Source organism: Hippopotamus amphibius, chromosome 3 (genome assembly GCF_030028045.1).
Source record: "Hippopotamus amphibius kiboko isolate mHipAmp2 chromosome 3, mHipAmp2.hap2, whole genome shotgun sequence".
Classification (NCBI taxonomy): domain Eukaryota; kingdom Metazoa; phylum Chordata; class Mammalia; order Artiodactyla; family Hippopotamidae; genus Hippopotamus; species Hippopotamus amphibius.
This window is the reverse complement of record NC_080188.1, coordinates 68,122,136-68,194,224: the sequence shown is the minus strand read 5'-3', so window position 1 is coordinate 68,194,224 and position 72,089 is coordinate 68,122,136. Positions and strand designations below refer to the sequence as shown.

The window sequence follows — 72,089 nt, the reverse complement described above, 5'->3', positions numbered from 1 at the left end:
AAGACGAAATACTGCTGATACTGCTTGATACTGCTGTCTGCCCTCTTGTGGAGGAAGCTATCTAGGAGGCTTGTGCTGTGCTTCCTGATGGGAGGGACTGATGGTGGGTAGGACTGGGTGGGCAGAGCTCAGTAAAACTTTAATCCGCTTGTCTGCCAATGGGTGTGGCTGCATTCCCATCCTGTTGGCTGTTTAGCCTGAGGCTACCCCGCACTGGAGCTTACAGGCTCTTTGGCAGGGCTAAAGGTGGACTTCACTCTGGGAGGGCTCAAGCCAAGGAGCATTTCCCAGAATCCCTGCCACCAGTGTCCCTATTCCCATAGTGAGCCACAGCTGTCCCCCACCTCTGCAGGCAATGCTCCAATGCCAGCAGGTAGTTCTGGTTCAGTCTCCTATGGGGTCACTGATCCTTCCCCCTGGGTCCTGGTGTGCACACTACTTTTTGTGTGCCCTCCAAGAGTGGAGTCTCTGTTTCCCCCAGTCCTATGGAGGTCCTGCAGTCAAATCCCGCTGGCTTTCAAAGTCTGATTCTCTGGGGATTCCTCCTCCTGTTGCTGGACCCCCAGGCTGGGAAGCCTGATGTGGGGCTCAGAACCCTCACTCTAGTGGGTGGACTTCTGTGGTATAACTGTTCTCCAGTTTGTGAGTCTCCCAACCAGCAGTTATGGGATTTGATTTTATCACAGTTGCACCCTTCCTACCATCTCATTGTGGCTTCTCCTTTGTCTCTGGATGTGGGGTGTCTTTTTTCATGAGTTCCAGTATCTTTCTGTCAATGATTGTTCAGCAGTTAATTGTAATTCCAGTGCTCTTGCAAGAAGGAGTGAGTGCACGTCCTTCTACCTAGCAGGTGGATTCTTAACCACTGTGCCACCAGGCAAGTCCCCTCCCCTCATGATTTCTAAGCCAATAAATGCATTCACATCTCAGTTCGATTAGGGAAACAATTTACAAAAGAAAAAAATAGCTATGGAATCTGGCTCACATGTATTAGCAGGAACTGGGAAAATATGCTGAAATCAATCATGAGCATGCTGGACCAGAGAGAGGTTATTGAAACGGGGACAGTCTCCTGTAACTCAGGATTTAATACCTGAAAAGGACATCTGGAGTCAGTTCTGTGCTACTAGAATGGCTCCTCAGAGCTTGGAGGAAAACATAATGGCTTACGAGTGAGGTGCAGATGTCAGAAATGATTTGGAAGAAGTCAAGAGGTAAAGAGAGAAGTGATGTCAGCATCATGTCAGCATGAAATGCTCCCTTTTTCTCTCCCATTCCATCTACAATGAGTAAAACATCCATAATTCAAAAAAACTTCCTCTGCCCAATTTACAAGGATGCCAGAGAGTTCCACACATCTGTACATCTAAAAGTGGGTAGACTGGAACACATAGAAGGAGTGAGGAAAGAGTGGAGGCAGTGCCTGTGATCCTGGATCCCCAGTGTGGTGGCTGAGCCTGCATCCCCAGAGAAATAGGTAGCACTGGGGGAGGTGGCTCACATGACTCCAGTCTTCTGGCCAGCAGCAGTGGGGCCTGCAACTCTGTCCCTCTAGACATGAAGGCACCCATGACTTCAGCTTCCTCCCATCCACAATGGCAGCTCCTGCAAACTCAAAAATGTAGATGCAGCAGAGAGACCTGAAACCCTGGCTCCTCCCCACCCTCATTCTCCCCCCATGGTGGCAGAGCCTACAACTCAGGTGATCCTGGATGTGGCAGAGGCCCCCACCAATCCCGTGCCCCATGCAGTGTTGCCAGTGACAGCAGCAACACCAGCAGCAGTAAGGCACCAGCAACCCCAAAAGAACAAGCAGTATCAACAAGGGCACTGGGCAACACCTCTGGCTGAAGTGGTGCAGGGTGGGAATATCTCAAATATAGCCAGAGGCAGCTCATATAAGAAAAATCAAAAACTTGAACTATAATGCCACCTAAAGAGTTATGTTCCATAAACATAAATCTGTTTTGTTGAAAAACAAAAGAAAAGGCTGTAATTACTAATTTGTTGAATCATTAGATTCAAGTTAAAAAAAAAAAAAACCACTTGAAGGTATTTGCTACTTCAAATGCACCAGCAGAGGAACAACTCATTGAGCATCATGAAAAACCATGGTAACATGAAATTGCAAAAAGAAATTAATAATTTTCCAGAAACCAAACATAAAGTCATAGAATGTTGTGATCTAATTGATAGAGAATTCAAAATAGTTGTCATGAAGAAACTCAATAAGCTACAAGAAAACTCAGGCAGTTCAATGATCTCAGGAATAAAATTAATAAATAGAAGGAATTCTTTGCCAAAGAGATTGAAACTCTAAAATAAAGAATCAAACAAATTCTGGAGCTAGTGAACTCAATAAATGAGATGAAGAATGCATTCAAAAGTACTGAAAATAGAGAAGATGATATATGTAAGAGATAATTAGTGACCTTGAAAATAGAAATCTAGAAATGACACAGGTAAAAGAGGAGGGAGAACTAAGATCTTTTAAAAATGAAGAAATTATATGAGCACCATCTGACTCCATTAGGAAGGGCAATATAAGATTAATGGGTATCCAAGAAGGAAAAGAGAGGAAAATGGGAGCAGAGAGCTTATTTAAAGAAATAGTAGCTGAGAACTTCCAAACCTGGGCAAGGAACTGAGTATACAAGTCCACAATGCCAAGAGAACATCTAATTACCGCAATGTAAAATGAAATTCTCCAAAACACAATATGTAAAAACTGTCAAAATTTAATGACAAAGAAAAAATTTTAAAGGCAAAAGGACAGTGACCTATAAAGGAACCCCCATTAGGCTATAGCAGATGTCTCCAAAGAAACTCTACAGGCCAGGAGAGAGTAGAATGACATACTCAAAATATTGAAACATTAAAAAAAAAAAGTCGGCCAAGAGCACTCTATCCAGCAAAGTTATCCTTACATATGAAAGAGAAATAAAGACTTTCCCTGATAAGCAAAAGCTGAGGGATTTCATCACCACTAAACCTGCCTTATAAGAAATGTTGAAAAGAGCTCTTGTGCCTGAAATGAAAAGACAAAATACACAAAACTTTGAATTAGGTAATAAATAAACAAAAGGAATCAGAAAATTGCAACTCTATACCACAATAGGTTGTTAGACATTTAATTATAGCATAAACATTAAATGGGAAAAAGCAGTAAAAATAACTATAGCTACTTCAATTTGGTAACAAACACAACATAAAAAGGAATAATTTGAGACAACTTAAACATAAAAAGGGAAGAAGAAAATGATGGAACCTGTATAAGCAAATGAAGATAAGATGTTATCAGCAGGAAAAGGATTATTTTATCTATGAGATGTATTATACAAACCTCATGGTAACCACAAAACATAAATCTAGAGCAGAGACATGGAATATTAAAAGAAGATGAAACTAAGAAAAACATCATAGAAAACCACCAAAGTAAAATACTAGACAGAAACACAAGGAAAAGAAACATAGAGATATAGAGCAAACAGAAAACAAAAGATAAAATGGCAGTACTAAGTCCTCATTTATCAATAATCACCCTAAATGCAAAAGAATTGAATTCACCAATCAAAAGATACAGAGTCTCTAGATGGATTAAAAAACAAGACCAAATTATTTGCTGCCTCCAGGAGACTCATCTCAGCTTTAAAGAAAAACATAGGCTCAAAAAGGGATGGAAGATGACATTCCAAGCAAATGGCAACAAGAAGAAAGTGATACATCAAGAAGACATAACAGTTATTAATATTTATGCACCTAAGAGAGAAGCACCAAAATGTATAAGGCAATTATTAACAGACCTAAAGGGAGAAATCAACAGCAACACAATAATAATAGGGGACTTACATCAAAAGATAGATCATCCAGACAGAAAGTCAAAAAGGAAACAATGGCCTTAAATGAAACATTAGATCAGATAGACTTAACAGATTTATACAGACTATTCCATCCAAATGTAGCAAAATTCATACCCTTCTCAAGTGCACATGGAACATTCTCAAGGATAGACCATGTGTTGGGACACAAAACAAGTCTCAATAAATTTAAGAAGATTGAAGTCATATGAAGTGACTTTTCCAACCACAATTGGTATAAAACCAGAAAACAACTATAGGAAGAGAGCTGGAAAAACCACAAATATGTGGAGACTAAACAACAAGCTACTGAACAACTATTGCATCAATGAAGAAACCAAAGGAGAAATCAAAAAATGCTTGAAGACAGACGAAAATAAAAACATGACCTACCAAATTTATGAGATACAGCAAATGTGATACTAAGAGAGAAGTTTATAGCAATACAAGCCTACCTCAAGAAACAGGAAAAATCTCAAACAATCTAAGATTACACCTAGAGAAAATAGAAAAAGAAGAATAAACAAAGCCCAAGGTTAGCAGAAGGAAGGAAATCATAAAGATCAGAGCAGAAATAAATGAAATAGAGACAAAGAAAACTAGAAAAAAAAATCAATGAATCTAAGAGCTAGTTCTTTGAAAAGATAAACAAAATTGGCAAGCCTTTAGCTAGACTCACTAAGAAAAACAGAGAGAAGGTTCAGATAAATAAAATCAGAAATGAAAGAGGAGAAATTATAACAGATACCATAGAAATAGGAAGGATTATAAGAGAATACAATGAACAGCTATAGACCAACCAACTGGACAACCTACAAGAAATGGATAAACTCTTAGAATCATACAATTTTCCAAGACTGAATCATGAAGCAATAGAAAATCTGAATAGATGGATTAAAATACAAAGATTGAAAAAGTAATCAAGAGAGGACCTCAAAAAAGATGGCAGAGGAGTAGGACATGGAGATCACCTTTCTCCCCACAAATACATCAAAAATACACCTACTTGGGGAGTGGCTCCTGGAGAACACCTTCCAAATTCCAGCAGGAGATGTCAGACCACCAAAAAGAAAAGAGAATTTCCACATAATTGGGTAGTGCAAAGGAAAGAAGGGAAAAAGAGAGACAAAGAATCCTTTGGAGACCGGCACTTCTGGGAGGGAGCTGTGAGGGGGGGAAGGCTCCCACACAGTGGGGAGCCCTCTCACTGGCAGGGAAGTACAGGGGGAGCCTTGGAGCCCCAAAAGAGAGATCAATGGTAGGAGTGCCAAGGGCAGAGCAGAGACATCCCTTCACAGAGGAGTCACGCAGCACTCCCCAGCCGGCGAAGCTAATCTGCTCACCCGCAGTGGCGGTGGGGGCCAGGCGCTGAGGCTTGGGCTTCAGAGAACAGACACCAGGGAGAGAGCTGGGGTTGGCTGCATGAGAACAGCCTGGGGGGTAGGTGTATCAGCAAGCTAGGAGGGAGTTTGGGGGAAATCCTGGGCCAGACAGAAAGGCAGGGGACTTTTGTTTCAGAGTGCTTGGGAGGAACTTCCCTCTCCGTGAATTCACAGGCTGCAAAGCTGCGTGACCTGTGGCTGCTCAATCAAAACGCCCGCCAACTGGGCCTCATGCCCCCACCCTGCCTTGCACCACTGGGCCTTGCCTAATGCCCATCAACCTGCCCGCTGCTCCACTCCCCTCCCCTGCCACACAGTGCTGGGCCCTGCTGCCTGCCCACCTGCTACCGCCAAGGGTCCTGTGTGTAAGGCAAGCCATTGGCCACACCCTCCCAGCAGCAGGTGAAGCCCACCAACACCAAGGGTCCCATGATCAGGACCAAATTCCCTGGGAGAACGAACAGCACACCTCAGGCTCATGCTGACCTCTGCTACTACAAGCACTCCTGTGGATTTCAGTTAGACTGCCATATTCCTCCTTACATCCCAACCTGAAGTTGCAAGTGAACCCCAATCATCCTCTTTTGCCCCCTCTTGCATGAGCAGGGAACCAACTCCTGAGAGCAACCCACACACAAAGCAGGGACCAAAACCAAAACTGATCCCTGAGCACTGCAGGACCAAAGAAGAGAAAGAGAAACAGGCACAGGAGGAGCAGATTTAATGCCCACAATAGGCTTGATAGACCCTGTATCTGTGGATCACCTGAATAGACGAGTGTTTCTACAATAGAGACTAGACATAGTGGGCAACTGGGGACTAAGACATAGGGGGCAACTGGGGCAACAAGACTAATACCAGATCACAGTCTGAGCTCTCCACAGTCCTCCCCACAGCAGGTGAAGAGCCCTACCTAGAAGTACTGGAGGAATTCTTGGTATGTTTGTCTTGTTTCTGGTTTTAGGTGTTCGTTAGTTAAATCTTTACTGTATATATTTGTATGTGGATTTGCTTATAATTGGTATAAGTACTCTCTTCTTTCCTTTCTTTGCTCTCTATTTTCCTCTTCTCTTTGGTTTCGTTTCCTCTTCTCTTTTTGCAAGTGCTAGTGTGCACATCTCCTTGTGTGATTTTGACTGATTAGAGTTGCTTTTAACACCAGTCTTGGGGATCTGTCTGTCCTTTCCCCTTCTTCCATTTTTTTCTTCGCTTTCCTTCTACCTCCTTTTTTCTCCATGCCTTGCAGCTTCCAGGGTCTTCGTGCCCTGGCTGCAGGTCACACCTGGACCTCTGAGACAGCAGAGCAGAGTCCAGGACATTGCATGACCAGAGAACTAATGACCCCATAGAATATTAATCAGCAAGTGCTCCCCTGGACTTCTCATTCTCAACACCAAGCTCCACATCCAACCAAAGGCCAGCAAGCTCCAGGGCTTGGCACCTCAAGCCAAACAGAACAGAGATAAGAGGAAGTACTACTAGGAAGCTTAGGGAAAGGAGACAGCAAATACTATAAATTAGACAAAATGAGAAAACAAAGAAACACCATGCAGGCAAAGGAGCAAGATAAAAACCCACAAGACCAAATAAATGAAGAAGAAATTGGCAAATTGCCTGAAAAAGAATTCAGAGTAATGATAGTAAAGACAACCAAAATCTCAAAAACCAAATAAAGAAAATACAAGAAACAATTAATAAGGACCTAGAAGAAATAAAGAGCAAACAAACAGTAATGAACAGCACAATAACTGAAATTAAAAATACTCTAGATTGTAAAAACAGCAGAATAACTGAGGCAGAAGAATGAGTAAGTGAGTTGGAAGACAGAATGGGGGAAATAACTGCCACAGAGCAGGAAAAGAAAAACGAATTTAAAAATGGAAGACAGTCTCAGAGACTTTGGGGACAACAATAAGCATACCAACATTCGAATCATAGGCATCCCAGTAGAAGAAGAGAAAAAGAAAGGGTCTGAGAAAATATTTGAGGAGATTATGGTGGAAAACTTCCCCAACATGGGAAAGGAAATATTAAACCAAGTCCAAGAAGTGCAGAGTCCCATACAGAATAAACACAAGGAGAAAAACACCAAGGCACATATTAATCAAACTAATGAAAATTAAACACAAAGAAAAAATATTAAAAGCAGCAAGAGAAAAGAAACAAATAACATATAAGGGAAAACCCATAAGGATAACAGCTGATCTCTCTGCAGAAACTCTGCAGGCCAGAAGAGTCTGGCAGGAGATAATTAAAGTCTTGAAAGAGAAAAACCTACAGCCAAGAATACCCAGCAAGAATCTCATTCATATTTGATGGAGAAAGCAAAAGTGTTACAAACAAGCAAAAGTTAAGAGAATTCAGTACCACCAAACCAGCCTTACAACAACTGCTAAAGGAACTTCTCTAGGCAGTAAACACAAGAGAAGGAAAAGACCTACAAAAACACAGCCAAAACAATTAAGACAATGGTAATAGGAACATACATGTCAATAATCACCTTAAATGTAAATGGATTAAATGCGTGAACTAAAACACATAGCCTGTCCGAATGGATACAAAAACAAAACCCTTATATATGCTGTCTACAAGAAATCCACTTCAGACCTGGGGACACATACAGACTGAAAGTAAGGGGATGGAAAAAGATATTCATGCATTTGGAAGTCAAAAGAAAGCTGGAGTAGCAATACTCATATCAGATAAATTAGACCTTATAGTAAACACTATTACAAGAGACAAGGAAGGACACTCCATAATGATCAAGGGATCAATCCAAGAAGAACATATCACAATGGAAAATATCTATGCACCCAACATAGGAGCACCTCAATACATAAGGCAAATGCTAACAACCCTAAAAGGGGAAAGCGACAGTAACACAATAATAATAGGAGACTTTAAAATCCCACTTATACCAATGGACAGATCATCCAAACAGAAAATAAATAAGGAAACAGAAGCTTTAAATGACATATTAGACCATCCCAACTTAATTGATATTTATAGGACATTCCACCCAAAAACTACAGAATACACTTTCTTCTCAAGTGCACACGGAACATTCTCCAGGATAGATCACATCTTGCGACATAAATCAAACTTCAGTAAATTCAAGAAAATTGAAATCATATCAAGCATCTTCTCTGATGACAATGCCATGAAACTAGATATCAATTACAGGAAAAAAAAAACTGTAAAAAACACAAACACATGGAGGCGAAACAATATGCTATTAAACAACCAAGAAATCACTAAAGAAATCAAAGAGGAAATCAAAAAATATCTAGAAACAAATGACAATGAAAACACAACGACCCAAAACCTATGGGATGCAGCAAAAGCAGTTCTAAAAGGGAAGTTTATAACAATACCGTCCTACCTCAAGAAAAAAGAAAAGAAAAATTTCGAATAAACAACCTAAATCTTACACCTAAAACAATCAGAGAAAGAAGAACAAAGAAACCCCAAGTGAGCAGAAGGAAAGAAATCATAAAGATCAGATCAGAAATAAATGAAAAGGAAATGAAAGAAACAATAACAAAGATCAATAAAACTAAAAGCTAGTTCTTGAAAAGATAAATAAAATTGATAAACTATTAGTGAGACATCAGGAAAAAAAAGGGAGAAGACACAAATCAGCAGAATTAGAAATGAAAAAGAAATAACAACCAACACCGCAGAAATACAAAAGATCATGAGAGACTACTATAAGAAACGATATGCCAATAAATTGGATAACCTGGAAGAAATGGATAAATTCTTAGAAAAGTACAATTTTCCAAGACTGAACCAGGAAGAAATAGAAAATATGAACAGATGAAACACAAGCACGGAAATTGAGACTGTGATTAAAAATTACCCAACAAATAATAGCCCAGGGCCAGATGGCTTCACAGGTGAATTCTATCAAATATTTAGAGAAGAGCTAACACCTAACCTTCTCAAACTCTTCCAAAATATAGCAGAAGGTTGAACACTACCAAACTCATTCTATGAGGCCACCATCACCCTGATACCAAAACCAGACAAACATGTCATAAAAAAAGAAAATTACAGGCCGATATCACTGATGAATTCAGATGTAAAAATCCTCAACAAAATACTAGCAAACAGAATCCAACAGCACATTAAAAAGATCATACACCATGATCTGGGGTTTATCCCCAGAATGCAAGGATTCTTCAATATATGCAAATCAATCAATGTGATACACCATGTTAACAAATTGAAGGATAAAAATCATATGATCATCTCAACAGATGCAGAAAAAGCTTTTGACAAAGTTCAACATTCATTTATGATAAATACTCTCCAGAAAGTGGGCATAGAAGGAAGTTACCTCAACATGATAAAAGCCATATATGACAAACCCACAGCCAACATCATTCTAAATGGTGAAAAACTGAAAGCATTCCCTCTAAGGACAGGAACAAGACAAGGCTGCCCACTCTTAACATAGTTCTGGATGTTTTAGCCACAGCAATCAGAGAAGAAAATTAAATAAAAGGAATCCAAATTGGAAATGTAGAAGTAAAATTGTCACTCTTTGAAGATGACATGATATTATACATAGAAAACGCTAAAGACTCTACCAGAAAACTGCTAGCACTAATCGATGAATTTAGTAAAGTAGCAGGATACAAAATTAATGCACAGAAATCTCTTGCATTCCAGTACACTAACAATGAAAGAGCAGAAAGAGAAATTAAGGAAACACTCCCATTTACCACTGCAACAAAAAGAATAAAATACCTAGGAATAAACCTGCCTAAGGAGGCAAAACACCTGTATGCAGAAAACTATAAGACACTAATGAAAGAAATCAAAGATGACACAAACAGATGGTGAGATATATCATGTTCTTGGATTGAAAGAATCACCATTGTGAAAATGACTATATTACCCAAAGCAATCTACAGATTCAATGCAATCCCTATCAAATTACCAATGGCATTTTTCACAGAACTAGAACAAGAAATCTTACAATTTGTATGTAAATGCAGCAGACCCCAAATAGCAAAGCAATCTTGAGAAGGAAAGATGGAGTTGGTGGAATTAGGCTTCCTGACTTCAAACTATACGACAAAGCCACAGTGATCAAGACAGTATGGTACTGGCACAAAAACAGAAATATAGATCAATAGAACACAACAGAGATCCCAGTGATAAACCCACACACATATGGGTGCCTTATCTTTGACAAAGGAGGCAAGAATATACAATGGGAAAAAGACAGCTTCTTCAATAAGTGGTGCTGGGAAAATTGGACAGCTACATGTAAAAGAATGAAATTAGAACATTTCCTAATACCATACACAAAAATGAACTCAAAATGGATTAAAGAGCTAAATGTAAATCCAGACACTATAAAACGCTTAGAGGAAAACATACACAGGACACACTATGACATAAACCAAAGCAAGATCCTTTTTGACCCACCTCCTAGAATAACAGAAATAAAATCAAGAATAAACAAATGGGACCTAATGAAACTTAAACGCTTTTGCACAGCAAAAGAAACCATAAACAAGACAAGAAGACAACCCTCAGAATGGGAGAAAATACTTGCCAACAAAGCAACGGACAAAGCATTAATCTCCAAAATATACAAGCAGCTCATGAAGCTTAATATCAAAAAAGCAAATAACCTAATCCACAAATGGGTGGAAGACCTAAATAGACACTTCTTCAAAGAAGACATGCAGATGGCTAACAAACACATGAAAAGATGCTCAACATCACTAATCATTAGAGAAATGCAAGTCAACACCTTGAACAACACCTTGAACAACACCTAGAAACAATTAATGCTGGATGGAGAGGGTGTGGAGAAAGGGGAATCCTGCTGCACTGTTGGTGGGAATGTAATTTGGTACAACCACTATGGAAAACAGTTTGGAGGTTCCTTAAAAAACTAAAAATAGAACTACCATATGACCCAGTAATCCCACTCCTGGGCATATACCCTGAGAAAACCATAATTCAAAAAGAAACATGTACCATAATGGTCATTGCAGCACTATTTACAATAGCCAGGACATGGAAGCAACCGAAATGCCCATCAACAGATGAATGGATAAAGAAGATGTGGCACATATATACAATGGAATATTACTCAGCCATAAAAAGGAATGAAATGAAGTTATTTGTAGTGAGGTGGATGGACCTAGAGTCTGTCATACAGAGTGAAGTAAGCCAGAAAGAGAAAAACAAATACTGTGTGGTAAGTCATATGTGGAATCTAAAAAAATGGTACTGATGAACCCAGTGACAGGGCAAGAGTAAAGATGCAGATATAGAGAATGGACTTGAGGACACAGGGTTGGGGGGGGAAGGGGAAGTTGGGATGAAGTGAGAGAGTAGTATAGACATATACACACTACCAAATGTAAAATAGATAGCTAGTGGGAAGTTGCTGCGTAAGATAGGAAGATCAACTCAATGATGGGTGATGACTTAGAGGGCCAAGATAGGGAGGGTGGGAGGGAGTCGTGGGAGGGAGGGAATATGGGGATATATGTATAAATACAGCTGATTCACTTTGGTGTACAACAGAAACTGGCACAACAGTGTAAAGCAATTATATTCCAATAAAGAGCTTAAAAAAAAAAAAGTAATCAAAAACATTCCCAAAAAAAGTCCAGGTCCAGACAGATTCACAGGTGAATTCTACCAAATATTTAATACTTATCTTTCTCAAACTTTTCCAAGAAATTGAAGAGGAGACAATGCTTTCTAATTCATTTTTAAAGGCTAACATTAGGGACTTCCCTGTGGTGCAGTGGTTAAGAATCCACCTGCCAGTGCAGGAGACATGGTTTCAAGCACTCGTCCAGGAAGATCCCACACGCCACAGAGCTACTAAACCCATGAGCAACAACTACTGAGCCTGCACTCTAGAGTCCGCAAGCCACAACTATTGAGTCCACATGTCACAACTAGTGAAGCCTGCATGCCTGGAGCCCATGCTCCACAAAAAGAGAAGCCACTGCAATGAGAAGCCTGCACACCACAATGAAGAGTAGCCCCCACTTGCCACAACTAGAGAAAGATCATGCACAGCAACAGAGACCCAACACAGCCAATAAATAAATAAACAAATAAATTTACTTTTTTTACAAAAGGCTAACATTATCCTGATACCAAAAGCAGACAAGGACAACACAAAAAAGAAAATTACATGCCAATATCTCTGATAAACATAGATGCAAAAGTCCTCAACAAAATATTAGCAAACCAAATTCAACAACACATTTAAAGGATCATATACTGTGATCAAATGAGATTTATTCCAGTGATGCAAGAATGGTTCAACATCCACAAATCAATAAATGTGATACACCACATGAACAAAATGAAGGATACAAATCATATCATCCCAATAGATCAGAAAAAACATTTGACAAGATTCAACACCCACTTATGATAAAAAAAAAAAACTCAGTATAAATAGGTATGAAAGGAAAGTTCTTTAACATAATAAAGATCATATATGACAAGCTCACAGCTAACATCATACTCAATGATAGAAAACTGAAACTCTCCCTCTAAGATCCAGAATAAGATAAGGATGCCCAGTCTTACTACTCTTATTCAACATAGTATTAGAAGTCCTAGCTATAGCACTTAGTCAAGAAAAAGAAATAAAAGGCATCCAAATCATAAAGGAAGAAGTAAAATGTCAGTGCAGATGACATAATTCTATATATGGAACACCCTAAGGACTCAACCAAAACACTCTTAAAAAAATAAATGAATGTAATAACATTTCAGGGTATAAATTCAATATATAAAAACCTGTTGTGTGTCTATACACTAACAATGAACCAGCAGAAAAAGAAATTAAGAAAACAATTCCATTTACAATTGCAACAAAAAAGATAACATACCTAGAAATAAATTTAACCAAGGAGGTGAAAGACGTACACACTGAAAACCATAAGACTTTGTTGAAAGAAATCAAAGAAGACACAAAGAAGTGGAAAGATGTACCATGTTCATGGATTGGAAAAATTAACATTGTTAAAATGTCCATATTACCTAAAGCAATCTACAGATTCAATGCAATCCTTATCAAAATCCCAATGACATTTTTCACAGAAGTAAAAAAAAAATTATATATATAAAATGACAAAAGACCCCACCCCAATAGCCAAAGCAATCTGAGGGGAAAACAAAAAAGCAAAAGGTATCAAACTCCCTCATTTCAAATTATACTACAAACTATAGTAATCAAAACTGAGTAGTATTTACAGAAAAACAGATACACAGACCAATGGAACAGAGCTGAGAGCCTGAAAATAAACCGACACATATATGGACAATTAATTTACAACAAAGCAGCAAAGAACATACAATGGAGAAAGGATGGTCTCCTCAATAAATGGTGCTGGGAAAACTGGACAGTCACATGCAAAGGAATGAAACTAGACTACTATCTTACATCATACACAAAAATCAACTCAAAATGAATTAAAGACTTAATGTAAGACCTGAAACCATAAAAACTCCTGGAAGAAAACATAGGCAGTACACTCTTGGACATCAGTATTGACAATATCTTTCTGGATTTGTCTCCTCAGGCAAGGGAAACAAAAGCAAAAGTAATCAAACGGGACTACATCAAACTAAAAAGCTCTGCACAGCAAGGGAAACCATCAACAAAACGAAAAGACAACTTATCAAATGGGAGAAGATATTTGCAAATCACATATTCTATAAGAGATTAATATACAAAATACATAAAGAACTCATATAACTCAACAACAACAAAAAACCCAATTAAAAAGTGTGTAGAGGAGCTGAATAGACATTTTTCCAAAGAAGACATACAGATGGCCGACAAGCACATGAAAAGATATTTAATATCACTATTTAAGGAAATGCAAATCAAAACCACGAGATATCACCTCATACCCATTAAAATGGCTATTATCAAAAAGACAAAAAGAAGAATTGTCAGAGAGGATGTGGAGAAAAGAGAACCCTCTTACACTGTTGGTGGGAATGTAAATTGGTGCAGCCACTATAGAAAATAGTATGGAGGTTCCTCAAATAGGTAAGAATAGAACTACCATATGACCCCACTACTCTACTTCTGGGTATTTATCTGAAGAATACAAAAACATTATTTTGAAAAGATATTGACACATGCACATCTATGTTCATTGCAGCATTATTTACAATAGCCAAGATATGGTAAACACCTAAGTGCCCATTGACAGATGAATGAATAAAGATGTGGTGTATATACATATACAGAATACTACTCAGCCATGAAAAAGATGAAATCTTGCCATTTGGGACAACATGCATGGACCTTGAGGGTATTATGCGAAGTGACATAAGCCAGATGGAGAAAGACAAATACCTTTTGATTTCACTCATACATAGAGTAAAAAAAAAATACAATAAACAAAACACATAGATACTAGAATATAGTGGTTACCAAGGGAGAAGGAGGATGCAATAGGGGTAAAGTGGGTCAACTGTACGGTAATGGAGGGAAATTAAACTTTTGATGGTAAGCATGCTGTATTGTATACAGAAGTTGAAATATAATGTTGTACACACGAAACAAGTAAGAGAGAGAGAGAGGGAGGGACGGAGAAAGAAGAAAGGAAAAAGGGAGAGAGAAGGAGAGAAAGGGAGAGAGAGAAAGGGGGAAGGGAGAAAGAGAAAAAAAGAAGGAGGGAGGAAGGGAGGGAGAAAGGCAGGCAGGTAATGGTCAGGTAGCTGACCTGCTGCACTACATTTCCCAGCCTTCTTTGCAGTTAGGTTTATTCATGTGACTGAGTACCCCAGTAGCATCTGAGGGGAGGTGAGACGTGTCTTTCCTTGATCAGCGCCTCCCTTCCATGCTCTCTGACCCCTTCCTGTGAGCCAGAACAAGGATGTTGCACCCCAGCCTGGGCCATGCAGAGAGGACAACATCCAAGGAGATGGAGAAGAAACATAATGGGTTTCTAAATTATCCTGTGGAACAGAGCCATCTGCTTACCTGGAATTTGAACTGTTACATGGGAGAGAAATAAATTTCTATCTTATTTGAGGGAGGGAAAAAAAGGAGGCTCAGAGAATGGGCATGTTAGAATGGATCTATCATATAAGACCTGAAAACCTACCAGATGACCATGTTCCTTAGGAGAATTTACGCGGGACATCCTCTCACTAAAGCAATAAGAAATGTGCAAGTGATACAGGGGCTAGAGGTGAAGGCATTGACCTCACTGAGAAGTTCATGGTGTCTGCAATTTGTACACCAGGCATAACAATAGAGACACTTGTTAATGGGGATGTTAGGATTCTGAAAAAGCTTAAGCCAATAGGCAGCACTTAACCATCAGAAGCAAGACAGACGTAATTATCCAAATAGGCTGAATGTCAACCAGGGAGGTGACTCTAACCTACAAGGATCTGTGGTGATGGTTAATAGTTCATGGTATACCTGGAGCTGAAATGGATAAGGGTCCTGCTTGATCTATATATCCAAAAAATATATTAATAATGGGTAAGCCAAAGGCTGATGTCAACTGTTAACAACAGAAATTCATGATAGCTCCACCCAGTTTCCAAACTTGAGCCTGTTCTCAAATCCAGAATCCATCAGTTAGAAGGGAGGCTAGGTCCTCATCAGAAAGACTACACATACACTTCGCGTGGCAATGACAATTGATTCTCAATGTTTTTTAAGTGATAGAGAGTCTAGAATCTACTTAAAGTACTGGAAGTAATTAAATCAACTAAATAGAACATTCTAAGTTTGCACAAAATGACATTTTTTACTAGATTAAGATAGGTATAAGAAAGCCAAAGATTTAGGAACGCTTGATGTGAGAAAAATCTTAAGCATTCCATTCATTAAGCTAAATTGCTTATAAATTGGGAAAAGCTTTTAGCACTGGAACACGCTGGTTCATTCATGGAATACCAGTGCCTATAAAGGTGGAACTTAAGTTAGCACTGGTTTGTGACTCTGTAGATATTTTAGGTCAGATATAGACTAATGTAAACCATTGATCAAACAATTTTTTAAATAAATTTATTTATTTATTAAAAAAAGAAAAAAGACTCCACAACACAGTAAGACTGGCAGTAAATTATCATTTTCCATTGATACATTATCCATTCCCCCATTCCTTCCCCATACAGACAAACTAGCATAATTATACATGGGGAAAGAAGGAAAACTCAGATCTTTCAAGAACTGTCAGTCTTAATTGACACTAATACTAGGGTAGCCGAAATTACAGCATGGTCCCTTACAAGACTTCTGTGAAAGATGAGGCATTCCAGTTTATTAAAGAATGTATTGGATGCACCTAACATTCATTGCAGCACTGGTTGCAATAGCCAAGACATGGAAGCAACCTAAATGTCCATCAACAGAGCAATGGATAAAGAAGACGTGGTGCATATATACAATGGAATACTAGGCATTAAAAAGAATGAAATAATACAATTTGCAGCAACATGGACGAACCTAGAGATTGTCACACTGAGCAAAGTAAATCAGCCGGAGAAAGAGAAATATGATATCACTCATGTGGAATCTGAAAAGAAATGATACAAATGAACTTATTTACAAGACATAAATAGAGTGGCAGACTTAGAGAAGGAATTTTTGGTTACCGGGGGGAAGAGTGGGAGCAAGGGATAGTTAGGGAGTTTGGGATTGACATATACACACCGCTATATTTAAAATGGATAACCAACAAGGACCTACTGTATAGCACAGGGAATTCTGCTCAATGTTACGTGGCAACCTGTATGGGAGGGGAGTTTGGGGGAGAATGGATACATGTATCTGTATAGCTGGGTCGCTTTGCTGTGCACCTGAAAGTATCACAACTTTGTTAATTGGCTGTACTCTGATATAAAGTTTAAAAGTTTTTAAAAAAGAATTTATTGAGGGAGGGAATCAGTGAGTTAAGAGTTCTTTGAAAGCTTTTTAATTGACCCCATGTATTTTTGTTACTTTTCCAACATTGAAAAATAAAGAGAAACATGAATTCAAGAATCTAGCCCCTTGGTTCAAGTTGAAAACTCAACTAGGAAAACTAAATTGTTCTCACTTGTAAACCCTCATACACAAAAATATGCTTGGTTACCTTCATACTTACAGTACAAAGAAATAAATACTTTCATTTCTCTATTTTGCAATAACAGGTAATCAACAGCTTGCAGAATACATGAAAACTTGCAATGTAACATTGTCTTTGGTAGAGTTACTATTTTGTCTTCTGTGTCTTTACCATACCTTGAATTCTAACTCTATCATAACACATGTACTGACTTTTGTAATGATCTGTATTTGCTATCTATTGGTGCATAACAAATTACCTCAAAACCTTGTATCCCAAAACAACCGTATTTATTATCTCACAGGTCCTGTAGCCCAGCAATTCAGTAGCAGCTTAGCTGGGTGGTGCCAACTTAAGATCTATCATGAGGTTAAACTGAAGATGTCAACTCCGACTTTGGTCATCTGAAGGCCTTCCTGAAGGAACTTCTTTCCAAGGTGACTCACTCATATGACTGTCAAGTTAGCACTGGCTGTTTGTCTTTAATTCTACCACCTAGACCTCTTTATAGGGCTGTTTGGGTGCCCTCACAACATAGAAGGAGACATCTCCCACAGCCACTGATCCAGAAAGAGCGAGACAGAATTCACAATCTCTTCTTTGCCCTAGACTCGGAAGTCACCACCATTATGTTCACAGTATTCTATTAATTACAACAGTCAGCCCTATTCCATGTGGGAGGTGACTACATCAATACCCAGGTGTCAAGTATCACTGGAGGCCATTTCGGAATATGGTTTACCACTTGGTTCCACTCTCTACCAATGCAATTGAGGGCAGAGATAGAGTCAGCTTAGGACTTGTAAAAATAGTCCTAGCTGGGTTCAATGAAGATTATTGAGTTTAACTGAGATGGATTATGTGAAATGGCAGCAATGAGTAAGCTTAAAGGAAAGCAGAAAAAAATCAGGGAAACAGCATAGTCTGTAAAAATAGCCATCAATTCAACAACTGTACTGACCTGTCCAGGTTCAGGAATGCCAAAACCAATTTCACTCTTTTTTTTATTGCCTTTCATGACACCAAATTTAGCTCAAGCTTAAATTCAAATAAGCATTATTGGGCATAGTCAAAGTACACAAACTTAACCTTGCATTTGTCCTTTGCTATGCCTCAGTCAGGATTCAGTCAGAAGAAAGAAACCATACCAGATCATATAAGAAATTTTAGGTAGCAATAAAGTCGTTAGCGAAGTCACTAAAAAGGCAAGAAGACTAAAATGTCATAAAGGTAGCAGTTGCAAAGAGCTGCTACAACCCTTAGGACTGAGAGAACAAAAGTACAGTGCTGGAATTGTTAAAACTTAGAAGCTTGAGCAAGGGCCCAGCAGAACCAAAACTCAGACCTCTAAGGAGGGGCTCTGGCTACCTGGTGTCTCTGAGGGTGCATGATGAGCTACTTTTGCAAAGATTGGAAAAAGTTCTAACTGGATTTAGCTGCTGCTATGGGAAGTCACTGCTGCTACTGGGATGAAGGAATGATGCTAGGATGATACTCACAGGAAGAAAACAGGAAACTCACAAGACACAAATGGGAAAGAGCGAGTCCTTTTTCTCTCTCCAGCCTCCCAGCCTCCTCCCCTATTGGCAGAGAAGAACATGGAGCCAGCCAGCAAAGCAACAGAGTTCCAACATCACAAAGCTGAGTGTAGAAGGGGGTTTGAAGTTGAGACACAAATAGTTTAATAACTAACACATTCGAAAAGCAATATTGGAGAGCCTCCAACAATTCTGTCCACCACTTGTAATCTCTGTGCAAATTACACTGCCAGGGATATTCTAGTCACATCCCTTTGGGCTTGAAAACAGGAGCTCTATCCTAACAGAGAAGGCTGTGCCCAGGCATGAGCAACTAGAGGTCCAGCATGTGAAGGCCCTTGGAATCCCCCCAAAAACCTCCAGAAGCAGTTCCATGCTACTGGAAAGTGTTGCTAAAGGTTCCACTTAAATAGAAGTAATCAGTGTAAAGAGAAAGCAGGGAAAGAAAGATGATAACCTCCACCACCACTCTACATACACACACACACACACACAAGTATGTACAGTAGAAACACAGGTAATGTCTTCAAATACAAGACATTTTCCAAAAATATGTAGCAAGGGTGTCAGAGCAAGCACCCAAACCAGTTACTCAAAGTATGGACAGTAGACCAGTGCCAGTCCAAGAGCTCTTTGCTATCAGTCTGCAATGAAGTAATAAAATTGAGAGTAAGCATTTAGATAGTTCTGTAGCACATTGACAGAGTATTTGTATGTCTTTTGAATCTAATAATTAAAAATTGGGGCTTGTATTTTATGTCGTTGTCTTTATTTTTCACTTCATTCTTCACTTGATTTTTATTATATTTTGCCAAAAAGTATCAGTTCATGATGGATTGGAAATAAAAACAAAAGTTATCCTTCAGTATGGATAACTTGAGAAACACAGTCCTAAACAATAGACTTGCTGCAAATTGAATGAAAGATACATGAACTGGCATAACATGGATCCTGGGAGTGTCAGCTAGTGCTCTGTGTGAGTGATGCTCAGAGAGCATCCTGGGAGAAATAGTAACTAGACAGGTTGAAGGATCAGGAAGCAATTGCATCTCTGTCCAGGCAGTTTCCCAAAAGGATAAGATGCTGAACCTGAGGATAGAAAGTTAAAGGGCCTGTGACTACTGGCAAAACATGGTGCCACAAAGCTGTGCATTGGGAAATCTTCCAAGCAGCATTTTTCTTCTTTTTTTTTAATTGAAGTACAGTTGATTTACAGTATTGTGTTAGTTTCAGGTATACAGCAAAGTGATTCAGTTATATTTTTCAGATTATTTTCCATTATAGGTTATTACAAGATACTGAATATAGTTCCCTGTGTTATACAGTAAATTCTTGTTACCTATTTTATGTGTAGTAGTTTGCATCTGTTAATCCCATACACATAATTTACCCCCCCTTATCCCCTTTGGTAACCATAAGTTTTTTTTCTATGTGTGAGAGTCTGTTTCTCTTTTGTACATAGATTCATTGTATTATTTTTCATATTCCACATATCAACATCATATATGTCTTTCTCTGTCTGACTTACATCACTTAGTATGATAGTCTCTGCATCCATCCATGTTGCTGCAAATGGCAGTATTTAATTCTTTTTATGGCTGACTAACATTCCATTGTGTGCATGTGTGTGTATTCTGTACACCACTTCTTAATCCAATCCTCTATTGATGGACATTTGGGTTGTTTCCATATCTTGGCTATTGTAAATAGTGCTGCTATGAATGTTGTGGTGCATGTATCTTCTTGTATTAATGTTTTCATTTTTTTCCAGATATAGACCCAGGAGTCAGGTTGCTGGATCATATGGTAGTTCATTTTTAGTTTTTTAAGGAACCTCCATACTGTTTTCCATAGCGGCTGCACCAATTTGCATTCCCACCAACAGTGTAGGAGGGTTCCCTTTTCTCCACATCCTCTCCAGCGTTTACTATTTACAGGCTTTTTGATGATGGCCATTCTGACTTGTATGAGGTAATACCTCATTGTGATTTTGATTTGCATTTCTCTAATAATTAGCAATGATGAGCTTCTTTTCATGTGCCTGTTGGCCATCTGTATGTCTTGTTTGGAAAAATGTCTATTCAGCTCCTCTACCCATTTTTTGATTGTGTTGTTTATTTCTTTGATATTGAGTTATATGACCTGTTTTTATATTTTGGATATTAACCACTTTTTGGTCACATCTTTTGCAAATTTTTTCTCCCATTCCATAGGCTGTCTTTTCATTTTGTTGATGGTTTCCTTTGCTGTGCAAAAGCTTTTAAGTTTAATTAGACCCCATCTGTTTATTTTTCCTTTTATTTCTTTTGCTTCGGAAGACTAATCTAAGAAAATATTTCTACGCTTTATGTCAGAGAATGTTTTGCCTATGTTCTCTTCTATGAGTTTTATGGTGTCATGTCTTATACCTAGGTCTTTAAACCATTTTGAGTTTACATCTGTATATGGGTAAGGGAGTGTTCTAATTTCATTGATTTACATGTAGCTGTCCAGGTTTCCCAACATCACTTGCTGAAGACTGTCTTTTCTCCATTGTATATTCTTGCCTCTTTTGCTGTAGATTAACTGACTGTAGATGTGTGGATTTATTTCTGGGCTCTCTATTCTGTTCCATTGATATATATATTTGTTTTTGTGCTGATATCATGCTGTTTTGATTACTGTAGCTTTATAGTATTGTCCCAAGCAGCATTTTCAAGTGTTCAGCCATTGTTTGCCGTGAGCAACCTGCTGACCTCAAAAGCCAGCAACATTTGTTTCTATAAAGTGTACCCCTACCAGTATCTTAGATTTTTCTTATGATATTCTGATGGCTAGAGTGCCAGATATAGACCAAGAGACAACACACATATCAGGAAGAGAAAACTTGATGAATGTAAAGGCCTCCTGGCCACTGTCAAAAGATAAATCATACACAGTAATTTACTGGTGAAAGACAGATTGAAACAACCCAAACTTAAATCTACAACAAACATGTGTGATTTGTGTAATTTTTTAAAACAAAAATTTAGGTCTTTAAGACTATAACAACACTTTCTACTTAACTAATATCTATAATTCTTGAGGCACCTCTGTAGTGTTTTCCAGACAGAATTCAAATCCCCTAGACCAAAGAATCCCTCTTTGAATATGATCTGTTTTCAGTAGCAATTGTCTTCAGTAATCCAGTAGACATTCTCTCCATAACCTCTCTTAATGTATGGACCCGGCCTTTAGGAGTTTCTGGCAGTCTCACAAATTACATTTAAACCCAGAACTTGCCATGGGTCTGCAAAATGCATAATGACCAAGATTAATTTAACAGGAAAGAATTTTTAACAAGATATGTTTTTTCACGACTTTAACACATGCTACAGAGGCCAAATTTGACGTGCAAATATTGCTGATCCTAGTTATTCATCATTCAACAAACAAATCTTGTGTGTAAAACTGTCTGCCAGCCATGGTTGGCAGCCACCGTGTACTGATTTAACAAAACAGATGCAGTCCTTACCTTCATAGAGTTTATAATCGCACAAGGGAATATAGATGTTAAACATGTAAACACCTAAATACATAGACAATTACAAACCATGATGAATATTAGAAAAAGAAGATAATTGCTATGAACAAGAATGAAAAGATGGACCTATTTTAGATTGAAAGGCAGGTTTTAAATATTGAGGGGACCTGGAAGTACAAATACAACAATGTATGTGTATAATAGGCCTAGATATAAGGTCTGTATTTGTGCTGAGCCTTTTAGAAAATATGACATTGATTGTTTTTCAGAGTATGTTCTCTGATTTTCAGTTTTTATTATTTGTTTGGTAACCATGCTTTGCTTCTAACATCAGCAGGATGTAGAAGTGTTTGAGCTGTAGTTTTGTTTTTCATTAATATTCAATAAAACATGTATGATGTTTAATAACTCAGTATCTTTTTTTGTAGTCTCTTCAGGCCTCTTACCTTTTGTTTTCTCCTGAGGAAAAACATGTTAGTTGACTCTGCTTCAGAGCAGCTCACGTTCATCCTGTGAATGACCCCCGCCATAACCTGTGATGCACTGAGAGCAGTCATTGTAAGCCAGTGTGAGAGCATTACTCTAAGTCCATTTTAACTCCTGTGCACTATATTCACCCTAGAGAAACCACTAGATGAAAAAGAGATACAACTGAGTAACACCAAATTTGAAACTGAAAGGTATGAGTGCTATGAATGAAAAATACAGGCGACTTTGAGAGCATAACACAGGGGTCCTGACATGGTTTAAGAGATTTGAGGAGGCCTACCTTGAATAAGTGATGTTTAAGCTAAAACCTGAAAAATAAGTTATATTTGCCTGATATACCAATGCTAAAATAATTATGTCGTTGTGAATTATCATTTTATAGACACTCATCTAAAGATGAAAAAATAATCTTCTTTTCTAACTAGGACATGGAGTAGCAATTCTACATATTTATTAAGAACAAAAATAAAAGTAAATACAGGAGAAAAAGATGGCGAAGTAGAGAGACATGGAGTGCATCCCTCTCCACAGATGCATTGGGAATGCACGGAAGGACGCAGTCATTCCCACAGAGAACCAGCTGAACACCAGCAGACGGCCTCGGACACCAGAAAGGGCTGCAGGGAGCCCGACATAGCTGGTAGGGAGGCATCTACGAGGGCTCAAAGAGGGTGAAGCGGCAGAGCTGTGGCAGACGGGAGGGAGTGAGAAACATACGGAGGGTCCGCAGCGCAGCTCAGCGTTCCCGGACCGAGACATCGATCCGCAGCTGAACGGAGGGTCCAGGAGCGGGAGCGTGGGAACCGGAGAGCTGGTTCAGAGTGAGAAACATTGTTGCCGGTAGAGTGACGGACCGAGAGGACAGGAGGGAGGAGGTCCGCGGAGAGGAGTGCCGGTCCCTGAGAGCTGCCCGGCCATGATGGCGGCTGGAGGCTGCAGGCTCCCGGGCGGGGGGGAGGAGCCGCGCGCATAGCCTCTCCCTCTCTTTCGGTGCCTCTGCAACAGGCAGTGGAGAGACGCCCTGCGGGCCACCTAAGGCGCTCAGGGATAACAAGCACCCTCAGGCACTCGGGCGGGGCTAGATTAAAACTCCTTGCAACGCCAGCAGCAGGGAGGCTGCCGAGAGAAAAAAAAAAAACCAGCATCAAAAAGAAAAATCCCGAGACAGGCCCAACTCTAAGACTTTCTGTGTACGCCTGAGCCACCAGCGCCCTCTGCAACAGGCACCTCCAAGCCTGACTGAAACAACAGTGTGCCACTGCTCACTCACTCCCAGGAGAAGGAGCCACTATTGTACCCTCTCCCTCCCCACACACCGAGGCTTACAGACGAACAATAAAGGAACCTCTGCTGGTCACAGAATAACGCAAAAAAAAAAAAAAACCCAAGGCAAGGAGAAGGACACTTACAGCTGAGACGCTAAGGAAACAGAAATAGTAGTATCAATACCTATTGAACTGGTCCATTCTGGGATCAGTTCTGGATTTTTTTTCTTTTTTTCTTTCTCTCTCTCTCTTTTTTTTTTTTTTTTTTTTTTTTTTTGATTTATTAAATACGATCTTAGCCCTAAGGGATCTACAAGTTTTACAACATAATTTTTTAAGGATATTTTTTATTCTTTTTTTTTTTTTTTGCCTTTTTATATACTTCTATATCTAGCTAAGTTTTTGGTAGTACGGACAAAATATCTTTCATACTTTCCTTTCATCCCTTTCTTTTATACACTTCTATTCCTTTCTTTTTATTTGAATATTTCCAACCACATTACGCTCTTCTGTTCCCCTTTCTTCCAGCCATTTTAAGTGTATTTTATCTTAACATACTTATAAGCAACACTAGCAGTCTGCTCAGACTCCTTGCTCTATTCTCCAGATGATGCACTGCCTTGGTATTAATATTACGCTTTTGTCTTTATCTTAGTTCTTAGTACAGTTGTCTAATTACATTCTGAGAATCTCCATTCTCTCTGGTGGTACTCCAGCTCATTTCTATATTTGATCCTAGCTTACAAAATCTCCCTGGATTGATGTTTGTATGTGTAGGGTGTTATTTGTTGTTTGTTTGCTTTTGCTTTTGTCTCTGATTTGTTCTGTTTCAGTTGTCAACTTCTGCTGGGTTTCTCTTTGAATATCTGATAGCACACTGGGGTTCTGTCAGGTCTTTCTAGAGCCTTATGTCCTAATGGATTCAATAATTGTGTGTCTTATACATGTATGTGTTTCCTAGACTGAATATTCGTTTAATCCAATACTTGGACATTAGTCTGAGGCTTGGACAGTCTTCTATAAACACCTCTATCACCAGGACAAGCAACCCCAAAAGCTTGGACAACCATGAGGAAACAAAGAAACCCCATGCAGGCAAAGGAGCAGGAAAAAAACCCCACAAGACCAAATAAATGAGGAGGAAATAGGAAAAATGCCTGAAAAAGAATTTAGAGTAATGATAGTAAAAATGATACAAAATCTCGATAACAAAATAGAGAAAGTACAAGAAACAGTTCATAAGAACTCAGAAAAACAAACAGCAATGGATAACAAAATAACTGAAATTAAAAATACTCTAGATGCTATAACTAGCAGAATGACTGAGGCAGAAGAACGAATAAGTGAGTTGGAAGATAGAATGGGAGAAATAAACACCACAGAGCAGGAAAAAGAAAAAAAATAAAAAGACTAGAAGACAGCCTCAGAGACCTCAGTGATAACCTTAAACGTACCAACATTCGAATTATAGGCATCCCAGAAGAAGAAGAAAACAAGAAAGGGTCTGAGAAAATATTTGAAGAGGTTATAGTGGAAAACTTCCCCAACATGGGAAAGGAAATAATTCACCAAGTCCAAGAAGCACAGAGAGTCCCATACAGAATAAACCCAAGGAGAAATACACCAAGACACATATTAATCAAACGAACGACAATTAAACACAAAGAAAAAATATTAAAAGCAGCAAGAGAAAAGCAACAAACAACATATAAGGGAAAACCCATCAGGATAACAGCTGACCTTTCTACAGAAACTCTGCAGGCCAGAAGGGAATGGCAGGATATACTGAAAGTCCTGAAAGAGAGAAACCTACAGCCAAGAATACTCTACCCAGCAAGAATCTCATTCAGATTTGAGGGAGAAATCAAAAGCTTTCCAGACAAGCAAAAGTGAAGAGAATTCAGCACCACCAAACCAGCCTTACAACAAGTGCTAAAGGAACTTCTCTAAGTAGGAAACACAAGAAAAGGAAAACACCTACAAATACAAACCCAAAACAATGAAGAAAATGGTAATTGGAACACACATGTCAATAATCACTTTAAATGTAAATGGATTCAATGCTCCAACCAAAAGACACAGACTGGCTGAATGGATACAAAAACAAGACCCTTCTATATGCTGCCTACAAGAAACCCACTTCAGACCAAGGGATACATATAGACTGAAAGTGAAGGGATGGAAAAAGATATTCCATGCAAATGGAAGTCAAAAGAAAGCTGGAGTAGCAATACTCATATCAGACAAATTAGACTTGAAAGTAAAGACTATTAAAAGAGACAAGGAAGGGCACTACATAATGATCAAGGGATCCATCCAAGAAGAACATATCACAATGGTAAATATCTATGCCCCCAATATAGGAGCACCTCAATACATAAGCAAATGCGAACAGCCATAAAAGGGGACATCGACAGTAACACAATAATAGTGGGAGACTTGAACACCCCACTTACATCAATGGACAGATCATCCAAACAGAAAATAAATAAAGACACACAAGCTTTAAATGACACATTAGACCATCTCGACTTAATTGATATTTATAGGACATTCCATCCAAAAACGACAGACTACACTTTCTTCTCAAGTGCACATGGAACATTTTCCAGGATAGATCACATCTTGGGTCACAAATCAAACCTCAGCAAATTCAAGAAAATTGAAATCATATCAAGCATCTTCTCAGACCACAATGCCATGAGACTAGATATCAATTACAGGAAGAAAACTGCAAAAAATACAAACACATGGAGGCTAAACAATTCACTCTTAAACAACCAAGGAATCACTACAGAAATCAAAGAGGAAATCAAAAAATATCTAGAAACAAATGACAATGAAAACACAACAACCCAAAACCTATGGGACGCACCAAAAGCAGTTCTAAGAGGGAAGTTTATAGCAATACAGTCCTACCTTAAGAAACAAGAAAATGATCGAATAAACAACCTAACCTTACACCTCAAACAACTAGAGAAAGAAGAACAAAGAAACCCCAAAGTGAGCAGAAGAAAAGAAATCATAAAGATCAGAGCAGAAATAAATGAAAAAGAAACGAAAGAAACCATAAGAAAAATAAATAAAACTAAAAGCTGGTTCTTTGAGAAGATTAACAAAATTGATAAACCATTAGCCAGACTCATCAAGAAAAAAAGGGAGAAGATGCAAATCAACAGAATTAGAAATGAAAAAGGAGAAGTAACAACGGACACCTCAGAAATACAAAACATCATGAGAGACTACTACAAGCAACTATATGCCAATCAATTGGATAACCTGGAAGAAATGGATACATTCTTAGAAAAATACAATCTTCCAAGACTGAACCAGGAAGAAATAGAAACCATGAACAGACCAATCACAAGTACAGAAATTGAGGCAGTGGTTAAAAATCTCCCAACACACAAAAGCCCAGGACCAGATGGATTCACAGGCGAATTCTATCAAACATTTCGAGAAGAGTTAACACCTATCCTTCTCAAACTCTTCCAAAATATTGCAGAAGGCGGAGCACTCCCAAACTCATTCTACGAGGCTACCATCACCCTGATACCAAAACCAGGCAAAGATGTCACAAAAAAAGAAAACTACAGACCAATATCACTGATGAATATAGATGCAAAAATCCTCAACAAAATACTAGCTAACAGACTCCAACAGCACATTAAAAAAATCATACACCACGATCAAGTGGGGTTTATCCCTGGGATGCAAGGATTCTTCAATATATGCAAATCAATCAACGTGATACATCATATCAACAAATTGAAGGATAAAAACCATATGATCATTTCAATAGATGCAGAAAAAGCTTTTGACAAAGTTCAACATCCATTTATGATAAAAGCTCTCCAGAAAATGGGCATAGAAGGAAATTACCTCAACATAATAAAAGCCATATATGACAAACCAAAAGCCAACATTGTTCTCAATGGAGAAAAACTGGAAGAATTCCCTCTAAGAACAGGAACAAGACAAGGGTGTCCACTCTCACCACTGTTATTCAACATAGTTTTGGAAGTGTTAGCCACAGCAATCAGAGAAGAAAAAGAAATTAAAGGAATCCAAATTGGAAAAGAAGAAGTAAAATTGTCACTCTTTGCAGATGACATGATATTATACATAGAAAACCCTAAAGACTCTACCAGAAAACTGCTAGCACTCATTGATGAGTTTAGTAAAGTGGCAGGATACAAAATTAATGTACAGAAATCTCTTGCATTCCTATACATTAACAATGGAAGAGCAGAAAGAGAAATTCAGGAAACTCTCCCATTCACCATTGCAACAAAAAGAATAAAATACCTAGGCATAAACCTGCCTAAGGAGGCAAAAGATCTGTATGCAGAAAACTTTAAGACATTGATGAAAGAAATCAAAGACGACACAAACAGATGGAGGGACATACCATGTTCCTGGATTGGAAGAATCAACATCGTGAAAATGACCGTACTACCCAAAGCAATTTACAGATTCAATGCAATCCCGATCAAATTACCAATGGCATTTTTCACAGAACTAGAGCAAGAAACCTTACAATTTGTATGGAAACACAAAAGACCCCGAATAGCCAAAGCAATCTTGAGAAGGAAAAATGGAGTTGGTGGAATCAGCCTTCCTGACTTCAAACTATACTACAAGGCCATAGTGATCAAGACAGTATGGTACTGGCACAAAAAGAGAAAGGAAGATCAATGGAATAGAATAGAGAACTCAGAAGTAAGCCCAAACACATATGGGCACCTTATCTTTGACAAAGGAGGCACGAGTATACAATGGAAAAAAGACAGCCTCTTCAATAAGTGGTGCTGGGCAAATTGGACAGCAACATGTCAAAGAATGAAATTAGAACACTTCCTAACACCATACACAAAAATAAACTCCAAATGGATTAAAGACCTACATGTAAGGCCAGACACTATCAAACTCCTAGAGGAAAACATAGGCAGAACACTCTTTGACATCCATCAAAGCAACATCCTTTTTGACCCACCTCCTAGAATCATGGAAATAAAATCAAGAATAAACGAATGGGACCTCATGAAACTTAAAAGCTTTTGCACAGCAAAAGAAACCATAAACAAGACTAAAAGGCAACCCTCAGAATGGGAAAAAATAATTGCCTATGAAACAACGGACAAAGGATTAACCTCCAAAATATACAAGCAGCTCATGAAGCTTCATACCAAAAAAGCAAATAACCCAATCCACAAATGGGCAGAAGACCTAAATAGACATTTCTCCAAAGAAGACATACAGACGGCCAACACACACATGAAAAGATGCTCAACATCACTCATCATCAGAGAAATGCAAGTCAAAGCCACAATGAGGTATCACCTCACATCAATCAGAATGGCCATCATCACAAAATCTGGAAACCACAAATGTTGGAGAGGGTGTGGAGAAAAGGGAACTCTCCTGCACTGTTGGTGGGAATGTAAGTTGGTCCAGCCACTATGGAAAACAATTTGGAGGTTCCTTAAAAAACTACAAATAGAACTACCATATGATCCAGTAATCCCACTCCTGGGCATATACCCAAAGAAAACCATAATCCCAAAAGAAACTTGTACCATAATGTTTATTGCAGCACTCTTTACAATAGCCAGGACATGGAAGCAACCGAAATGCCCATCAACAAATGAATGGATACAGAAGATGTGGCATATATATACAATGGAATATTACTCAGCTATAAAAAGGGATGAGATGGAGCTATATGTCATGAGGTGGATAGAACTACAATCTGTCATACAGAGTGAAGTAAGTCAGAAAGAGAAGGACAAATATTGTATGCTAACTCACATATACGGAATCTAAAAATGGTACTGATGAACTCAGTGACAAGAACAAGGAAGCAGATACAGAGAATGGACTGGAGAACGCGAGGTATGGGAGGGGGCGGGGGGTGAAGGGGAAACTGAGAAGAAGCGAGAGAGTAGCACAGACATATATATACTACCAACTGTAAAATAGTCAGTGGGAAGTTGTTGTATAACAAAGGGAGTCCAACTCGAGGATGGAAGATGCCTTAGAGGACTGGGGCAGGGAGGGTGGGGGGGACTCGAGGGGGGGGCGTCAAGGAAGGGAGGGAATATGGGGATATGTGTATAAAAACAGTTGATTGAACCTGGTGTACCCCCAAAAAAAATAATTAAAAAAAAAAAAAAGTAAATACAAATTTACTTTAAATTTTCATTGTAAATTTTACAGTAAAAGTGAAATGAACAGTATCCTAGAAGTCAAAAGTCTACCTATAGGTAATGGCAAGAGTTGGGAAACTAGAGTCCAAATTTTACCAAAAAATGTACAACCTTCCAGATCAGAAGCTAAACTGGAAAAAACTTGAACTTTGCAAGCAAACAGATTTCAAATCAAATCCCTGCTGCCCTAACAACTGAGTGATATCAAACAAGGTAACTATGCTATCTTATCTGCTAATAAGAAATTATATAAACCTCACACAGTGTGGTGAGAATTAAATCAATAATGTGCATAAAGTAACCAATTTTTAACTAGGCACTCAGTGAGGGTTAGTTTCTTTCCACTAAATAAAATCAAACAGCAGTTTTATCTTGGTTAATAACTTAAATTGCAAACAAGAATTATAACAGGACAAACTCCTATTACGGAAATCAGTCTCTCAAAGAGAATAAGCCTTCTCCTTATTCTTTCCCAAGATAGAGACTGTGGGAATCAAAGGACCTTTGACTAAGATTTAGTTGAGTCCTTACCAGCATGGACACTTCAAAGTCTCTTTTCTGGAAATAAGAGAACTTCCAAGGAAGAGTCAATCAAGTGACTCTTGACTCCATTATGACTGCTCTGGCTGGTGCACGGAAAGCCTCACTCAGCCTAAATAGAATAACCTGTAGACTCCTGGAAGCTGGGTCATGGCCTCATGCAAATTATGATGCAATTAATGTGAGCTCCTTTTCTCTCTTCAATATAGTTTTAGATCACATATTCTCTAAGAATTAGCATTTATCTTTGGGATATAGGGTGTGTGTGTGTGCGCGCGTTATACACACATGATAAAATGAATCCAACAGTTAAATTTAAAACAAAAATAGCAAAAAAGTGTGATTATTTAAACTAATATGAATATCACCCAGGAGAACCAACATAGAGGACCCAGACCATCCCAGGTGTGGGACCCCAAAGCTACTACTCCAAAAATTGTTAGCTACTACTCCACAAATTAAATATAATTTGATATTTGGCTTTGCTCCCCTAGTCCTGAAGCTGCTGTTTCAGCTGCTGGAGTTTTGGGGATTTCTCCAGAACTCCAAACCCAGTGACGTGGATTTAGGGGAATGATTTTTTTAAATGAGAATAGATCCAGGAGTAAGACCTCTGGAGTGGGGTTTTTCAAAGTGGTTGTATATTGTAAATATTTGAGTAAATATTTGAGGAAGGCACAAAAGCAGACTGATGCAGACCTGGGATTACAGGAAATGAGGACAGGAGCTAAAGGGCCTCTCTAAAGAAAGCTTCATGCAGTATGGAGGTTCTTAAAAAACTAAAAATAGAGCTACCATTTGACCCAGCAACCCCACTCCTGGGCATCTATCTGGAGAAAACCATAATTTGAAAGGATGCATGCACCCCGATGTTCATTGCAGCACAGTCTACAATAGCCAGGACATGGAAGCAACCTAAATGTTCACTGACAGAGGCATGGATAAAGAAGATGTGGTACATATATACAATGGAATAATACTCAGCCATAAAAAGGAATGAAATAATGCCATTTGCAGTAACCTGGATGGACCTAGAGATTGTCACATGTCATACAGAGAGAAGTAAGTCATAAAGAGAAAAACTAATATCGTATTAATATCCCTTATATGTGGAATCTAGAAAAATGGCACAGATGAACTTATCTACAAAGCAGAAAAAGAATCACAGATGTAGAAAACAAACTTATGGTTACCAAAGGGTGAGGGGGTGGATGGGATGAATTGGGAGACTGGGACTGACATATACACACTACTCTATATAAAATAGATAACTAATGAGAGCCTACTGTATAGTACAGGAAATTCTACTCAATGCTCTGTGGTGACATAAATAGGAAGGAAAACAAAAAAAGTGGATGTATGTATATGTATAACTGATTCACTTTGCTGTACAGCAGAAAGTAACTCAGCATTGTAAAGCAACTATACTCCAATAAAAATTAATTTAAAAAATAATGAAAACTTCACAAAGAGCTTTCCTTTTGGCTCTTTAGAAATATTTTCCATTTCTTCACATTTTCTTGACCCCTCTGGAAATATTTTGATAGTAAACAAAACTGTATTAACAAAACAAAAAGAGAACTCTAGCAAACAGAAAAACCCATGGAGGGCTGCCTCATTTATATTGCTTAAGAGCATGACAGGATTTAACTTTAAATGAAAACAAAAGACTTCTTAGGTAGAAAAAGAAACCTCAGATTTTATCTGTGTAATCCAGATATTTGTCATGCATGTGTGTCCCCACCTTTCATTCACTATCCACCCCCTCCAAAACAATGGCCAGGGTCCCCATGACAATTACTGAAGTACATACTCCCTTCATGCTTTCTGAGCATCTCCAGAAGCTCACATTCACATGGTCTGAATTTCTGCTCCTGCTGAATTGTTTTTTAATCATCCCACTGGTCAATTGTCCTCCTAGAGATACTATTATCTGGGCTACTTCAGTATATGCTGCACTTTCCTTCTTCCTGTAGTTCCCAAAGCACCACCAACACAAAGCCCTAGTGGAGAGCAGATTCTGCTGTTGATTTAGGAAAGATAGGTTATAGTACAATGTGACATGAACAGACAACATTAAATTTAATGTTAGGCTCTGCTGTCTTCATGTCCTATGGCCACCCCCACTCATGGAATTTTACATGAGCTGTCTCTTTTCTCACTCATATCTCATTCAAGCCTATTCTTGCCCTTCTCTATACTCTTTCTCCAAGAACCAGTACTTCTGTTGTACCCACCCACAAGCAAAAGACTGAAAAATTCCTTCTAATTCATTACTTACACTAATATAATTCTTATTTGTCTATACCTCTTCCACCTAAGCTCTGACAAAAAGCCTTGCCCTACAGAAAACAGGGAAGGTTGGGGAGGGGGATGAATTGGGAGATTGGGATACCAAATTGTACACTCTAAATATATGCAGTTTATTGTAAAAAATTAAAATTTAAATTAAAAAAAAAAAGCCTTGCCCTACATTACCACCCACAACCATTAAGGCATTTTCCCCATACCAATTTGACCTTTCATTTTTTCCCTTGGTCAATTGTCACAAACTATAGCCAGATTCTAAAATAACACTTTTTCAGGAGAGGGATCAACATGGCAGAATGGGAGGACATGGAGCTTACCACCCCCAACAAACACATCAAAAATACATCTACATGTGGAGCAATTCTCACTGAAAATAAACTGGAGACTGCAGACAGACTCTTGTACAACCAAGGCTGTAAGAATTCCACATGGAATCAGGCAGGAAGGGAAGAAAAGTAGTCAGGTCAGGACCTGCACCCTTAGGAGGGGACACAGATGAGGAAGTCCAATACTGGGAAGTCAAGTCCCCTTAGCTGGTTTGAAAACCGGTGGGACTGACAGCAGGGCTGCAAGAAACCTAGACTCCGTTCGTGAAGTGTGTGTGCACACACTTGTTTACTCCCAAAACAAGGTGGAGGAAATAAACTGAAATTGTCTGGGACTCTGACCAGTTTCCTGCAACTGCCCCAGCCTGTGCCCCAGCCTGAGCTGAGTGCCCACTCCCAGCTCTCTTGTTCTGTGGCACAGCTGCACCCTAGATCAAGGGCTGATGGAGCCAGGGGGAGTGCATAGTTGTGCAGGATGGAGGCTACTCGCACACAACATGGCATCTTAAGAGGGTGAGGGTGGCCCTTGCTGGCACCCATGGAGACAACAGATCCAGAACTCTGACTGGGGCCAAGAATGCCACAGCCTGTGCCCTGACCCATGCTGAACACCCACGCCAGCCTCTCTTGCTCAAGCACTGCTTCCCTCTGGGGCAAGCGTGCAGGTGCTGGGAGTGGGGAGAGCACACACTTAGAGGGATTGGAACCAGCTCAGACCCAGCCCTTAGAGCTTTGATCCAGCAGCTAGGGACCACTCTCAGTAGAGTTCTGTTGGCCACTGAGCAGAAGAGAAGCCCCAGCTCACACCTGGCTCTGGCACTAGCCTCTCTATCTGCACCCCCATATCCTACTAAGGTGAGAGCTGCCCGCACACCCTGGGGGAAGACGTGATTCATGCTCACGTCAGATCCAGCTCTCGCCCTAAAGCCACTGGGTATACACAGACTGTATAAGGATGTTCCCTCACAAGGACACCCCTTCAAGACCAGAATCAGTAACTGTTTCACCTAATTTCATAGAGACAAGAAAATTAAGCAAAATGACAAGACTGAAGAATTTATTTCAAAGGAAAGAATAAGAGAAAAACCCTGAAAAAACAACTAATGAAACAGAAATAATCTACCAGATAAAGAGTTCAAAGCAATAATAATAAGAATCCTAACAGAGTTAAGGAAAAGAATCAATGAACACAGTGAGAACTTTAACAAGGAACTAGAAAATATTCTTTCTAAAAGTCATAACTGAAGAATACAATAACTGAAATAACTAGAAGGAATTAACAGCAGACTAGGTGATACAGAAGAATGCATAAGTGATCTGGAAGATAGAAAAATGAAAATCACCCAATCAGAACAGCAAAAAAACAAACAAAAAAATTTTAGTGAGAGCAATTTAAGGGACCTCCAGGACAACATCAAGTATACCAACATTTGCATTATAGGGGTCCCAGAATGAGAAGAAAGAGAAAAGCGTAGAAAATGTAGTTGATGAAATTATGGCTGAAAACTTCCCAAACCTGAAGAAGGAAACAGATATCCAGGTACAGGAAGCATAGAGAGTCCCAAACAAGATGAACCCAAATAGACCCACACCAAGTCATGTCATAATTAAAATGGAAAAAGTTAGAGATAAGGAGAGGATTCTAAAGGCAGCAAGAGAAAAACAAAGAGTCATATGCAAGAGAATCCCCATAAAGCTATCAGCTGATTTCTCTGCAGAAACTTTTCAGGACAAAAGGGAGTGGCATAATATATTTAAAGTGCTGCATGATGTATTTAAAGTGCTGAAAGGAAAAAACCTGCAACCTACGATACTCTACCAAGCAAGATTTAGAATTAAAGAAGAGATAACGTCTCAGCCAAGCAGAAACTAAGAGTTCATTGATACTAAATCTACCCTAAAAGAAATGTTAAAAGGTCTTCTCTAAGTGGAAACGAAAAAGCTACAGCAAGAAGTAAGAATCTCTAGCAAAGAAAAAAAATCCTAAATATAGTAAAGGCAAATATATAGTAAAGGCTATGGATCAACCACTTAAATAAACTAGTACAAAGATTAAAAGACTAAAAATTGTAAAATCAACTATAACTACAAGAAAATGGCGAAGGGATAAACATGAGGATGTGAAATGTGTCATCAAAAACACAAAACATGGGGGAGGGGAGTAAAAAATGCAGCTCTTTTAGAATATGTTTGAATTTAATGATGAAATCTAGGTACATGGATAACCATTCTTGTTCAAGATTACATAATAAATGGCTGAGTCAGGACTTGATCCAAGGTCTCCTGACCCTTAGCCCAGTACTTTACCCCTACAGAGAAAAATAAGTCATTGATTTTGTGTTAGAAAGGGAAATGCTATCCACATGTAAATATAAGAATGAAAATTTCTGGAGCAATTTACCATAGGCCAACTTTAAAAAATGAACATCTCTGAGGTAATCTATCTAGCTTGTCTCTTCATTATGTTCTGCCTCTTACTTAAATTTGTAAGATCCTAGGAGTCATCTTTGTTGATGGGACCAGGTGTGGTCACAAAACTCCCTGGAAATTGAGAATCTAGACCAAAGAAAGTGTGTTGATTCAGGCTCTTCCTAAGAGTCTGGCGTAGGAATATGTGACCTGGGGAAATAGTAATCATAATTTCAACCAAATGAACAGAGATCAAAAGAAAGCCAGTCTGCAGCAAAAAGAATAAAGATACACAGAAAGAAGCAGAGAAGAGAAATGGAGACATTCTCGTGGAGGTCTAGTGCCTAAGTTGACAACATAATATCGGCTTCCTTCCTGAGGCCCATTTGCCTCTGCTTTGGGATTCCATGATACATCCCTTTATATTTATAAATAAATCTCTGGCCAAAAGCCAGCTCAAGTGAGATACTGCAACAAAACAATCCCAAGTAATTCTACAGCCTTTGCAGTACGAAGTGAAGTACACTTCAAGCCGCCCTCTATCTGTGTAAGGTGATATTCACCAGAATGAACACCCTTTTTCTCATTAGCTGTAATATATTTACACTGATCCACTAATATTTTCTCACCCAATCCTCTTTGTAATGCTTCAAGACAAACATTATCAATTTAACAATTTGATCTAAAATCCTGGAACAGAGAAAATCTAATTAACCCACAGGAGTTGAACCAATGATGTTGACATAGCACACAACCTACTGGCTAACAGAGAGAAGCATGTGGTAATTGATACACACATGAAACAAACACACGTGGAACAGCAAAATCATAAAAGTAGAAGGTGCCAATATTTTTCCATGTCTATTCATGGGCGATATTGTTTGACTTTAAGCCATTAATTTTCTTTAAATAAATATATATCTAGAGTAGAGAGTAAAGAGCATTCATTCAGGTTTATTTTGATACTGTTTGATTCCCCAATACTATTCTTCTCCCAGATAACCAAACTAAGCCTAATAGCAGTTTTTAATACTTTCTCTTGCAATTGTTATTGGCCTAGACTTGAGCATGTGATTTGAGTTGGCCTAATTAGCTTACAGTCTTCCATGAGTTTAACTGGCTTTGTTTGTTCATTTACACCACTACCTCACCCTGGGTGAGATGACATTTTTTTCTGGAACAGCAAATCTAGTAATCAAATTCAAACCAGTTTGTTCTCTCACCCTTTTTCTTCTTCCCTCTCCCCATCTCTCAATCTCATGTGAACAAGGAAATATGTAGTACCAATCAGGGATTGTCATCAAAAGGAGAAACAGCCCTTGATGAATTCAACAGTGACAGCAGAGCAGTGAACAAGATAAAATCGGGGTTCTTACTGACATCACTGAACCACTAAATCAACCAACTCCAGAGCCAGTCCTGCGCCTGGAAATCTAATTAAAGCCATAATGATCTTATGAAGTTAGTTTGAGTCAGACATTTCTATCATTTTCTGCCAAAAATGTCTTGAATAATTTAAGCCCCATTTAGTCTCATCAAAATAACCCAACTTTCTTTTGATTTCCCAAAAGCCAACTGACTTGTCTGAACTCTGAATTCTAATTCGAGTTTCATAAATATACCTACCAACCAGCAAGGATATGGCCTTCACAGGGATCAGTAACACATTTCTGACAGGCCTTGTATATCTCCTATTATAAATTAACTAATTGGCACTACAGTGTGCAGTCACCTATGAGTTTAATTTTATCCCTCTTTTCTCAGAACTATCTTATCCTTGGATGAAAAAAGTTCCTGTTTTTTAGAACTTTAAAATTAGTAAGAGAATCATGGGCCAGATGTTTATGACATGCTATATGAATATATTAATCTGTATTCCAAAATATACTTTTAAAGGATGAATCACACAAACTTAAAGTGTGAGAGTAATCATCTCCAGAAATACACAAATCACTCATTTTCTCAGCAATTTTTACTGACTTCTAATTATTCCAGCCCACCACCAAACATCCCTCCAATCAAGAAAAAAATGCAACAGTTAATATGCTTGTAAAAAACACATTGACCTCAAAGAGTAACTCTTCTGTCTTTAACCCAAGCCATCTCAGATTAGAAGTATATTTCTTTTTATGAAATAGCCTTGACTGTAACATTATGAGAAAAACTGCAGCAGCGCAGAGCAACAGTGGTCTGAGGCTGGAAGAATGCCCCCACTCCTCCTGGGGAGTGAGTGTCCCAATCTACTCTTGGGAAAAGAATCAGAGGGAAACATCAGCCACAATCGCACATCTTGTTAGCCAGACTCACTGCCCTCAGACAAGGTCACCCTTGTCTGCTTTCACCACCAGCAAATGCTCTGTCATTTGGTTATTATTACTTTAGTATATGAATTTAGTATCTTCTCACTGGCATAAAATTAAACTATCTTTATAAAATCATCACCTCAGGCCTGTGCTCTGTAGAACCCCACTGGGAGAACAAAAGTCTCTTAACAACATGGGTCATTGAATTTCTAAGCCACTTAGCAGATGACATTGGAAACACAGGTGAACATAATTAAAATCAACTAATAAGATATTTGCTAAATTTGAAACTTAATTTGTTATATTTACTGCAGAAACTGTGTCTTTTTTCTATTGTGCTCCAGCTCTCCCAAATAATACTGTCCTTTAAATTACTGTTTCAGGTCAACTTCAAGGAATCTCTTTTTATTCCACCCACAACTTTTCCAATCCATCAGCATGATTCCTCCCTTTCAAGCCAGGTTTAACATTATTATATCATGGATACATATTTCTGTAGATTTCATATGTCAGTCCTGTTTCTCTGATTAGATTGAAGACAGGGTGATTCTCTTTTCCCTAATACATAAGCCAAGTACACAGTACTGTCACCGAAAGTGGGGTCTGGCTGCTTACCAATCAAAAGCCAATAGAGAGGCAAGTTTGGTGGAAAGGAAAGTTTGCTTTATTTTGGATGCTGGCAACTTTGGGGTTTGCAGGACAACTCCCCACCCCCAATGACAACCAGTGGGCAAGAGCTTTTATAGACGGAGGGAGGGGGCTACACGCAGAAACAGCACAGTCTGCTCTGACAGTCATCTTGAAATTGGTCACACAGTGGTATGACCACCATCATCTTGATTGTTTTAAGTAGTTAATCTTCAATTCCAGGGTTGGTTTTTTCCCATTTCCTTGAAGCCAATTCTCAGAATTGTGGCAGATTATGTCATGGCTACAGCCTGGTCATCATGTAGTTAACTTCTTCCATCTGGTGGGGGTTTCAGTATCTATAAGAAGTTTACAGCATATGGCTCAGAATATTATCTACAGCCCTTGAGGAGAAACTAAACATCCCTAACTATGCTTAATGACTAAGTTATTATTATTTAGTCTTGTTGGACTGTTTTACTTTGTTCCCACATTTTCTCACTTCTCTGATTAAACTTATTCTTTGGCTAAAGTTTTTCCACAGACAAAAGGCAGGACATGAGGGGGAAGAACCATAGGGTCCTGCTCCATTTCAGTACCGCTCAACACATTATACCTCAAAAAGTTCATCTAATATCTGCGAAACCATTGAATGATTTCAAATTCAAATTAGTTAATAATTATTAAATATTTTGTATCTGTAAGGCACTGCAGAGACACAAGATGAGTAAGTCTTTGTACTTAAGGAGGAAGGACAAGAAAAGTACTCAGTGTTTCAGATTACAAGGCAGAATAAGATGGATGATGTAAAAAACATACCAATTTCTCTGGATGCTCAAAAGAAGGAAAATAATGGAAGCATGGAAGAGTCAGGAGAGGCTTCATTTGGAAGCAGATTTCTGAGATGAGCCTTGAATGAAAAGTAGTAATTTCACCTGCAGAAGTGGAGGTATAGGAAACAAAATTAACAAAGGCAGGTAAACGGACAGTATAGGAGATATTCAAGTGACAGCTGAACTTTCCAGATTTGTTGAAACCTAATGCACCAGTAGCAAAGGAGTGAAATATTAGCAAGCAAAATGTGTGGAGAGATAGATTAAAAATCCTTGAGTTCCAGTATAACAAATTCATACCTAATTTGACAGGTTCATTATGGAAACATTGAAGATTTTTGAACAGGAAAGTATATGACTTTAACCTCCCTTTGGAAATCTATTCGGAAAAAGGAAGAGAACAGAAGGTCAATGAGGAAGTTATGAGAGAAATACCATTTAAGAAACAGTGAGGACTCAACCAGGCATGATTTCACCCCTCAGATGAGAGCTGGCAATGTCTGGGGACTCTTTTGATGGTCACCACTGGAGGGGAAAGTGTGACTGGCCATGGATGCTGCCAAACATTCTGCAATAGACAGAACAGCCTCTCCACAAAGTCTTATTCAGTTTAAAATATCAACAGTACTAAGGTTGGGGCACTGTGATTAAGACATTAATTTAGAGAAAAGTTTACATAGTAGAATTTTTTAAAAAATAAAGTTTTCTACTTTAAAAAAAAAAGAAAGAAAAAGAAACAGTGAGGAACACCACTTTGCACCTCCTAGTATGGCTATGATGAAAGAACAACAACAACAAAAGAAAAAGCAAATGTTGATGAAGAGTAGAGAAAATGGAAGCCTCATACACTGCTAGTGAAAAAGTAAAATGGTGCAACCACGTAGAAAAGTTTTAACTTTCTCAAAAATTAAACACAGAGTTATCATAACTTAGCAATTTCAATCCTAGTTATATAGAATTGGAAGAATTGAAAGATATGTTTTGAAAAGTTATGTTGGAAAGATATCAAAAGAATTGAAAAGATATATTTCCTACACAAAAACTTGCACATGAATATTTATAGCAGCATTATTCATAATAGCCAAAAAGGAGAGAATCAAGATGGCGGAGTAGGAGGACGTGGGCTCACACCCTCTTGCAAGAGCACCGGAATTACAACTAACTGCTGAACAACCATGGACAGAAAGACACTGGAAGTCACCAAAAAAAACCACCCCACATCCAGAGACAAAGGAGAAGCCGCAATGAGATGGTAGGAGGGGCGCAATCGCATTAAAATCAAATCCCATAAATGCTGGGTGGGTGACTCACAAGCTGGAGAACAGTTATACCGCAGAAGTCCTGAGGGTTCCAAGCCCCACGTCAGGCTTCCTAACCTGGGGGTCCAGCAACAGGAGGAGGAATCCCCAGAGAATCAGACTTTGAAAGCCAGTGGGATTTGATTGCAGGACCTCCAAGGGACTGGGGAAAATGGAGACTCCACTCTTGGAGGGCACACAAAAAAGTGTGCTCACCAGGACCCAGGGGGAAGGATCAGTGACCCCATAGGAGACTGAACCAGACCTACCTGTTGGTGTTGGAAGGTTGCCTAAAGAGGTGGGGGGCAGCTGTGGCTCACCAAGGAGACAGGGGCACTGGCAGCAGGGGTTCTGAGAAGTGCTCATTGGCATGAGCCCTTCCAGAGTCCACCATTAGCACCACCAAAGAGCCTGTAAGCTCCAGTGTGGGGTAGCCTCAGGCCAAAGGACCACCAGGGTGGGAACACAGCCCCACCCATTGGCAGACAAGCAGATTAAAGTTTTACTGAGCTCCACCCATCCAGCCCAACCCACCATCAGTCCCTCCTATCAGGAAGCACCCACCAGCCTCCTAGACAGCTTCCTCCACAAGAGGGCAGACAGCAGTATCAAGCAGTATCAGCAGTATTTCATCTTGTGGAACTGAAAATCACAGCCACAGAAAGACACAGAAAATGAAAAGGCAAAAGACTTTGTACCAGATGAAGGGACAAGATAAAACCCCAGAAAAACAACTAAATGAAGAGGAGACAGGCACTCTTCCAGAAAAAGAATTCAGAATAATGATGGTGAAGATGATCCAGGACTTTGAAAAAAGATTGGATGCAAAGATCAAAAAGTTGCAAGAAAAGTTTACCAAAGACCTAGAAGAATTAAAGAACAAACAAACAGAGATATGCAACACAATAACTGAAATGAAAAATACACTAGAAGGAACCAATAGCAGATTAACTGAGGCAGAAGGATGAATAAGTGACCTGGAAGACAGAATGGTGATAATAACTGGTGCAGAAAAGAATAAAGACAAAAGAATGAAAAGAACTGAAGACAGCCTAAGAGACCTCTGGGACAATGTTAAACACACCCACATTTGCGTTATAGGGGTCCCAAAAGGAGAAGAGAGAGAGAAAGGACCTGAGAAAATACTGGAAGAGATTATAGTTGAAAACTTCCCTAACATGGGAAAGGAAATAGCTACCCAAGTCCAGGAAGCACAGAGTCCCAGGCAGCATAATAGCCAAAAAGTGAAAAAATATATATTTATCAACTGAAAAAATATAAACTAATTGTGGTATATCCACACAATATAATATCACTTGGCAATAAAAAGGAATGATGTACTGATGCATATTACAATATGGGTGAACCTTGAAAATATTATAAGTGAAAACACAAAAGGCCATACACTGTATGATTCCATTTAAATAAAATTTCCAGATAGGCAAATCCACGGAGACAGAAAGTGGATTAGTGGTCGCCAGGGGATAGGCCAAGGGAGAAATTGGGAAGTATGGGGTTTCTTTTGGGGACAAGAGAAACATTCTGGAATTAATATTGTGATGGTTGTATAATATTGTGAGTATATTTAACAATCACTAAATTGTAAAATAGTGAATTGTATACTAAGTAAATTTATCTTAATTTTTTAAAAAAACAAACAAAAAAAGGAATAGTGAAGAAAGGAACTACAATGGTGGTCATGTGACTAGTAAGACAAATGAGGGAAAAGTTAAGGAATTACAATCTACATGTCTTTACAACTAACATATTTCATAACTAAGACACCATCAATTTTAACATACACTGTAAATTTACATACCACTAAGAGAGAAAAATACTGCCAATTAAACGGTAATATCCCAACAATGGCAAGAAGCAACTAATATCAGATTTTAACTTGTAAAAAAAGTGCTTTAGAATCAAAGAAATGTGTGAATATATAGGACACAAAGGAAACATGCAGTTAAAAACAAGATGATCTACTTTGTGCAGAAATACAACGAATTCAGTTTGAACAATCATGGGTCCCAAATATGTTGTTTGGGTGTTTATATTCAGATTAATGAATTATTATTAAAAATACTATATATACTAATTCAATAGGTGGGAAATTATACTTTTAAACATATATAACATTGGGAATTTTAAGAACAACTGTAAGCCTGAAAATCAACAGTCAGAAAAGGTAAATTGAACTTGGTGTACCCCCCAAAAAAAATAAATAAATAAATAAATAAATAAATAAATGTACAGTTAAAAAAAAAAAAGTTAAAGCCATTCTCATGGAAAGAATCCATAATATTATTTTTAGCATTAGAAGAAACCCTCACATTCAAAAGCCCAGGGTTCTATCATTCTGAAATCTCTTCCCCAGCTTCCTCTAAAAACACTTCTTAGCAGCTTCTTTATGAAAAATAATAATAAAAGATAGCCCCTATCTTTAAAGAAGCTCATCAAAGTGCAGCACAAAAAGAAAGGCAGAAAGGAGGCAAATACCAAGCATTCAGAAAAATGTTAATGCATATTGTGTTTCCAAGGTACTCAACTTGATTATCATTTATTAAGCACTTAGTATCTTTCAGGACTCTGAAGTGTTCTCTGCAGGATACAAAATGTAAATAAATATAATCATTATTGTTAAGGAGGCTGGAGGTTGGAGCAGGGGTGTCAAAAAAGGACACAAATAATAGAATGAGAGGCAGAATACGTTTTGCTTCATGTAGCTATCTATGTGTGAGCAGTAGGGGATGGAAACACAATGAGTGCTGTGAGGATTCAAAGAAGGAAAACATCATCCTGGATAAAAGAGCTGGAAATGGCAAGATAGGTATCAGGAAATGGACTGTAAGAACATGTTCGTTTAGTAGGCAGAACTGGCAGCAATAGGTGTTCTAATCAGGGGAGACAGCTCAAATAAAAGCATGGAGGCAGGAAGGCACACAGTACATTGGCGAAAGGTCTATCTTAGGTTGATAGAAGGCTATGAATAGGAAAACCTGGAAGATAAGGTTTGAAACCTTAGATAAGGTTAAGTTGTAGATAAATGGTCTTGAATGCCAGAGTGAGCATTCAGTAGGGATTAGACTGAGAGAATGGTTTTAGACTAAGAGAATGATACAATAAAAACTGTTAAGAATACTAAACTAGGACTTCCTAGGTGGCGCAGTGGTAAAGAATCCACCTGCCAATGCAGGGGACACGGGTTCGAGCCCTGCCCTGGGAAGATTCCACATGCCATGGAGCAACTAAGCCCGTGTGCCACAACTATTGAGCCTGTGCTCTAGAGCCCATGAGCCACTACTACTGAGCCCATGTGCCACAACTATCGAAGCCCATGAGCCTAGAGCCCGTGCTCCACAACAAGAGAAACCACTACAATGAGGAGCCTGTGCACCACAATGAAGAGTAGCCCCCACTCGCAGCAACTAGAGAAAGCCTGTGTGCAGCAACGAATACCCAACACAGCCAATAAATAAATAAAATAAATAAATAAATTTATTAAAAAAAAGAATACTAATCTAACATTTTGAAATATTGGCTGGGAGAGGGAGCTCTGCAAATAGGAAAATTAGTAAAAAGGCTATTGTAATAGTGTAAGCAAGAAGTAATAAGGTGTATTATTACACTACAGTGTAATAATAAAAACAGAAAGAAGGAAATGAAAGGCACATGGCAGGTAGAGTACACAGAGCTTGTAAACAATGCAGAAAGCAAGGTCAAGGGAGGCTTCAGAACAATAAAAAAAAGAATGAAGATGCTAATGTCAAAATAGGGAAGTTCGAGAAAGGAATTGTGAAAGAAGATGACGTTATTCTGTGAACATGAACACTATTAAAATAGAAACATCTAGGAGCAAATGGAAACTCCTGTCTAAAGATTAAAGGGAAAGAAATAATAAAAATATGATAAGAAAGTCTAGAAAAATCAAATGCTAGATAGAAATTTTTTAGAGGTCATTTTTTTTTAAATGAGACCACTAACAATTTTCCCAAAAAGTTTCAATTAAGAGACAGATGGAAACCAGACAAGTAAAGTGAAATGTGGGTAATGAGAAAGTGAAAACAAAGAATATAAATCATATTTCTAAAAAGTGTAATAGAACAATTTAAATCTTCAATAATAAAATATTAGTTAAAGTCTGGAGGAGATGGTAGAATACTATGACATTTTACCAACAGGATCAAAAGTATTTCAATATTTTGACAATTGGTATCACCTTAATAGGGTATATTGGCTGTGTATAAGCCCTGTATTTTCCCTAAGGAAACACATGCACAAGTACAACAGGATACATAAAAAGAATTTTTATGCAATTCTGATTCATCACAAAATAGAAAATGGATGACAAAAATTGTGGTCAATTCATATAATGGAATACTCTACAGTAATAAAAATAAAGTACAGCTATAGGCAATGTGGATGAATCTCACAAAAATAGAGTTGAGAGGGAAAAAGACATGAAAAAAACACATACACTATGACTCCACTTGTATAAAGCTTTTAATCAGTAAAACTAAACTATATTGTGTAGGGAAGCATAAATCATAGAAGAAATGCAAGGAAATTATTATTAGGATTGTGAAAGAGAAGGATGGAGATAGGAGGGATTCTGGGGCAGAGGGAAAGTCCTTCACTTTATAATTATTTGTTAACTTATCTAATAGGTTTAATGATTCTTTCTCTTATATTTTGCAATAAAAGAAGAAAAATTAAGTAAACAAAAATCCTCAAATAACAGTCCAAAGCAATGAGGGTTTGCAACTGAAATATGATACCAAAAATGACGACATGGAGAGAGATGGGCAAAGTTGCAGATTACAGCACCAAAAAGTAGAGAAAATGATTGGAGAATAGAAGAGCAGAAGTGGTATTTATTCAAAGACAATTCTTTACAGGACATGGAGCACCCTGGATAGAAGTAGAAGAGCTTCTTAAATCAGAAAGAAACTTTCAAGGCAAGTTTCCTAAAGAAAATGGGGACCAAGGGCAAAGTAAGCAAATATACTGTTTCTTTGTTCAATTCTTGTTTTGTTGTGTGTGTCTTTATACATTTGCTAAAAGAGGTTGCCTTGGGAATTACTCTCAGAAAGCAATTTAGAGTTGATCAAAAGCTAAGTCCCCATCAACAAATGTATGGATAAAGATGTGGTGTGTATATATATATATATATATATATATATATACACATACATATATACACCACACACACACACACACACACACACACACACACACAGAATATTACTCAATCACTAAAAAAAAGAATGAAATCTTGCTATTTGTGACAAGGGTGGACCTAGAGGGTACTATGCTAAATAAAATGTCATACAGAGAAAGACAAATATTGTATGATTTCACTTATATGTGGAATCTAAAAAGCAAAAACAAATGAACAAATGTAACAAAACAGAAACTGAGCCATAGATACAGAGAACAGGTGATTGCCCAGGGGGTGGGGGTGGGGGATTGAGAAGCTGAGAGAAATAAGTGAGGGAAATTAAATACTACAAACTACCAGTTATAAAATAAATGAGTCACAAGTATGAAGTGTACAGTGTGGGGAATATAGTCAATAATTATTTAATATCTTTGTGGTGATATTATGATGATAGATGATATCTAGACTTTTCATGATGATCATTCAAAATGTATGGAAATATCAAATCACTAGTGCTATAAGCCAATTATACTTCAAAAAACAAACTCAGAAAAAGAGATTGGGTTCGTGGTTACCAGAGGCTGGGGGGTGGGGTGGGAATGGCATGAAGTTAATCAAAAGGTACAAACTTCCAGTTATAAGACAAATAAGTAGTACAGATGTAATGAACAACATGGTAAATATAATTAACACTGTGGTATGTTATCCATAAAAGTTGTTAGAGTAAATCTGTGGGAAAACATTCAGATGTTTTTCTGAAGCCTTGAAAATGTAACAGAAAATATGGCTAAAAGTAATGAGTACGTGGGCTGAGCAACTGGGTGCAGGACGTCCTGCTTGTGCATCAGAGGAGCGAGGGGTGCGGACTTAGGAAAGCTGAGTCAGCGCAAGTTAGAAAGCTGCTTGCACACGCATTCATTGTTCTTCTGCTGTTCTTGCAAAGACCACTGCCCGCAGTCATGTGAGGCCCTTTGTACAAAGAGAAAATTTAGTTACTTCAAAGAAAACATTGAAAAAAACACCTACGGTTAAAAAAAAAAAAAAAGCAACAAGGGTATATTGTATAGTAGAGGGAATATAGTCAATGTTTTATCATAACTTTAAGTGGAGTGTAGTCTATTAAAATATTAAATCAATATGCTATATGCCTGAAACTAATATAATGTTGTAGATCAACCATACTTCATTAAAAACCAAAACAAAAAGAATCATAAAAAAAAAAAAAGAAAGAAAAATTGATTGTGGGACGCAACTGGGAGTGTAGGAACCTTATGCTATCTTACTTCCTGAATGCCGAGAGCTCAATAAAAGCAACGTGGGATGAATCAGCGGGGCTCTTGATCCTAGAGGTCTTGAGACCCCTGGTCCCATCTTTCTCTTAAGTCTGTCTTGTGTTTCTTTATGCTTTGTGGCACCCATCATTTGCCCCGAGTTGCCAAGCTGGTCTTGGCGTAAATCTCGAGTTATCATAGGAGAAAACTTTTTTTCTATTTCTTTAATTTTATGTCTATATGAAATCATGGATGTTCACTAAACTTACTGTGGTAATCATTTCATGATGTATTTAAGTCAAATCATTATTCTACGCATCCCTTAAACTTATACAGGGCTGTATATCAAATATATTTTAATAAAACTAGAAGAAAAAGTAAGTAAATAAAGATGATCAAAGGATATGAGTGACCCTCATGCTAGGAATTTACTCTAGAAAATAACTGTGAATTTGCCAAAGTGCCTAATACAGGGTGTTCAATTATATATTATTTATAATGGCCGAAAAAAGAGAGATTTGAGTAACTGTGCCATAATCATAAAATAAAATTTGTATTCATTAGAAATAATGTTAGAGAAGACTATGAAAAATATATTATATTTCTATATAATATAAATAATATTATAAATATTATATAAATAAATAATATAAATACTTGTATATTAATAAGTAGAAAAAAGTAGATTATAAAATATTACATACAATATGGTACCATGTGACAAAAAACTCAAAGATTTACCTCAAAAATCATAAAGTGGGAGATAAAATCACAAATGGGTTTTGCTTCTTTTTTCTTATTTGCATTTTGAAACTTTCCATAATTAACACGTGGCATTTATAAGACTAATGATATTTAAATACAATTCACAGTTGCATAACAAGTGTCAAAAAATATGTATTCACATGGACAAAGACTGGGAAAATCACACCAAAAGTAAAAATAGTAGTGTTAGAATGGAGTACAGGTTTGTTTCTTTTCACTTTCCTTCAATGTTACTTAAATTTAAAATTTAAAATATAATTTTAAGAGGCTAATTTTTTTTAATCTGGGTATTATAGAATCTTTAATGCTTAATTTCTTTTCATACATCTCTAACCAAATTTTTTCAAAGGGACAAAGTTTTTATTTAATATATATTCTACTGATAAATTTAATAATTATGTAAGCCTCACTTCTCAAACTTTTATGTGCATGTGAATCACAGAGGTATCTTGTTCAAATGCAGGCTTTGATTCAGTGGATTTTGGACAGGCTTTATAGCTCTACCAAATTCCCAGGTGAGGTCAATAACTGCTGGTGCCAGGGAGGTTCACATTTTGATGTAAAACACATCTGCTCTAGCAATAAGGATTCAGGTAATGTAGAGCTGATAACAATTTGTTCAATCAACAAATACATATTGGCCATCTATCCTGTCCAAATCTTATAAATTTATCCCTTCTATTCTGGAGGGAAAAAAATCAAGTCTTTATAGTAGGGTAAACTTTAATACACCTGTTCTTTGCAAAAATTCTATATTACAGTGCAAGGACTATAATGTAGAATTTGACTTATTGTCAATTAAGGTCCATAGTCTTTAGAATAATATAATTATATATAACATCCAGCCACAAATTCCAAAACTCTCTTTCATGAAATAATGGTATCAACATGTTCTTTCTTTTTTTTTCCCATGATATTCTTTCTTTCCCTCTTCCTCTCTCTTCCTCCTTCCTATCCTTTCACCCTTCCCCCTCTCTCCCTCTTTTTCAGGCTATTAAATGCAAAGCAGCTATTGCCTGGGAAGCAAACAAGCCCCTCAGCATTGAAGAGGTTGAGGTAGCTCCCCCCAAGGCTCATGAAGTTCGAATTCAGGTGAGTGTGGACTTTCCCAGGGCAGGAGAGAGAAGACACCAAATATAGACTTGGCTTCATTCAGGTCAAGCCTATGTGGTATAACTGAGAGTCCCAGGAGTTTTCACTATGGGGGTATTACATTTTTAGGTTCACATGAAAAACAGGTATTATCCCCAGGAGGGGTAAATTGTAAGAATTAGACAAAGGAATTCATTTTAGATTAGAATTAGGTAGGTTTTCTTTTTGTCTTCTAGTTGCCAGTTATTGAAAAGTGTTATTAAAAGGAGGATTGAGAGTTTGGTTCAAAACAAGGAAAGATCTGAAGTGCTAAGGGTCCTGGGTGCCCAGAGGAGGGGACAAAAGTGAGACAGCAGGGAGAAGACATGGCACTGAGCAGAGAGAGATCATAGGCAACAGGTTGGGTCAATTTTTCCATTTTCCCCACAGCTGACCTGGCGTCTATTTTTCCTCAGGATCACCACAGTAAGAGTTTGTGCATGAGAATGAATGAGATATCTTCATGAACAGAATCCTGAAGAATAATATAGGGATACATTGTGATTAATTAAGACAATCTTTTATCTGATATCTCTCTTTTAACTATAAAAGTTTTATTGTCTCAATTGTATTTCATGTAGTTTCAGCAAAATTTGAATGAGCTCTAGAGGCCTGTGTTCCCTCCACTCCCTCTAATATACTTTAACTTTTCCCTATTACCTTTGATTTCTCCTCTCCTAGAGACAGTGACTGCTAATTCTCTGTGTGATTTTTCAGTGACAGTGAAAGGAAGAAAATAAAGATGCATTAAGAGGAAAGACTATATCTTTTTATATATATATATATATTTAAGAACTTTTACTGAGATACAGTTAACATACAATAAACTGCATATATTTAGAGTGTACAATTTGATATTTTTTTCTTATTAGTAATGTATATATTATATTAGTATATATTAGTAATGTATATATGGCAATCCCAATCTCCCAATTCATTCCCCCCATCCTAATATATTTTTAATTGTTCTTTTAAAAAAAAATGCAATTCTTTTTTTGGGCTCAATAAGTGTTGTTCGTTTCAAGGTGTCATTGGGCCTAAAATTATCCTCCTAACAACCCCAATGATGTAATTACAGAAACAGGACTCAAGCCTGTGGTTACTTTGTAGATAATCGCCACCGCCTTGTGCCATACTGATGCCCATGTCATTCATCCTCAATTTAAGGAGGCTTTTTTCCCAGTGATCCTTGGCCATGAGGCTGCAGGAATTGTGGAAAGTGTTGGGCCAGGAGTGACCAACTTCAAACCAGGTATTTTAATTTCTGATTCCAACTACATGGAAATGTTAAGATATTTCAGGGATAATTTCTGATACAGTCCTGGCTTTGAATGCTATAATCAATCTCTATTTACCTAAGGGGGCCATCTTTTCTGAAGCAAAACTGAGACACACAATCTATCACAGTCTAGCAATGAGACAGAATATTTACAATCAGAACTGTCTAGGGACTTCCCTGGTGGTCCAGTGGTTAAGACTCTGTGCTTCCACTGCAGGGGAAACGAGTTCAATCCCTGGTCTGGGAACTAAGATCCTGCATGCTGCACAGTGTGGCCAAAAATTTTACAAATTAAAAAAAAGAAAGGAAAAAAAAAAGAACTGTCTAATAAAATCTGGGAAATATGGTCACTTTACTTACATATAGCACTGAGAAACTGTCCTATGAAGCAAAGCTACAAGGTGAGCTTACACTGAAGGCACAGATGACAATTTAAAACAACCTCCTCTAAATAAAACAGAAAACTATTTTAATATTATAAAGAATTTAAAGAATGATGACTTATAGGTAGCTTAAGAGAGAAATATTATGCATGTGTCAATGTTAGCTTAAATGTCTTCTTGGAAGTTTGTAACATAAATATGCATATGAAGCATGCCAATAGCCGAAATTATTTACTTCACATTTTGGAACAGATCCACCAAATACTGGAATACGAGCTATGCAATTGTCACTTATCAGACAGGATGAACCATATCATTCTTTCCTCCTTTAATGAGGATGCTCCAAACTGAGAGGTATATTAGTATCTTCCCATTCCAAACAAGATTATAGAAGCAAATTGTTCTCCAAAATTTGGCATCCACAAAGAAGTCTGGCCAATGTAGTCCCAGCTCTGCTACTTACTGACTGTGTGACCTTAACCAGTTAAGTCACTTTTCTGTGACTCAGCTCAGATTTCCGCTTTCTAAAATGGGGACAACAGTAGAAACCATCTCAAAGGGTTGTTCTGAGAATTAAATGAGTTAATATATGCAAGCAGTTAGAATGATGACTGACGCATACTAAATGTTGAACAAATATTAATTATCATTATTGGACCTTGGTCATCAGAGAGTATGTGGTCATTAAATTGAAATTAAATAAAAAGTAGAAAAATGTAGAATCAGAGAGTGACCTAAATGCTGAAACATGGAGATGATATATAGTTTACTCTCCATACCTAGCCTATTGCCCACCTCTCCTATTATATAAGTAAGTTCTATTCCATGCAGGATGTTTAGAAATGTAATAAATAATAGTCATGATGTAATAAATAATAGTCATGATGAGTGTTGCAGTGACAGCAGGGTCTCAGACAGGACTCTGCACCTAATGGTATCAATACAGATATGTTGCTTGACTGCCCAGCAGAGAAAAAAAGAAAAAGAAAAAGAGAAAAGACAGTATATTCAGTACTTGGGAGATTCAGCAATCTTGAAGGTTAACAAAGTATTGTAGCTACCTATACTTCCTACTGAACATAAAATGTGTACCATAAAGAATGGTGTTTTCTACAAATTCACCTGGTAGAAACAATTTATATATAACATTTGGCATCATCCAACACATGGCCTTTTTTTCTCTAGGTGACAAAGTAATTCCACTCCACATGCCTCAATGTGGAAAATGCAAATTCTGTCTGAGTCCACGCACAAATCTTTGTGGAAAACTCAAGTAAGTTCTATAAACTATTAGTAAGAGTATAAATTGGTACAAATATTTTGGGCAGTACTTTGGCATACCTAAATGGAATTGAAGAGGTGTGTACTTTGTACCCCCCAGTTCTAGGTGTGTACAAGAAACTGTTGCAAAATCACACAAACAGACATGAAGGATAATAATCATTGCAACATTGTAATAACAAGCAATTGAAAATAGGGCAAATGTCCATCCATAAGAGCATAGAATAACAAATTGCTATATAGTAACACAATGGAATTACTATATAATAATGAAAATGGCTAAACTTGCTCTAAACTTATCAACGTAGAATAATCTCACATGTAATGCTAAGGGAAGGAAGAAAGTTTCTATATATTTAGTCATAAACAGTAATAATACCATATATTGTTTATGGTTCCTGTGTATGTAGTAAATGACAAATTCAGAATAATAGCTACTTCTACAGAGGATGAGAGAGGAATGCAATGAGTCACAGTAATTTATTCCAAGGCCACATGGATATAAGTCTTGGAGCTAGATTTTGAACCTAGGCAGTCTGGCTCCAGAGTCAAAAATCTTAATTGCCTTATTCTTTACTGAGACTACAGAAAGTTCTATTTATCCTTAATGCTAATTAAAACTAGCTATTTCAGAAGCTAAAATTTTACTTCCCTTACATATATTACTGTGCCTCAATTTCCTCATCTATAAAATGGGGACAATAATAATGCCTACTTCACAGGGTTGTTGCAGATATTCAAAGAATGAATACACCCTTTTGCAAACATTTAATGAAATAGTATATTTTGACAATGACTGTCAATTCTTTCTAATATCACAAAAATAGAGATGAGGTATTGTATGCCTCCAGATGAAAATACACAACACTATTTTAGCAATATTCCTAAAAAAAACATAAAACCAGAATCAGATCAAGCATTTACATCAAAAATACTAGTTTAGAGGAAATACAGGAATGGAGAAACATGTTACACAAGATTACAGGAATGTAATCAGAAAAATATAGAGTGAAGAAAATTCTGTAGGACAAATGACTGTTTCTTCAAGAAATAAACTGCAGGGAAACAACAAGAGGTGGGGGTGAGAACTTATAAATTAAAAAAGGTTTAAGAGACATATCAACCAAATGCAATGTGTGAAACTAAAAGAATCTTTATCTTTTAGAGACACATGCTGGAATATTTACAGATGAAATAGTGATGTCTGGGATTTACTTCAAAATAGTCCAAAGCGGAGGGTAGGTGCTGGTATGGGGGAGCAGGTAGGGAACAGACAAAACTAGATCAGTTATGAGTTGATAATTGCTGAAGCTGGGAGATGGTTACATGAGGATTTGTTTTGCTATTCTTTGTACTTTTATATATGTTTGTTTTCCATAATATAATTTTTCAAATACAGATAAAGCCCTTTAAAGAGTTTCTAGAACATAAGTATTCAATAAAAAGTGTGTTATTGTTATCATTATTATCTTTAGACTACTTTTAACTATACATTTAGGTGAAAATTCTCAAGCCATTTTTTTCCATTTTTCCATATAATAAAATTATCGTAACAAATATATAATGCCTAATTTTTTTTTCAGGAAAGTAATCAGTGATCCATCTACTTTCTCTCTCTCTCTCTCCCTTTGCTTTTTTTTGGGGGGGGGGGTAACTTTTTTTTTTCCTAGGCATTTGAAAAATCCCATCAGTGATCAAAAATTAATGGAAGATGAAACCAGCAGGTTTACCTGCAAAGGAAAACCAATTTACCATTTCATGGGAACCAGTACCTTCAGTCAGTACACTGTAGTGTCAGATATTAATCTTGCCAAAGTAGACGATGATGCCAATTTAGAGAGAGTTTGTCTGCTTGGATGTGCATTTTCAACTGGCTATGGAGCTGTAGTCAACGTTGCTAAGGTAAAATGGTTAATCACCAGGTTGTGTAAAATAGATGTTACTGGGAGGCAGCATGATAAAGCAGCCAGATTTATCTTCAAAACCTGGAGCTGTCATGTATTACTTCTGTGATTTTAGGTAATTTATTCAACCTCTCTTCTCCTATCTCTCTACTGTAATATCTACTACAAATAGTTGTGGGGATAATTACATCATATTACACATGTAAGACATCTGGCCCAGAGGGTAGCATATAGGTGGCACCCAGTTCCTGTTAATTTCTTTTCCTTTACTAGTATATTAGATTATAGACCGTCCCTGATTTAAGTAGAGCCTGTTTAAATATGTCCCCTAAAAACAAGTGCTCATCCTGGGACAGCAGACCCAGTCAAGAGACCACAGAAACCTCCACCCATCTCCACATAACCACCCTACTTTCTCACTGATGCGGCAGATTCCTGTCCCTCAAACTGCAGTAATTCATCTCTGCTTCTCACCCTGTGCCTTTGTGGCTTCAAGGAAAGGTCTCAGATGGCAGCCCTGATGGTGGCAAGATATGTCCCTGGAATTCCATGTTAGAATTTAGAAGTTTTTACAAAGCTGTTCAACTGAGAGAGAGGGAGATGTCAATATCACTTGGATGCTTCAAACAACCTCTCTACTTGAACTTCCTTGACATAAATCTTTTTCCCTTGACTCTAAATTGCAAAATGCAACTAGAATGGTCTTCCTAAACAATAAATCTGAAGATTTCATTCCCTTTTAATTATTCCCCTTTTCCATCAATATGCTATGGTCATTCTTTCTACTTCTTCCTTTTGTGGCTCACTGTTCCCCTGAGCCTGACCTTCAGTCTCTGGGCTCTGGACTGTGGCCTCTGGACTTTTCACAGTGTTGTGTCTCCCAACAACACTACCTGGAAAGCTCCCTCACTTCTTCTGGCTGACTCCATTTATTTATCACTTCCTGTTGGAAGCCTACTCCACCCTCCCAGGTATGCATTGGGTATCCTTCCCAGGTTCCCCTGAAGTTTCTATGTTTATCCATGTCTTCCTTCTTATCACACTATGGAGAAATTTCCCATTTATTTCTCCTTCCTGTTAGATGACATGCTCCATAAGGGCAAGAATTCTCTCTTGTTCATTGTGATAGCTCCAGAGCCTAGACCTGTGCCTGGCACATAGTATAATAAGCTTGATAATTTTTCAGCAAACGAATGAATAAAGCCAGGTTCATGTGAAACCCCTAAAACATCCTGGTGAGCCTTGGTCCTCAGCTTTGCAATCCAAATATTCTTTTTTATCAGATTACTTAGAGTTATTCAGTGTAAAGGAAACAATGTCAGCCTAACCAAAATAAGAGGCTGATCTAATAACCAGAATATCAAGATATGACTTTTCTTTGAGAATTATATCAGCCAAGCAGATAGGAATGCTACTCTTGGCTCTTAGTATATTATCTCCCTCTAGAAATTCATTCATTCATTTATTCATTAACAAAAACTTAAAACTACAAGGGGAGGCAAACTACAATCTGAAGGCTCCTGGAGAAAGGGTGTTTTTAGTTGGGTGGAGTTAAGAGCTGATGTGACCCTGGCAGTCAAGGCATACTTCCCTCTAGATAACATTGGGGACACAGTAAAGAATTACTGCTCTTTGCCACCGCCACCACCGCCGCCACTACCACCACCACCACGCCTGCCCTTTTCTGGACTCTATGCTGACTATCACCTTCTACTATTCTAGTCTTTCTTCAGGGATACTAACACTAGAGATTCAGCCATAGTTTTCTTTTAAATTCTAGTCAAAGCTTACCTAAATTCCCAGAATCTCTTCTTCCTGTTGCTGAGGAACAGCTAAACCACCTCGTGAGATGCTCAAAGAAGAGAGATAAATGATAGGAACAAGTTAAGAGAAGTGAAGTGTCAGTAATTCTAGTCAAAAGACAAGAGCTTTAATAATGTTTAATTTTTTTCTGGGAAGAAAAGTGATGCAACAACTCTGATTAATTATTGAGGACCACTCCCCATCATCACCAGAACTCCTGGTTCTTTGTAATCTGCTTGTATCTTTTACTGCCAAATTAATCACTCTTCATAGAGATCTTTGGAAGCATAAAAATGTCCTGTAACAGTGTCATCTTCATGTAGATAATCATCCACTATTCATAGCCCTATTTTTAAGTGGGGGTACTTTATAATGACCCCCCCTCAGAACTTCAATTAGAGGCACTTTTACACACAGGTGTCCAGTTGCATAACACAGTTGGTGGAATATATTCAATTTATACACTGTTGTGAGCTATGTACAACTACTGTGTATAACATTGCTTCAGTAAGAAAAATGCACGTCTACTTTCAATGAGACACTGGCAAAATTTATAGCACAGTCTCTGGAGAAATATATTTGGAAACATACTAAACACATGCCACAATATCACAGTAAATAGTATGTACTACACATAGAACATTATTCTGAATGCTTGCAAAATATATATTCTACTTTCCCTGAGTAGCAAAAGCCAGCATATGCATGCTTAATACCACACAAAGTAAAATATATGCATTCTCTCTATTCCTTAATAGTTTTGTTTCCAATTCAGAGTATATCAGTACTTCCCTTGGACACATTTTCTGTTTCCTTTTTGCTTATACATTAATTCTAACAGTATCTCATCACCATTAGAGAATATTAATTGAGCATCTCTCTGTATAGTAATTTTCTTGCCACTATACCACTCTACAAAATAACATATTCTGGCTACAGCAGCTTTCCTTATCATCTTATGTATTATGTTTCTCTTTAATTCAATGTAACAAATATTTATTAAACACAAAACATACAGAAGACTCCTTGATAGCAATGTGAAAGATTATATGCCTTCAAAGATTTTGCAGTCTTTTAAAGAAACATGCATGCACACAAAATCAACCAAGATTAATTATAAATTATATGACATAGAAAAAGCAAAAAGGTGGGCACTAATTTCTAATTGAAGAATCAAGAAACATTTCATGGGGGGAGTGTGATTTAAGTTAGGAAGGCCTAGAGGTATCAGTTATATTTTAATTAATGGAAAAAGTGAAAAGTACATCACACTGAGGGAACAACGTGAACTAAGCATGAGGAAAGGAAACTGCAACCGTTTGTTGTGGCTGTGGTACTAGAATTATCACAGAGATGAAGTTGAAAGGTAACGGAATGAGATAGTAAAAATCCTTCAATGCCATGCAAAGAAACAGACTTCATTCCATTTGAATGAAGTGATGATTTGGGATGACTGAGTTAATTCACATTAAGAGATTTACTAGTAGTCATTCAAAACCAACTACAACATCAATACAAGCAAATAAGGCCTATTAGAAATATAGATGCCAAATTACTTGTGATCTATTTTTTTCTGATCTGTATCTTTTTTAAATTTAATTTTTTATTTTATATTTGAGTATAGTTGATTTACAATGTTGTCTTAGTTTCAGGTGTACAGCAAGTGATTTAGTTATACATACATCCATTCTTTTTCAGATTCTTTTCCCATGTAGGTTATTACAGAATATTGAATAGAATTTCCTGTGCTATACAGCAGGTCCTTGTTGATTATTTATTTTATATATAGTAGTGTGTGTATGTAAATCCCAAACTCCTAATTTATCCCTCCCCCCGCCCCTTTGGTAACCATAAGTTTGTTTTTGAAATCTGTGAGTCTATTTCTGTTTTGTAAATAAGTTCATTTGTATCTTTTTTTTAGAGTCTACATATAAGGGATATTATATGATATTCATCTTTCTCTGTCTGACTTACTTCACTTATTATGATCCTCTCTAGGTCCATCCAGGTTGCTACAAATGGCATTATTTCATTCTTTTTTATGACTGAATAATATTTCATTGTATATATTTAACACATCTTTATTTTTTAAGAACTTTTATTGAGATATAGTTAACAGACAATAAACAGCATATATTTAGAGTATACAATTTGGTATCCCAATCTCCCAATTCATTCCCCCACAACCCTCCCCGCTTTCCCCACTTGGTGTCCATATGTTTGTTCTCTACATCTGGGTCTCTATTTCTGCCTTGCAAACCAGTTGATTTGTACCATTTTTCTATAGTCCACATATATGTGTTAATATACGATATTTGTTTTTCTCTTTCTGACTCACTTCACTCTGTATGACAGTCTCTAGGTCCATCCATGTCTCTACAAATGTCCCAGTTTCATTGCTTTTTACAGCTGAGTAACATTCCATTGTATATATGCACCACCTCTTCTTTATCATTCATCTGTTGATGGACATTTAGGTTGCTTCCATGTCCTGGCTGTTGTAAATAGTGCTGCAATGAACATTGGGGCTTGTGATCTATTTTAAAAAGAAACCAATAATCCTTTTAAACTGTGTGAGCTTCAGTTTTCGTTCTCATAACACCAACGGGAAAAGGAAGACAAGAGAATGATTTTCACTTGGGTTTGTTCATTATGAGCTGATAATATCTAATGGCCTGCAAATGTTTTTGCAGATTTAGCCAGTGATTCATCCATTATCTTGTTGACAAATTTCCCCCATTTAGCTATATCATTTACTTTTATGACAGGCAGTCTTTTATTTATATGGTCTTGTCCCCACCTCACTGTGTTCCTTTTTTAAGAAAAGGGACCAGAGACCTTCCTGACTCCATGCTCCCAATGCAGGGGGCGTGCATTCTATCCCGGGAACTAAGAGCCTGCATGAGACACGGCACAGCCAAAAAAAAAGCAAGTGGGACCAGCTGCTTCGAAAGTTAATTTATAATTTTCTTACCTGCAGGTCACACCTGGTTCTACTTGTGCCATCTTTGGCCTAGGAGGCACCGGTCTTTCTGCTGTAATTGGTTGTAAAGCAGCAGGAGCTTCCAGAATCATAGTTATTGACATCAAAAGTGACAAGTTTACAAAGGCCAGAGCCCTTGGAGCCACTGACTGCCTCAATCCTAGAGACTTAGATAAACCCATTCAGGAGGTCATTGTTGAAATGACTAATGGAGGTGTGGATTTTGCCTTTGAGTGTGTAGGTGGAGCTAAAATCATGGTATGTATACTTTTTATACTAGGCTTTACTAAATATCACTTATTAACATTAATTAACATTTATATGTGCATTTCAATATATTTATTTAATATTAATATTATATATGTGTATAAATTATGTTTATATAAGCAATACTTTTAATACTATATTAGATATATTATGTGTAATATAACATAATTAATTTTTGATTTATTAATAAATATTAATAATTACTACTCAATATTAGTTATTAATATTTATTTACTCTTCCACAGGAAATTCAGCAAAAAAATAAGAGAAAACTTAGAAATGAAAACTTTCAAAGAATTGTGCCTATGAGAAGTGAGGAAAAAGAATAGAAAAGGCAGATTTAGAGGAGGGAATAGAGAGGGTGACAGGAGTCACCCCTAACAGCCAGAGGTATCCACTCTCATCTTGAAGTAGAGCAAGGAGAGGTTAGCAACCTACAAACAAGCCAGTTCTGTGCATCAGATCTCAATAATTGGGCTGCAGAACCAGGTCCAAATCACATATGTGAAATTTTCAATTAAAAAATCAACAAGCTGCAAAATTAAAAACTCAATCTCTTTTTCCTAAACACTACAATTTTGTATCATTCAGATTTCTTCTCCTCTCAGGACAGGAAAGGAAGGCCCTTCTGAGTGCAGGGCCCTGAGCAACTGTACTGGTTGCAGGCCCACATACCCAGTCCTGTCTATTCTGCTCCAGAAAGTGAATAAAGAGCCAACCACACAGGCAACGTAGGGAGAAGTTAGCCTCCAGAGTGTGCAGCCTTAGTCTCCAGTGAATACTCACCTAATGCATATTTGCTCAAAGACACTAAGTAGAGTTTTTTGTTTTGTTTTGTTTTGTTTTAACAAGATGACCAAAGAATTCATCAACTAACTTTTCTGCTTATGGAGGCTTCTTATTTCATTAGTGAGAGCTGTGAAGCAGTTATGACATTATTCCCTTTTATTTACAGCTTCACTCAGGCTGGCTTCTAAAACTCTCCTCTAGAGAGGGTATAGAGAGTGAAATTCTGTACTTCAGTCTCCCAGGAGCAGGCTTTGGCGATTTTGCCCTGACGTGACGTGACATGACAGAAGAGAATGGAGACCAGGAAGAGCTGCTGAGAGCAGCGCGGCTCTTCCTGTGTCTTTCCTCTTAGAATAGTTTCATTGTAATAGTGAAACTGCTTAAAAGCGGATCTGGCGGGTAATAAGCAGTTGATAAATGTTACTTATTACTGACATTCATGCAGTGAGGGCCCCTTGTCCTACATTGCTCCCCCGCATCCAAGGCTTCAGGCCTCACTTTTTGAATTGTCCTTGGCACCTGAGGCCTGTGATGCGCCACATTCATTCCTCCGCTTCCCACAGCTCACATGTTTCACAAACATTGAAATTCAGCCCATTTATTTTTCTAGTACAGAGATTCTCAAAACCGGCTATGCTTTAGAAGGACCTGGGGAGTTGTGGTGGTTGTTTTCCAGTATCAGTGAATTGCACCATACCCAGGATATTCTCTCGCTGAGAATGGTTATCAAGCTGAGAACCACTGATCTAAAACTTGGCAGCTTCTATTTCACTTATTTATTACACCAAGAAACGTATTTTAAATTATGGAATAGAATTACACTAGAGAACCCAAAGAAAAAGAGATGGGTTTATTTAACCACAAAAAGATGGGCTACCTACCCTTCCACCAAAAATTTCCATAACTAGGGAAAGCTTAATTTCTACCTTGTAGAGAAGATTCCAGTAATGGGAATGGAGTTGATTTCAATGACCTCTAATGCTCTAAAGCAGTCTAAAGAACACAAAAGAACAATTAGAAATTTACAATAATGGACAATTTTATAAGATTTTGAGAATCAAAAATTATTCTCATCAAAAGTCACCAGAGGCTACTAAATAAAACCCTGTATTTGCATATAATGCCCATTTAACTAATTCAGAAATGTAGAAAAGGGCAATAGGAAAAACATTAAATTAAAAAAAAAAGGAGTAATGTAAACAGCTACCTTAAGGCCACAAGCAGTTCCTTTGGTCTTTTTCTCTCTCTGTGGATCCCTTTGTACAATTCGCATTAAACAAAAATATTTCTGCCATATAAAAAGGGTACGCAGAGCAACTAAGCCCATGCACCACAACTACTGAGGCTGCGCTTTAGAGCCCGTGAGCCACAACCATTGAGCCCATATGCTGCAACTACTGAAGCCCACGCACCTAGAGCCCGTGCTCCGCAAGAAGAGAAGCCACGGCAATGAGGAGTCCACGCACCACAACGAAGAGTAGCCCCCACTCACCGCAACTAAAGAAAGTCCACACACAGCAAAAACACCCAACACAGCCAATAAAATTAATTAATTAATTAATTTTTTAAAAGGGTAGAAAGTAGAAGAGTTGCTATTTAGAAATGTTAGAAATTCTCAACACCATAAATAAATCAAGTAAAGATTTCAAAACACATTCTAAATGTTCTAGGTCATTGCATTGTCTATCCCTAGTAAGACAAAGAGAGAGAAGAGGGAGAGAATTTATTGTACTTCAGATTGCTTCTTTCATATAATGATCAGTGATGAAAAAGAATGGTATTCCTATTGGGACTTCTGTAGAAGTAAATGTTGCCTCAACAGGTGAGAATTAAGTTGACCACTGACTATGGCAAAGGATATGGGATAAGTTTATATATTTCTATAGTCTCAAATGATCTTTATAATTATTATTACCTTTTTATTTTTTATTTTATTTTTTATTTTTGGCTGCATTGGGTCTTCGTTGCTGCATGCAGGCTTTCTCTAGTTGTGGTGAGCAGGTGCTACTCTTCATTGTGGTGCGCAGGCTTCTCAGTGCGGTGGCTTCTCTTGTTGCGGAGCACAGGCTCTAGGCACACAAGTTCAGCAGTTGTTGCTCGCGTGCTCTAGAGCGCAGGCTCAGTAGTTGTGCCACACAGGCTTAGCTGTTTCACAGCATGTGGGACCTTCCTGGACCAGGGATTACCCATGCCCCCTGCATTGGCAGGCGGATTCTTAACCACATGCCAGCAGGGAAGTCCCTCAAATGATTTTAAATGGTCAACTATACCATAGGACTTCTATGTGGAATGGCCATCCACAAGTTTATATCTTTCTTAAACTTAGTTACATTTTCAATCTTGGCATTTTTATATTAACTCCAAATCTACAGAAGGTTAAGATAACAATATTTTCTCTTTCTCTCATGCAAGAATCAGTGCAAATCCTCTGGGCCCCTGTCTTCCATGTGATGACTCAGCAATCAAGGAAGTTCAGACTTGTAGCTTTACAATCTTAACGTGAGGTCCTCTCCGTTGGTAGAGCAGGAAAAGGGACAGCTGCGGGTCGCACACTGGCTTTCCATTTTGGCTGGGAAATGGCACACATCACTCCTGCCTATAGCCCAGAACTAGCCATATAACTCTACCTAACTGCAAGAAAGCTAAATAAAAAATATAGGGAAGCAGATGAAATATTTGATGACCAGCAGCCACTGTCATTTTCTGTTTAACTGTTTTGCCTTCTGATTTAAATAGCATTTCTTTTAATATATCCTACATTGAGATCTACTGCATTTACAGTATATGCCTTAGGCTCTAGTGAATACTTATTCACCCTCTCTTCATTACTTAAACAATTTTGATCCTATGCCCCTGGAATTGCAAAAATCTTTATATATACCATTGTAGATGGTCAAAAACTTGTTGATTAGAGTTTATAATATCTTCTATAAATTTTTCCTTAACTTCATCTTTGTATACTTTTCTTGATATACAATGAGATATATTCTAGGTTCAGCGTAACTGTGCTATTAAACAGAGTAAAATATGTTTTGTTTCTTTTTAGTATCTTTTTTGATGACATTCAAAACTTTATTCGATGTTCTATCTGAAACAGAACCCTGGGGCCTCAAGTTTCAATCTCCAATATTACAACCTCTGGAATCCCACTATCTTGCATGAGGAGTTGTGTAAATTTTCCCTAACACATTGTACATAACCACATTGGAGTTCATGGTCTACTTTTCCCCCTACTCAGCTAATCTTTTTTGTTTGACCTTCCAGAGAGCAGCCCTGGACAGCGTGACAGTAGGTTGGGGAGTATGTACTATCATTGGAGTAAACATCGGTGACAACGGGTTGAGTGTTTCTGCAATGGAGCTAATAACAGGTCGTACTCTAAATGGAACAAGCTTCGGTGGTCAGTGTTTTTTCTTTTCTTTTTTCTTCATAGTAGTACTCAAATTATCATAATGAAGATTATTGAAAGGAAAAGAAAATTTGTTTTTTAAATATTGAGTGCCTAGAAAATATCTGAAGACTACATGAAAGCTATTTATTCTATTAGTTACTTGAAAGTAAACAGAGTCTGTATAGAAAGATAACTATAATTTGCAAATTGAAATTCAATTTGCATTAAAATGGACCAACATAGGGGAACAAAAGGTAGACTTTGATCAAATTGAGATAATTTCTTATCTAGAAACAGAAAATAATCTTGAATTTTTCTTTTGAAGAAAAAAATTTTAATAGATAACTGTACAAAAAATTAAAGATGGCAGGGGGATAATCTATTTGAAACAACCCACATCTGACCTAATAATTTCATTCATTCAACAAACACTGGTTAAACTACCTCTTAATGTTAAGTACCATGTCCTTATTTGGCATTTTGGCCAATTACAGGTTGGAAAGGTATCAATTCTATCCCAAAGCTGGCTGCTGACTACAAGAATAAGCAATTTGATCTGGATGCATTGGTGTCCCATACCCTTCCTTTTGACAAAGTCAATGAGGCATTTGACCTAATGTACCAAGGAAAAAGGTAAATTACCAAACAGATGGGTGAGCAGTTTGAAAAACCTTTGTGATGATTCTATTTTCATTTGATGTTGAAAACCAACCAGTTTGTCTTTTCTGACACTTTCCACATCATCAGAAGTACTCAATGTCCTTAAAAGATTAAACAGTGACCATTTGGGAAAAAAAAAGAAGAGCTTCCTACTCTATTTCTATAATGTACATTGACATACACTGTTCCAACATAGAGTGGTGGTATAAATTGACACATATTTTCTCCTTCACAAACAACTGTTAACTCAGTTGGGGCTGCTCCTTAGAAAGAGAGATTTCTAGAGTATAATGTCAGGTTCCTTTGGTACAATATAGCCCTGGATCTGCAATCATTGTGATCTGCAATTAACACAGGATGTCCAGTCCAGGCCCTTCATTATCAAAATCAGGTGAAAATGACCAAGATGTGAGCAGTGAGTAGCAGGTGTCAGATACTGAAAGCATGCCCCAACTCTCTCATTCTCTTGCTTTGTCATGGGTATCCTATGAATAACTCAAGTCTACAATTTTAGCCACATTGTGCTCTCTTGGCATAGACTCTGAGAACTGATTTACAAAAATGTTCCAATTAGGGGATCCCAAGTAACTGGGAAGTGGGTAAGACTAGGATCAATGACTTTGGTTAAAATAATCAACCACAGTGTTGGTCAATAGAAACAAAGGACAAAATACCAGGAACAGTGTTGCATAGAGGAGATGCAAAAAGGCAACAAAAAGAAAATACATCACAAAAGAGGCAGGGGAAGGGCTTCCTAGGTGGCACAGTGATTGAGAGTCTGCCTGCCAATGCAGGGGACACGGGTTCGATCCCTGCTCCAGGAGGATCCCACATGCCACAGAGCAACTAGGCCCGTGTGCCACAACTACTGAGCCTGCACTAAAGAAAAAAAAAAAAAAAAAAAAAAAAAGAGGCAGGGGAAAAAGTTAAATGGCAGGAGTTTGAAGCAGAGAATAAATGTTGCAAAAGAAGAAAATAGGTCCGTGGTGTGAGGACCCAGGATATTTCCTGTGAAAAAAAACTGAGAAAATATCTCTACTGACATGAACTCCCTAATTTGAAAATGTGTTAACTGCAACATATCAAAAAGAAGTTCAATAAAAATAAAAGAAATGATCCCTGCTCAGTGTGGTGAGGATGATTTTCTTTGCAGTTCAGGAGCAGACTCTGAGTGTTTTCAGATAGCTTAACAGAAAAGAAATGTATGAAGAAGAAATTGAATCTCTTGCATGAATTTCTGCAACCAGAAATAATCAGTTATGTGACTTATGTAAATTACATAAAGAAGAATTATCAGTGGAAGGCTATCTGGCTAAAATCAAATCCCTTTTAAATAAAGATTTGCCCTTGGAGAATAAAGATCAGGCTTTCAGCTGGGAAATGAATGGATGTCTAGAAAACAAGTGGTAAGGAACACAGAGTGAGAATGGCAGAGGAAAACAAGTCCCCCAAACCTGTTTCTACACTTTGCATACCCAAAAGAAGAAAGTCTGATGGAGAAACAAAGTCTGAAGTCTCATCAAGGCCCAGGATTATAAGGCAAACTACCAGGCAGACCACCATCACACCTCATTTCGCAAGGAAACCTGAGGAAGAATTTGAAAGACCAAAATTGGACAATTCTATCAATGAAGAAGAAAAAAACCAGGAGGAAAAGAGACGTAAAGTCACATCCAGAGAACCAGTTGTTAGACCACTTCCTGCAGGAGAACCAGAAAGAGTAAAACCATAAACACGTGTGGAGGAAGAAGAATAAGAGATGAAAAAGAAGAGATTCAGAGGTCAAAACAAAGAACCAACACCTAAACAGAAATCTAAGGAGAAGGGAGGCAGAACCCTGAGTTCAGGCAGAAATGGATAAAGGAGATAAGAAAGATGAAAAGAGGCACAGGGGGACTTCTCTGCTGGTCCAGTGGGTAAGACTCCATGCTCCCAATGCAGGGGGCTAGGGTTTGATCCCTGGTGGGGGAACTAGAACCCACATGCATGCCACAGCTAAAAAGATCCCGCATGCCCACAACTAAGACCCAGAACAGCCTAAATAAATAAATAAATAAATATTTATAAATAAATAAAAGAGGCACAGAAGACAACCTAAAGATTCTAGCTGCCAGAGACCTGAAGAAAAAGAATCTGAAAGAGTAAAATCACAACTTTCTGATTAGAAAGATAAGGGTGAAAAGTTCCAGAGATTGGAAGTCTAAGATCAAAGTGCCAGCAGGGAGGAGAAGAGATGCAAAACTACATCCAAACACCCAACTGAGAAAAAAATAGCTCAAATCAAAACAGTTGTGTCCTCCAAGATCCATCCTCCGAGGTGCATTCAATACAGACAATACCTGGATGACACCAAACTAGAATATGAACAGCACCCTCCTGATGCAATGGATGAGATACAGTTGTTAATAAATGAAAGAATGTCTATCTTCGAAGCCAATGAATCTGGCTTTCAGAGGCTCTTTCCCAATCAAACTGATATGCTTCAGCATGTACTGTAAACATGGTCACCTATGCCCGATCAACACCAGCCTAATTAAGAAGAACATTGAATTCTTCTTTTCTGGTTCAGCAAAATCAATATATAGTGATGACATCTCTTGAAAGTAGTGTTAATGGCAAAATTCTTGGCCCCATAAATGAATGGTGGGTCACTGGCTTTGATAGAGGTGGAAAGGCTCTCATCGGCTTCAGCCGAATATATTTTCCAAATATATTCTGATAGATTCCAGTGCAGAGAATGCACATCATGTTCAGCATGATGCAGGAGAAGATCTACACAAGTAAGATAGTAGTTGAGTTTCTGCAGAACAACCCTTACTAAACCTATGAAGACCTGATCGATAAGATTGGGGCCGCTGCTCCTCCTCTGTGCTCATCCAAAGTCAATTCACTGAGGATTCTCTCCTCTGACACGCCCAGTTTGTGGTGGAACAAGTAGAGAATTATGATGAGACTGGGGATAGTGACAAGCAGCCCATCTTCCTGACCTACTACATCAGGGACCTGATCAAGTTGGCAGGGGTCATCCTGGGAAAAAGGCAAGCTGAAAGATGTTAGACCATTGGGCATTCTGCCTAGAGGAATGACAAAGGCCTCATTAAAGCCACCACAACCAAGCTGGTCTACCAGATCTTTAACTCTTTCTTCACAGAGCAAATTGAAAATAACAATGAAGGCAAGGAGAATTGCCTTTAAATGCTGACTGTATGGCATCTGCGAGGTTTGTCAACAGCCCAAATGTGGAAAGTGTAAAGCCTGTAAGGATACGGTTAAATTTGGTGATAGGGAAGGGAGCAAACAGGCTAGCCAAGAAAAGTGTCCCAATATGGCCATGAAGAAGAGAGATGACAACAAAGTCAATGACAATATCCCAGAGATACCATCATTCCAAAAAAAAGCATCAGAAGAAGGAAAAGAAACAGTACTGTGCAAGAATCTGATCTATTGAGTTGGAGAAGCCATCACAACTGCTGGGAAGAAGAGTTACTATTAGAAGGTATGCAATGCCTCCGAAACCCTAGAAGTGAGGCGCTGTGTCTCTGTTATTCCAGATGATTTCTCAAAACCACTGTCATGGCATTGTGGGAGGATAGCAGCAAAGCTTGCATACCCACTGATTCTGTGTTGGGACACACAAGGTCCTTGGGGCCACATTAGACCCCCGGAGCTGTTCCTGATAGACGAATGTGAGGACATGCAGCTTTTTATACATTCACAGCAAAGTGAAAGTCTATAAAGTTCTGTCAGAAAACTGGGCCTTGGAGGGAGGCATGGGTTCTGAAGCCCTGATGGCAGAGGATGACGGGAAGACCTATTTCTACCAGCTGTGGTATGATCACAGCTATGCAAGATTTGAATCCCCTCCAAAAACTCAGCCAATGGAGGGGAAGTATAAATTCTGCACAAGCCATGCTTGTCTGCCTGAAATGAGACAAAAATAAATTTCCCGGATCACAGAGCAGCTCGAGGGCCTGGATGGCCAGGTTCTCTACAGCTCAGCCACCAAGAATGGCATCCAGTATTGAGTGGGCAATGGCATGTACCTCCTCCCTGAGGCCTTCGCATTGGACATCAAGCCGTCCAGTTCTGTAAAACACCCACAGAAGGAGACTACGGGTGAAGATCTGAATCCAGAACACTACCAGAAATACTCCAACTACATGAAAGGCAGCAACCTGGACACCCCTGAGCCATACCAAATTGGCCACATGAGAGATCTTCTGTATCAAAAAGAGTGACGGCAGGCCCTATGAGAAAGACATCAAGATCAGACAACAAGTTCTACAGGTTGGCAAAGGCCTCTGCTCTTCCAGGAGGAAGCAGACTCTTCCAGAAAACTGTGCCTAAAATGGGGTTGTAACAGAGCACACATCGTGGTGTTTTAAGAGTTAGGTAGAGGTAGCTGTTTTCCCAAGTGTTTCTGATTATCTGTGGGTACTGACAATGACTCTAACTGCATGTCATAGCCCTTGCTTTTAGACCTCTGTTTTAAAGTTGGAGAGCTCATTCTCCAAGAGAAATCCACGAGCAGAAGTCCAGGATGTGACAAAAGCAGGGGTGGAATGTTGTGGGCTCTGCCTGAGGGACCCCCAGAGATCCTTGAGCTCTGTTTACGACTGTGCACATTCTGCTCCTTCCCAGGAGTCCCTCTCCACTTCCAATACTCCTACTCTTCATGGGCCCCCTTCCTCCCTTTTTCTAGGCTTTCTCTCTTTTTCTAGGGTTTCATACTTTTCCCAAGGTCTTGGCTTCACTCTATCTTTTTCTGGGATCCTAACAGTAGTTAGGAGCTAAACTGAAACTAATTCATATAGATATGTATAAAGTTCTTTCACTTCTTACCTACAGAACATCAAATATTTTCTAAAGAAAAGAAAAAGTAACGTTATTTTTTTAGCTACACAAAATAACAGAGTGTAAGCTGCACAAGATCTTGTACAATCTCAATATCCCCATAAATAGTATTCCTCAAGTTAGGAGTTGGATTGGGGTTTAGGGCCTTAGACCCTGGCGTTCATAGCTCCTCCACCACTACCCTTTTCCTCAGTCATGGAATATACCCATAAGGACTGCTAAGTGGCAGCCAAGTGGAAAATGTTGAACCACTTTATTAATAGCTGGGTAAGTCTCCCCTACTATCCCATGTAGGCCTGGTAGTCAGGGGTAGAATGGAGGCTGAGGGGTAGACACCTGAATGAAGCCTCCTGCTTCCCACTGACCCACTGAGAAGACCACCTGACTGCCCACACAGCTGGAAAGGTGGCAATAGAGAAGGCAGAGGATGGGCCTCCCCAGAGATGCTGACCATATGGAAACAGGAAGCACAACTGAGGGTAGGCCCTCATGCCATACCAACTGCATAGGAGCAAGGAAGTGGAGGGAACACAACACCCAGTTGGCCTGTTAAGGTGCAGTGACCATGGTGAGGAAAGGCCACACACGTTCTCCCTCCATAGGTAGGTATAGCTCCAGATCCTGGGTGAAGAAAATATTTATGCATGGCACGCTGCTGATGCCAGGGATTCCACAGCGCCAGCAGTAAGGTCCCAGATAAGAAATCCTCTGTCCTTGAGGCTTATCCCGCTCCTTGCTTCTACGTGTTGAAGGAGTAGGAATTTTCTAGTTCTCCAAAAGCACTATTCCAACACACCAACTATCCCTTCTTTTGACGCCCAGTTTTCCCTAAGCTACATGAGAGCCAAGAGCAGTGACTATTCTAAGACGAAAAATCTCACTGTAACCTTAACATGCTCTACTTCTCTATAACAGCACTGGGCCACAGGGACCTTGCCCAGAATCAAGTGAGGGTCCCCAATTTTTCCCCAGCTTACTAACACCATGTATAAAGTACTAGTAATGTCATGAATGGAAGTGGATGACAAGATAAAAGAAATTGGACTTAGCAAAGTGGGTATCTATAAAGAAATGTTACGCCAAATCTTGAAACAAAAAATTTTTTGTGGGTTTTGGTGAAATTTATAATGAAAATTATACTGATTGTTGTTTTATTATTAACAGCATTCGGACAGTCCTGCTCTTTTGACGATACCAGGAACAATTTGGAGTAATAGCTGAATAAATCTGAACCTGTCTGGATAATTCATTACCTGATATGATGAACAATGATAGCCATGAATTTAAACAGATATTTACACTTAACATCTCAATATCAAATAGCTATAAAGATTACAGCATTTGTATCCACAAAATATATTATTTCCTATGTTCACTACGATAATTCACGTTTATGAATAGAATCATATGATGTCTGAGAATTATTTAAAACTAGTTCTGGAGAGGTGGGAGTGGGGAATGAAGGGGTCATAAATAAAACTAGATTGCTGGGGGGGGGACTCGAGGCGGGGGGAGTCAAGGAAGGGAGGGAATACGGGGATATGTGTATAAAAACAGATGATTGAACTTGGTGTACCGCCAAAAAAATTAAAAAAATAAAAAAAAAAAAACTAGATTGCCCATATGTTTGTAATTTTTTTAGGTGATAAATATATGGGGTTTTGATATACTGCTCTATTATTGTATACATTTAAATTTTTCCATAATAAAAAGCCTTTTTATCTTGGTCTTTCAGGAACTAATTTTATTTAAGGAATTTTATACAAGTTGAAATATTCTATTCACATAATAGAAGACTTTTAACAGAAAAAATCACTGTTAATATGTAGAATGTAATAAAATACATATATCTTTAAATCTTGTGTTACAAGCTACTCTTCTTTAATAAGCTGCTAAATAATTTCCTTTTTAACATCTGTTAATTTCTCTTAGCCCCACTTTACCACTGTGAACTATAATCACAAGTACTGGGATATAAGAAACAATAGAAATGTGTATATATATACATTTATATATATATATAAAGATTTTTTAAAACACATTTATACTCTCAAATTACCATTTTTACTAAATAACTGCCCTTTTCATCTTCAATGATTATCACAATGTATAATGTTTAGAGATTGAGTTAAACATTGTAATTTGCACTAAGTAATTTATTTTCTTTATTCAACTAGAAATGACAAAGAATAATGTAGTCATAATAAATGTAATAGGTAAAACTGTTTATAGTTGCAAGATATAACAGACAATAAGATTTATATGAAAAGCAAAATGAGAATTTTCAAGCTATTATACTAACAGATGCTACAATGGGCAGTTTAAGAATAAGATAGTAATTTACACCGGAATAACAAAGACTAACTCTCAATTTAGCATAATTTCTGAAATCCGCCACTTTGGGGTTTTTTAATGTTTACCGCATGTCGAACTCTGAGATACGATAAACTTCTCTGAAGATTTGGCTGAGAAGGGTAGTAATATCTCAAAGTAGCAACTTATATTCCTGCTTATTGAAGATTCTCTTTCATTAGAAATGGAAGCCAGTTAATCCACCTGTAAAGGCTTCCTTTGTTGACATTATGCAGAATAGGACACACCCCTCAGGTGTCTGGCCTTTCTCATGTTATTCCCTATATCGGTTATGTTCTTTCTCCTCATGTCCTCCCCTCCTCTCCTTGGCTTCCTCAGTCCTTCGTAGGTCCAGCTTGAGACCCACCTCCTTTTCAGAACTTGGCAGTCACAAAGATCTCCTGATCTCCTTTGGCTCTTAATGTCTTTATTGCAATCTTAGGATGTGCTGCTTCCATTGTTAGTTTTTCAAGTTTATGTTTGTAAACTCCTTGAAGGCAAAACAATCCTTGAATCCACCTTTCTATCTATTAGAGATGCTCAATGGATACGTGTTCTCTAATACCAAAGTTTACCCTCTCAAGAGTCCAAACAGTTTATATTAGCCCTTTAGTATGAAATTTTTCCAAAACATTTCTATACTCCTATTTTTTCCAATATAGAGAATCACAAATCTAATCCTGATAACTCAGAATAGTCATTATGAGCATTATTTTCTTAATAACATTAATAAAAACTATTAATTAATAAAATTCATTAGTAAAATTAATAACTAAGTTAATAATAAATTATTAACTAAGTTGTATGGCAGCAGTTTCCCTCTCTCCAATCACTCCTGTAGTCA

At 38.0% G+C, this 72,089-nt stretch overlaps 1 protein-coding gene across 1 annotated transcript; it reads left to right on the top strand.

The window, feature by feature from the left end:
* The first annotated feature begins 45,784 nt into the window (after nucleotides 1–45,784).
* On the top strand, nucleotides 45,785–70,617 carry ADH4 (alcohol dehydrogenase 4 (class II), pi polypeptide). The gene is made up of 9 exons (XM_057728598.1): nucleotides 45,785–45,965; nucleotides 49,159–49,260; nucleotides 50,410–50,551; nucleotides 52,147–52,234; nucleotides 53,913–54,144; nucleotides 58,930–59,190; nucleotides 63,253–63,388; nucleotides 63,874–64,012; nucleotides 70,058–70,617. The coding sequence occupies exons 1-9, from the start codon at nucleotides 45,948–45,950 to the stop codon at nucleotides 70,080–70,082; spliced, it is 1,143 nt and encodes a 380-aa protein (XP_057584581.1). The 5' UTR covers nucleotides 45,785–45,947; the 3' UTR covers nucleotides 70,083–70,617.
* The last annotated feature ends 1,472 nt before the right edge of the window (nucleotides 70,618–72,089 follow it).

Coding starts and splice junctions, on each gene's coding strand:
- ADH4 (XM_057728598.1), top strand. Junction 49,261..50,409: donor CTCATGAAGTTCGAATTCAG/GTGAGTGTGGAC, acceptor GTTACTTTGTAG/ATAATCGCCACCGCCTTGTG. Junction 54,145..58,929: donor CTGTAGTCAACGTTGCTAAG/GTAAAATGGTTA, acceptor TCTTACCTGCAG/GTCACACCTGGTTCTACTTG.